Here is a 72089-nt window from a genome sequence, read left to right as displayed (position 1 = left end):
CTAATTGTTCTAGGTAAGATCTCACACACTATACAAAATAGATATGGAGAGAATTTGCAACCTTGTTTTGTTTTTGAATTTAGCAGGATTACTGGAGATTTTCTTCACTTAAGTGGATATTGACTATGGTTTTAGTATAAACTGCCTTAATGTTAAGTCACCTGTATCTCTAATGACTTCTGGACTTGTGTTGTGAAGGGGTGTTGGATTTTGTCAAAGACATTCCTTGACAGTCTGAAACTTGATTTTGGTTTTACAGTACCTGAGAGAAAAATTTGCCTTGAGCTTCTGAGGAGTCTGTTAGTATGGAATAATGTTGTAATTATGAAGATTATCACACCTCTTGGTGATGTGCTGCATACATAAATACATTGAGATTTCTCAAAAGCCTTTTATGCTCTACTGAGATACACATATGTTTTTTGTCTATTAATTGTTTATAAGACAGATTACATTCATTGACTTACTGAGTCATCCCTGCATCAACTCTGGTTTGAACCATACTTGATAACAGTGAATGATCTTTTTAATGTTTTCTTAGCCTCACTTTGAGATAATTTTATTCAGAATGTGAGAATCTATGAGAAGAAAGAAGGGAAATTGATCCATAATTCTCTTTCTTTGTTGGATCTTTATGCAGTTCATCTATAAGATAACTGTGGTCTCATAAAATGAATATGTCAATGTTCTTTCTGTTTCCATTTTGTGAAAAAATTGTGAAATATTTGTGTTAACTCTTCTTTGAGAGTCTAGAATAATTTTATGATCAATCATATATATGGCTTTTGTTTGTTCATTTGGGCGAGTTTTAGTGACTATGTCTACTTAACTAGTAGTTATAGTCTTTCTAAATTGATCATCTGATATTTATTTAATTTGGGGATATGGTAAGTATTGAAAAATTATTCATTTATTTTTTATTTTCCAATTTTATGGAATACACTCTTTATATTATGTTGATTGATTCTTTGAGTTCCTCAGTGTCTGTTGTTATTTCCCACATTTTATTTCAGATTTTGTTAATTTGAATACTCTCTTTCTGCTTTTTCTTTTAATTGATTTTTAAGTGCTTTTCAATCGCATTGATTTTTTTTCAAAAATCAATTTTTGTTACATTAAATTTGTTTCTTAATTTATTGACCTCAGTCTTGAATTTGATTCCTTGTTATCTATACCTTTAAGATGTGATTTCTTCTTGTTATTCTAGATCTTTCCAATGGGCTGTTAAATATAAGTAGAATATATTGCTGTTTGCTTATTTTTCTGTTTCATGTAGGCACTTAGTGCAATGAACCAGGATGTTTGAACTCCCTTCATTGTACCACATTAATTTGAGTATGTTGTTTATTCATTTACACTCAATCTAGAAAGACTTTAATATCTTATTAATTTAATTTTGTACCCAATTTTTAAAATTAGTAATGAGTTGTTCAATTTTTATCAATCTATAAACATGTCAGCTTTTTGTTGATTCTGATGTTTTTGATAACTGCTGTTTTTTCTGATGCTGAAATCATATGTAACATTATTTCAATTTATTTGTATCTGTTGAGACTTAATTTGTGGCTGAACACGTTTTAAATTTTGCATAAAATTCCATGACATACTGAGAAGTTATATTCTTATGTATTTGTTTGAAATGTTCTATAAATATCTCTTAGGTCCATTAGGTTTATAATGTCAGTTAACTCCAGCAATTTTATCTTTACGTTTTGTCTGATTCTTTAGGTATTGAGGTTTCCCATTATCAGTGTGTGAGGAACAATACATGATTTTAGTTGTAATAATTTTTGTTTTACAAATGTAGGTGGAAAAAAGACTCTGACATATCTTAAAGTAAATAAAATAATTTTCTTCCCAATTATATGATTAAAAATGTTTCTTTGATAAATGTTCTCTATTCAGCTGTGTATTATATACATTCTTATGAATGTTGTCTTCATGTTTTGTTAAACAGATATATTTGAGACATCAAAAGATGAGAGAGAACAAAATGTAAATCAACAGAATTTTTGTTTCTAAATGGCATGGCCACAATACAAAACTTGTTTGATAGTATCATTGTATCATTTATTACATCTGGAAAAAAAATTCATTCATCAGCCTTCCCTTAGTCAATTGAATTACTCCAAATCTTCCCAGGGTTGGATTAATTTAAGAAAACTTTAGTTATGTTTTCTGAATAATTTCTGTTCTTGGGTCAGAATTTCTATAGATATTAGGGAAAGCAGAATTGAGAAGTAAAACCTCACTTTTGACATAATGGACAAATAATTTCTATGTGCAGATCATTATAGTAACATTTTGAATTGTCATTTCTTATGATCTTGGCATTGACTGTTCATCCTTAACCCACCAAACCAGCCAGAGGCTAGTGTTGAACATAACTCTACATTGATCTTTTCCATGTATTTGCTTAAATGCATTTGTAATGACCATAGAGTTCCCAAAATGCGTTGAAATAACATTAAAGCAATAAAATAAAAAATACTTCCCATTAAAGTAGTTTTTCCAACACTAAACCTACATTTGGATTCTCTATTTCTTTTTGTCATATGTTTGTTGTATATGTCTGTATCTCTGCTTTATTGAATTCTGTCTTGTGAATCTCTCTCTCTCTCTCTCTCTCTCTCTCTCTCTCTCTCTCTCTCTCTCTCCTCTCTCTCTCCTCTCTCTCTCCTCTCTCTCTCACACACACACATACACACAAAAACACACACAAACTCTCTCTCACAGACACAGTGTGTGTGTGTGTGTGTGTGTGTGTGTGTGTGTGTGTGTGTGTGGGCAACAAAGGACTTTAGCTCTATGTACTCAAAATCACAGGATGCATCACGTAAAGAGGAAATGAGGAGTGCTTTACTGAGATAGTTAACAGAGTTTTATTGTCTTAATGTTTTTAAATTTACTCCAACTGACTCTGATAACAAGTAGTATTCACACATCACCAAATATAGATTTATCAACCTGTATCTATGTCACTTCCAATACTTTTGGTGACTCTTTGATTGTAAGGTTATTTTTAAGGTATTTCTGTGTTTACCATTTGTTACTATAACATAAATGCATTGATATCCACATAGACATGATGAAAAATTGCATAATGAATGATTAAAGCTATGCATTAGCTTAGGCTGTAAACATTGACTAAGTGGGAAATCCATGGGAAATAAGGTTGATGGTTGCATTATTCTTGGAAAGAAAAGAATATGTTGTCCACAATCCTACTATAGCATGCACCATTGAACAATAGGTAAGACCTTTCATGCTTTTCTCCCTCAGAAACATACAACATCTTTCAACATTATGTAAACAACTCAATAGAGAGTTTCCAGGTCAGTAAAAGATACAACCAAAGTGGGTGATGTTTTCATGAACAGGATCTTGTCATTTAATTATGAGCGACAGCTAAGGACAATGGCAATGGTCTGTCTGGTTTCAATTAGCTTAAAAAACAATATCCAGAATATTTAGAAAATTTCTCCTAAACATATATGTTATATACATTTTAATTTTCAGTAATTAAATGTAGTTTGACTTAATAAGTAATAACTATCTCATACGATTGGACAAGATATACTGAAACTACAATAGTTTGACTCTAATGCCAACTGGTCCATCCAACTCTATCCCAAAGTAATTATCACATGTTGACAAGTCATAAATGATCCAGACAATGGTACTTCTGGAGAAAGAAAAGTGACAGTAAAGTAGCTTGAAAAAAATACACATTATATTATCTGTGGTGCCATTAAACAAAGGCAAAAGGGCAAAATTGTGCACTATAATTGAATATCAATTTCTTTTGAGTGTGCAACAGAGTTTAAATTTACATATACTATATGTTTTTCATGTAGCATGACCTCATACTTAATCTGCCACGACGATAACAAATCTTCCATTTTGTTATTTGTTATTGCCATCAATATTGGACCAAACAACATTACTATATCACACAGGCTTGCTAAGAGTGTGACCTAACACCCTTAATAAATATGACTTTGGCTGGTGTTATCTGAATACATCATGCAAATGAATCCTAACTATAGTATATTGTGACTTCTGTTTTAAATCACTTTCAGGAAATATATTAAAATTCCTAAATTAGAATTTATAATTCTACCATTACTTGTAAATTCCAAACAGCAGTTCACTTTCAAATAAAATATCTTTGTCATCCTTTATTTGAAAACACTTTTTATAAACAGTTACTATTCATATGGGAATAAATTAATTTAACATAAAAGAAGAAGTTTGCTTTATTTATACAGTAAATATATTCACTTATACTCCTTACCAGAAAAAATTAAGTGTTCATAAAATTTTTGGTATATTTGTTTAAACAAAACATTCTATAAAGAGGTTGTAACTATTTTCAGAATACGTCAAAATATTTTTTTCATTTCACTTTGCTAAGCAATACAAGCTGAATAGTTAATGCTGCAACTTATGATATTATATGGTACCTTTTAATTACTCATAGAACTAGGTGTATTGATGGTATCTCATTAAGATTATGGATGTGTATATGTACTATTTTGGATTTATATTAAAATTTTGTTATTGTGTCCCAATTTATCTTGCTATACATACCTTGGGATTCACTACTAAACATTCATATTTTATCAAAAAATTACATAATAATATTGACCTTTTAGTGATAGTTTCCTCGTATGAATTTTGAATTATTAGGTTTCAATGTCTTTCTCTACAATACAGATATACACTTAGATGCATATATAAAAATTATGTGATTTATTAGCCATAAAAGTTCTTTTTGGTACCAATATAACTAGTCCTCAGTAAGGGGTATTTAGATTAGTTCCACTTTAAGGTGTTTTGGGACATATTTCTGAAGTGCATGGTTTATTCAGCAATAGGATCATACCTTTGATCTCTGGGCTGGGCTTGGTCACCAAGAGCGAGAAAAATAGTCTGTGTATTTGTGGCTTCTTTTTAAATGTCACCTTCTTATGTCTCAAACTCAAAGCCTCTCAGAGTTGACAGAACATTAATCATCTTTAAAGCTTGTGAGATAAATGAACTTTTGGGAAATGTTATGTACATAAATAATTAATTCATTGTAGATGCATAGATAGTTCACTCATAGATAGAATATACTTGTATATCTTTCTTTAATTGTCTAGTGTTATCTAATATATCACTTTCCATACAGATTACTGAGATTCCCAATGAAAGATTATAGGAGGAAGGAAGGAAGGAAGAAAAGAAGGAAGGTAGGAATGAATGAAGGAAGGAAGGAAGGAAGGAAGGAAGGAAGGAAGAAAATATCTTAGGAGCTGAAACTTTTTCAGGAACTGCTTAGTTATGGAGTATATAACTTTATAATTATTTGTAAAGCTTCTGGTGGATATAGAATTTTTACCCATACTTCAGAAAAAGCAAGGAATCTGTATCCCTGCCTTCACTAAAACTGAAGTATTTCATTTGCCCAAGGAAGACATTCTGCTGACACATTTAGCGAAGTCAGAGATTATATTTAAATTGTAGGCATGATGTATGCTTTCTTAATCTCTGCGTTTTTTTACAGTCTACAAAAATGAAAAGGTTGATTTGCATTTCCCTGATGATTAAGGAGGTTGAGCATTTCTTTAAGTGTTTCTCAGCCATTTGATATTCCTCTGTTGAGAATTCTCTGTTTAGTTCCAAGCCCCATTTCTCAATTGGGTTATTTGGTTTGGTGGTGTTTAATTTCTTGAGTTCTTTATATATTTTGGATATTAGACCTTTGTCAGATGTAGGGTTGGTGAAGATCTTTTCCCAGTCTGTAGGCTGTTGCTTTGTTCTCTTGACAGTGTCACCTGCCTTACAGAAGCTTCTCAGCCTCATGAGGTCCAGTTTATTAATTGTTGACATTAAGGCCTGGGCTGTTGGTGCTCTGTTCAGGAAGTTGTCTCCTGTGCTAATATGTTCCAGGCTCTTCCCCACTTTTTCTTCTAAGTGACTTAGTGTCTCCGGTTTTATGTTGAGGTCTTTAATCCACTTGGATTTGAGTTTTGTAAAAGGTGACAAATATGGGTTCAGTTGCATTTTTTTACACATAGACATCCAGTAAGACCAGAAGCATGGGAGAATGACAAAGTAGAAGGATCCAGAGGGTCCTAGAAGCCTACAAGTAGAACATTATGATAGGCAGATTTGGGCCCAGGGGTCCCGCTCAAACTAAGGCACCAGCCAAGGACAATACAGACGGTAAACCTTAAACCCCTACCCAGATCTAGCCAATGGAAAAAACACTCTCCACAGTAGAGTGGAGAGTGGGATATGACTTTCTCACATACTCTGGTGCCTCACATTTGACCATGTCCCCTGGAGGGGGAGACCTGGTGGCACTCAGAGGAAGGACAGCAGGTTATCAAGAAGAGACTTGATACTCTATGAACGTATACAGGGGGAGGTAATCCCCCTCAGGAACAGTCATAGGGGAGAGGAATAAGGGGAAAATGGGAGGGAGGGAAGAATGGGAGGATACAAGGGATGGGATAACCATTGAGATGTAACAAGAATAAATTAATAAAGAAGAAAAAAAAGAAAAAAAAGAAAAGGTTGAAGTGATATCAGTGCACATCTTTGATAACATGTTAATATAGTATAGTATATAACTTTCCTAGAAAAGAAGCATTTCTTATAATTTTATTAATCTTGTAGAAATTTTGGCTAATATATATATATATTTGTACTCAGTATAGTGCTTTAGATTTACTCACCGTAAATATTTATTCAATAATTACAGGAAAATTGGTAAAATAAATCCTCTGTTGTTTCAAATACAAAGATACTTTTATTCACAGAATTCAAAAGCCTAAATTTTTATCCAAGTTAAACTCTTTTCCCAGGATTTACTTTTATTCTTCCAAAGGTAATAGTGTTTTTATATCTTTGTTTTCTAATATATCAGATTCCTAAAGCCTTATTTATTATTTATAACTTTCTATTTAATATTTCCATTTACTAAATTTACACTGATGCTGTATTAATAGGTTTTGAAACTTCATGTGAGGATTAAAAAACTTTTAAGGCTCGGAAGTTTTGCTTGCATCTTGACCCCTATCTAGAATGTATGATTTCAATTTGGGATATATATCTACACAACACTTGACACCTTGCTCCCTGACTTAAATTGCTTCCACCCTCATTTTCCATGATGTTCTCTGTGGGTTTATCTCTAAATCCAATCAGAAAACTGTATGCTGTATCCATAATATTCCTAAGACTATTGCACCAATTGTGAATAGCATGTTAAAACTGTAGCATGCAATGTCCAGAGTCAAGCAAAATGTTGTGACAAGCTTTCCACAGCAGCTTATATGGATGGCAGCTTCCAGCTTAGGTTAAGGTGGTAGGGCTTCCATTTTAGTGTTAACTTGATTTACTCTTGCCGTCCATTAAAGAAAACATTTTTTATTATCAATGGAGTGTTACCATCTACTTCTCAAAGGCAAATACCAGAATTTACAATGTATTTCATGATTTGTGAGGCATCAGGGGATCTCTGGAAAACAATTCAGAGAGAGGGATCCCATTCCTTATATTGATATTCTAGGGTGCCAAAGTAACTTCCAACAGCAAGTTAAGTGAACATTTTCTCCAAACAATCTTCTTCAGGTTATGTTGGCTATTAAAAAGACGAGAAGAGAAGAAGTAGGAAGAGCTGAGCCGGCGGTGGACAGCTGGTTAAGAGAAACCTACTGTTGGTTGAACAACTAGCTAGAGGAACTAGCTGTTGAGGAGAGGTTGAGGGACAGAGAAAAACATAATTGGAGACTTAGGCTTATGCAGTTCAAGCTGAAGGTCTCAAAGTCTTTCCCCATGACTATAGGTTTGTTTTCATTTTGCTGCCCCCAATGTCTTTCTATGGCACTTAAGCAATCTCCTCCTTTACTTAAATAATTTAAAACATTTATGGAATGTGCCAGAAAATGAGCTGACAAATAATAAAGCAAATCTCCATTTTTAAAAATTTCATTATTTGGGCATTTAAGAGTCTGATGTATTTACTCCACAATCCTTGAGGATTTTAAGAAATTCCTGTGGTTTATTTAATACTAAAGGTAGAACAAAAATGAGCAAAACCTCTGCAGGAGTAAACTGGGGCATTATCTCTTTTTAAATGTTTTGGCATTCCTAGATAAGAAAAATAATAGAACAAATTTTGTGTAACATCCTTTAAGGCTTGTCCTGTCTGGGCCATGGCAATCAGTAAAGGCAACAGTGACACGAAAAATCAGTTGTAGCCGAAAAAATTCTAGGAAAGGTGACAGCCTGTAATTTGAGGCACTGCACCAAAGGGTGATGAGGAAGATGCAACTTTATTTCTCTTGTAGAATTAGGAAAGGCCAATTGCCGATCCTCTGACATATTTAAAGACCAATCAAATGGTTCATTATTATAAAGTGCTGAGATGAAAGTAAATTCTGCATCTAATATTTCTCTGCTTCATTTCCTCACTTTCGTAATGAACATAGTAACCAAGGTACTGTAAGCAGTTTAAATTTTTCTTGGAGCAGCTGACAAATGGATCCATTCTAGAGGACCTTCCTGCCGAATAACCCCAGTAGGTGTAAAGCGAGTAGGCAAGACCGAATGTTCCCTGGGCAAAGCGAGGTAAATTCTCTGTAACCGATGTTTATTTCATTCCTGATGTACAAGATGCAAATCACCTTTTCACTCTTGCATTAATTGAAAAGGGCAGCTTGGATTGGAAGGTCCTTTCAAATTATTAAATAACGGTTTTAAGAATGGTCTGACCCAATTTATTTCTTCCAGCACCTTGTGAAAGTCATTTAAAGTTTTTAAGTGTGAAGAATTCAAATACAGACATTGAGATTACCTATTAAGATAAACAATAAAATTATCGATTCTTCCTTTGTAATTGCAAATTGCAGCCTGACTTTAAGAGAAACTGAATGAGAAAATTACCTTGCTTGATTAAACTTTGTTAATCTATAACAAGTTGCTTAGTTATAAATGTATGTGTGTTCTTGAGAAAAAAATTGTTTTCGATTCATAATATATAAAGCTTTTGATCATGTGATGGTTTTAGAGAACATTTTTTCATGTATACTAATTACAATCTTTCACTTGGAAAAAATAAAACATAATCACATAATAATTTATTCTACTTGAGAGATGTTGTTGGGATATCTAAGATATGGAAGAAAAAATAAAGTTGTTGGAGTTTGCCACCAAAATGTGTATAAATATGTATTTATGTTTATGTGTTCATATGTAAAGTTATTGAAACTTGTTGGAGCCTTGCTTCATCTACCAGCTGTGTGTATATGTGTCTGTGCACGTGTGTGTTTCTTCCCAAAATAAAGTAAAATCTATTTGGCCTAAAAACAAGATTATTGTGTCTATGTGTTCTGCCTACACCATATGTCTTCCTCAGACCCTGATGTGTCATAGCTGGACAGGGAAGCGCGAATTCAGTACACACTGATAAACGCACTTTGTGTACAGTGGATGAGTGCAGTAATCATAACTGAACATCAGATAAGGATCTTCTTATGAATCCACTTAGAATTAAGATTAGTCAGATATATGATCATGTAAACACACACACACATACACTCATGAACACTATCAGAGACATATTCCAATAGCAAGGAATAAGCAAAACATACATTATCTATTTTATTCAAATTCTAAAGTCTGTCTTATGTTTCACTAATTTCACAATATTTACTTAACATAAAGAGAATCTGAAAATATTCAGTACTTAAAGGTCTTTACCTCTCAAGACTGCTTTAAATTATCATATGTTTAATCTCACTGAGATTACTCTCATCATTGTGAAATGTATGTAACAATATAACTAACTTTACAGAGTCTCAGGGAAAATGTATGCAATAGTGGATAGGGATGATGGGAGAAAAAATAATTGGTGAATCTACACCTCAGTTTAGTGCCTTAATTTTAACTTACAAGGTTATATGTATTTTACTAGTATAGAAATTTGTATATAGATGAAAAATAAGTTTAATTTTAGATACATTTGTTTTGAGTTCAATTTTAAAATCATTCTTCACATGCGTTTTATATATATATATGTATATATATATATATATATATATATATATATATATATATATATATATATTTCTACTCTAATATGAGGTATTGTACCTATCCAACTCAATTATAATACAAGGTTTACAGGTTTACTCTAATACTTTGAAAGTGCTATTGAAGGCTGGATAGGATAAGTAAGTTATACCAGTTAACTTTTAGTGGATCAACTCATGGTCATATCAATTACTAGTCAATTTTTAATCACAAGAATATACATGCTAGGTATAACAGATAGATATGATTCTATAGAAAGATAAGGTAAAATAGATAGATAATGTCTTTAAAACATCAGAGACATAGAGAATATGACATTTAAAGATGTTTTTTATTATTTTAAAGATATATATGCAGTGAAACAGGTTAACTCCTGGCAACATCCAGTCTACTTAAAAGAAAATAATGAGCATCGAAGAACCTCCTTATCGAGATGGCTTCAAATGGGCAAACCAGCCACTCTACAAAAAATCATTCATGCCACAGTCAGAATTCTACCTAAAAATGGACAAGTTTGAATTCAGGCAGAGTCAATGGTCAAACACTGCCAAACAAGAGTAAGCAAGCCCTCAATAGATCCTGCCTCACAAATATGTCTCTCAGTTATGTTGGGCCAGAAGGCTAAAGATGATGCTCCAATGATGCAGCAAACGGTCTCTGTCATCTTTTCACTTGGGAAGCTGCTAACCTACACTTCCTGTATACTCAGGTAACTAATTTTATTCCTTCTCAGGTCTCTGATGGGGTTGAAGACCAGATAGTTAATTTTCCAATTAAGCTTAGTTGCTTAGGGGTTAAGATGTTTTTAAGTCTAGATAGATGTTTTAAGTTGATAAAGATGCGATATGAGAGATATTGATTTACATTCAGAATTTTAGACTCACTGAGATAGGAAAATTGTTTTTTCAATGCTGCAAAATATAAATAGCCAATGCACTATAAATATAACATTTATATAATTCCTGATTATTCATGGTTCTTCTTGCTGTAGGTAATTTATTGAATATGTAGGTAATAATATAAATGTATATGTAATAATATTTAATAAAAAAGAATTTTTCATTATACAAAATAACACAAAGTTGTTCCTTAAAAATTTAAATTTTTATTATTACATTCTAAATATTTTAAATTAATTACTCATATTCCTTGATCAATCCATTGCACAGAATCACATGCTATTTGGGATAATTATCAAACTGTAACTACTCATCTTTGATTTACATATAATTAAGGAATCATAATAAATCTTAGAAAAATGATTAACCATTCACTGATATGTAGATAAAAGAGAATGTGGCAAAGTAGAATAGTAGTATCATAATAACACATTTTTTTGTTCTAAAACACTCTGTATAAAAATTAGATTGAAGATGACATGAGAAGATGGAATGATCTTCCTTGCTCATGGATCGGGAGAATTAAAATAGTAAAAATGGCCATCCTACCAAAAGCAATCTACAGATTCAATGCAATTCCTATCAAAATACCTACACAATTTTTAAAAGACATTGAAAGTTCAATTCTGAACTTCTTATGGAAAAAAAATCCAGAATAGCTAAACCAATATTGTACAATAAAAGGTGCTCTGGAGGAATCTCCATACCTGATCTCAAACTGTACTATAAAGCAATAGTAATTAAAACAGCATGGTACTTGCATGACAAGAGGCCGGTTGATCAGTGGAATCGAATTGAAGACCCAGATATGAATCCACACACATATGGTCACTTGATTTTTGACAAAGAAGCCAAATCCATTCAATATAAAATGGATAGCATCTTCAACAAATGGTGCTGGTCTAACTGGATGTCTATGTGTAAAAAAATGCAACTGGATCCATATTTGTCACCTTGCATAAAACTCAAATCCAAGTGGATTAAAGACCTCAACATAAAACCAGAGACACTAAGTCAGTTAGAAGAAAAAGTGGGGAAGAGCCTGGAACACATTGGTACAGGAGACAACTTCCTGAACAGAACACCAACAGCCCAGGCCTTAACGTCAACAATTAATAAATGGGACTTCATGAGGCTGAGAAGCTTCTGTAAGGCAGGAGACACTGTCAAGAAAACAAAGCAACATCAGAATGCTAAGATAAAAAATTCAAGCGACACCACATGCTGGCAAGGATGTGAGGAGAGAGGAACACTCCTTCATTGCTGGTGGGAATGCAAACTAGTACAGCCACTTTGGAAATCTATCTGGTGCTATCTCAGAAAACTGGAAATAGGGCTTCCTCAAGACCCAGCTATTCTACTCCTTGGAATACACCCAGAAGATGCTCCAGCACACAACAAGAAAATTTGCTCAACCATGTTCATAGCAGCCTTATTCATAATACCCAGAACATGGAAACAGCCTAATTGTCCCTCAGTAGAAGAATGGATAAAGAAACTGTGGTACATTTACACTATGGAATACTACTCAGCTATTAAAAACAAGGAATTCCTGAAATTTGTGGACAAATGGATTGAACTAGAAAAGATCATAATGAGTGAGTTAACCCAAAAGCAGAAAGAATCAAATGGTATATATTCACTTATATCTGCATACTAGTCCAAGGGGCATGTCCCACAAAATCCTTCACTTATCAGGAAACTGGGACAGAGGGGAGAACATCCTATTTGGACTCTAGATGAGAGAGACATGGGAGAATAGCAGAGTAGAAGGATCCAGAGGGTCCTAGAAGCCTACAAGTAGAACATTATGATAGGCAGATTTCGGCCCAGGGGTCCCCCTCAAACTAAAGCACCAGCCAAGGACAATACAGGCGGTAAACTTGAAACCCCTACCCAGATCTAGCCAATGGGCAGAACATTCTCCACAGTTGAGTGGAGAGTGGGATATGACTTTGACACATACTCTGGTGCCACATATTTGACCATGTCCCCTGGATGGGGAGACCTGTTGGCACTCAGAAGAAGGATAGCAGGCTACTAAGAAGAGACTTGATACACTATGAGCATATACAGGGAAGGAAATCCCTCTCAGGAACAATCATAGGGGAGGAGAATAAGGGGAAAATGGGAGGGAGGGAAGAATGGGAGGATAGAAGGGATGGGATAACCTTTGAGATGTAACAAGAATAAATTAATAAAAAAAATTTAAAAAATTATCTGCATCAGATATTTTACTATATTTCATTAAATGCTTTTAAAAATTCCTCTTAACAAAATGTTTTGGTTCATAAGTTGAACACTAAGAGAAACAAATATAAATACAACATTTTAAGAAGTAAAGGTTAGTTATTAGAACTTCCTAATGTTAAAATCCATCATATTTGTTTGGTAATGATACACCTGACATGTAAGATATTGTACCTATTAGTAAGTTTAGCTTACTAAATTCTAGTATGTGCAATACCTGAGCAATTATTGTGTTAGATGCTTGATATTGCAAGGCAATTTCTGATCATGACCATAACTGATGAGGAGACAGACACCAAAGTTCTAGCTTAGTATTTTATGTTACTTCCTCCTCATAACAGCTCCAAACTGGTATTAAAGGTTTACTAACATTTGAGGAACAATGTGGAAACAACCAAATCCCAGTCATGGTCACATTATTTTTTGTTTATACCAATCACATGTGGGAGTCTCAGTCACCCCAAATCCACAGCTAGATGAGATTGATTGGTCTTACTATTGCTTCTGTTGTCATTGGCTTGCCTGTATTTTTCGTTAATATATTTTGCCATTAAAATTTTGTTTTATTGTATGCCAAGAGGGTGCATGCTACACAAGCCTGGAAACTGAACCTCCATTGTGAGATACCAGGTAAAGGTGGAATGAAAGCTAAAACTAACTTTATAAATCAAACATTTCCTAGAATCATCTGTGCTACTCGTACAGGAAATACATTGTCACTTTTACTACCTAGAAAATGCTTCTTTTACACTATCTGTTGAAGTGATAGCATCAAATTTCCTGTTTTTTTATTCGTCAGATACCTACAGACGCCTTTGTCACTACATCTGTGAATCATTAACATTAGCATTAATGAGCCGCACCTCATAGGTGGAGAGTAGTCACCTTTTAAGGCTTCATTAAGCAAATAAATTCTGAAGAAGAACCCTAATTCAAGGTCTTTATTTTTCTTTCTAATATTCATTAAAATGCACTAATAAGTCAATGAAGATTACATGGTATACATTACAGGCTTGCTGAACATAATCTTTATATAAACATCACTGTTACCTGGTCACCTGTATTTATTTATCACTTGCCTAGGGTAAAAAAAATTACTCATTGGTTTGCAATTTTAATAAGAAGCATATATGGACCCTTAAGGGTTTCTTTATATCTCCACCTGGAATAACCCCTTATGTGTGCACAACCACCATAGTCAGCAATCACATTCTGAGTCAACTGTTTTCCTCGTTTCATGTCTTTTGGTTCCAACACTCATTCCCTATGGTTCCATTTGCTACAGAGTATACATCCATAGTGCTGTGGAGGCTGCTGCCCATGCTCCATTATCGACTGCAGAATGCTTAACAGTGTCAGCGAAGAGCAGCTCAAAAGCTGTTTCTTTTCACCTTTTTATCGTTGTATGAACTGACATCTAAAATTGCTCATTTCTTTCCCACAGTGTCTGTGTGATTCCCACAACTCACACAAATCCTTTAGTCAAATGCACCTTTCATTATATCATAAGGTGTGTTCTCTACTACGATTCAGATCCGCATCTCCAGATGCTGAAAAGAGAAAAGCTATGTATTCAATTCTGCAGCCATTTGCTTCTGAATTTACATACTTTATTGAGTTCCTATTCAGTATCAGGTGTGGATCTAGGCAAAGAACACCTAGTGTGCACAATTGCTCCTTGTTAATGTTAGTGTAAGTCTAATCCTAAACAAAACATAAATATAGAATATTTAAAATACTGTCAAATATATAAAGAGTACATTATTTGCTAAACCTTCAGAATGTAGCATTAAAGGAGAATGTCTGCTCTGCTCTTCCTCAAAGGGGAAACGTGTCTCTCTACTTGAAGAGTAGGTAGTTATACATAGAATTATGTACCTTATTATTAACAGTGGTTATTAAATACGAAACTGTTACCATAAACATATTCTATAAGAAGAAGAATATATTGTAGTCCTTATTCAATTTTCTTTTTTGTATTAGGGATGACACTTTGGAATTCATGGCTGCTAAAGATAAAAGCTACTGGGCTATGTCCCTAACCCTTAAAGATAATTCATTGCTAGATAGAACCATTTAAAATATATAATATTTAATGAGATACATATAGAGAAAACATTCAATAAAATGAGCAATAAAAAGTATAACAGAGCATTCTAATCCATTATTAGTTTAAAATTACCCAATTCTCTCATAACCACACTTCATAGTGATTATTGTCATACTTTACAATGGCATAACATTCAAGTTGTCAAATTTGTCATAAGTGTTGCAAGCATACTATAATATATTTGCTTCCTATATTTCCCATTAACTCTAAAAACTATAACTGAAATACCTTGAAAAAGAAAGGTAAATAATGTTCATTGAATTGGATATTTAATTTTTTTATCAATTTAAAGCACCAACGTTAGTTATTTGTTACTAAACATAGGTTCAAACACACACAACCTATTCTTTTCAGAAAATCATTAGTTCATTCACTGAAGCTGATAGGCTCAGGCAAGCTAAGCATGCATATTGATTAGTCATCAGCTTACAAGAATGATTCAGTCAATGAAGCAATGGATAACCAGTTAGGCCATTTGTAATAGGAAATTAGATTCTCTTAATGTCAAAAGAGTCCATATTGAATTCTTCATGAGTCATTTACTTCAGGAGACAGAATGGTTTGCATGGAATCATAAAGGTGTTTTGCATATTTTATAACATTTATACACACTTGGTATAAACTCCCTTATATATTGTTTTTATCACAGTTGAATATTTCTCACTAATGTAAACTCAGATAACTGATTTTTGTTTTATTTTGAAGTATAATATATATTAATCAACACTGTAGAAAATTAATGAGTTTTTTTTACAGCATTTCCACTAACAGTTCTGTACTTACATTACATACTATAAAATTCCTATGTTTGTATTACTATGCAGCAAAATACGCTAGAGTAGGGTAGTTTACAAAACAAGTAATGTGTTGTACTTCAGTGCCTTTTGTCAGTACATTAGAAGATCCTAATTTGGCTCTAATTCAAGGCTTCTCACAAAGCTGAAAGTTTAATTCCTAGATGAAGATTTAATTATATTGACATTTGTTTACTTTCCTAAGAAAAGTAGGAGAGGCAACATTTGCCTTGGAGAAGAGCACTCTTATGTGAAGAGGTGTCTTAGAAGAAACCTTACAGACGATAAAGGAGTAGAGTTGAAATAAACAAAATCTGCTATCCAAGACATTTCCATTTTTGGGAAAATGTCTAAACAAATGTCAAACATAAAGGAGCTGTTTTCATGATGCATGCTTTAATCAAAACATTATAAATACTGAATGTGTGGCCAGTTTGGTGAATGAAAGACTTTCAGGACATTCAGGAATTTACACTGAGACTCTGGCCCTGGACAATAGATAAATAGATAGATAGATAGATAGAAAGATAGATAGATAGAAACATACATACATACATACATACATACATACATACATGATAGGTATATATATATATATATATACACACATACATACAAAGAGAGAACTATAGATATATAGATAAATACGTAGATAGATATATAGAAATAGGTAGATAGATGATAGGTAAATAGACAGATAGACAGATACATAGAGAGACACATAGAACATAGATAGTTGATATGAAGACAGGTGATGAATAAATTTATAAAAATGCTTTAGGATAATGATAACCCTTTGATGGAAAGACATAAAGTTCCAATTTATCCCAATGAATATGAATCTGAAGAAAAAAGTCTCAATGTAAATACTAGACAATGAGACTCAATAGAAAATAATTCACAGAGTGGATGACGTTAACGAAGTAGAAACTGTTGTAGGAGAAGGGGTTTTGTTTTTGTTGCTTTTTGTTTGTTTGTTTTCTTTGTTTGCTTGTTTTTCCTGAGCTCAGGAATCATGTGTCTGTCGTTTTCATATCTTTCTGGCCTAATCGCAAATGCTTGACTATCTCAGAATCCCTTCTGCCTGCTGGATTTCCCACTTAGTTCCTGCCTCATAGGCTGTAGTTTTTTTTAAATTGACACTTACTATTAGTAATGTAGTAATTTTATTTGGTCTAAAGGAGATTGATGCCATTGTCTGTGAATCATACATCTAAGAATAAGTTTCTGACACCATTTCTAGAAATGAGAACCGCAAAAGTACAATCCAGAGTGATATAGGATAGTTACATAGAGTGTATGTGCTGGCTAATATTTCAGTTGGCAACGTGATTATATCTGGAGTCTATGAAATACAGAAATGGGCAAAGTTTTAAAGGATTTTCTTTGACTGGAATGTTTGAGGTTGGAAGACTCTAAAATTAAAGCCACAGCTTGTACTGGCAGCTCACAGAAAAGAACGTAAAAGAATGAAGCTGTCCCTTTTGCATGCTTGCCATCACTGTCACTAGCAAGTTCATCTATATAATGCTTCAGCATTATTTCACTGTTATTTGAAAATGTTTCATGGTATGCTGAATAACAATACAAATATAGTATGTTGAACTGCATAACTAGTAAATTCTTTGCCTTTCTGTCAGGAAATATTCACTGCTACACTAGCTTGTCAGCTACTCTAGGGAATCTCATTTTAATAGATATTAAATAGGTAGATGATATATGAGAGATAAATGATAGCTAGCTAGATAGATAGATAAATATAGACAGATATAGATAGGTAGATAGATAGATAGATAGATAGATAGATGATAGTTGATACATAGATTATATTGAGAAATAATGGCTTAGGTGATTGATGGATGATGATGATAGACAGAAAGATTAGATATATGTGCTTGTGTGTATATATGAATAATATAATTTGATTCATTCAGTATATAAATTCTTTTTCTCTAGAACATCCTAATACAGTATATTTCCTGGCTGTATAATTACACTTTCAGTGCAGCCTAGAATATAACACCTTTTTTATTGTGAATATTCACAATAGGGGTCATTTCTCAACTTTGCAGAGTTTTTTTTTTTAATTTAGAACCTCCAGAACCTTCAGCATTTTATTTACAATATATTGCAAAAGTAAAAGTGAAATAATGTTTTGTTTCCACAATTTTATTTTGTAATGTATATCAAAATTATTTTTTAAAAAAACCCAGGCATTTACCATCCCCTCATTGCTCTTAAAGATAAGCCACTCAGTGTTACCTAAATCACAGTCATTGTTCTGATTATTATTTTTGCTTTTTCATTTGTCTGCCTTTCAGTAACATTCTCCTTAGTTTTATTCTTATCTGATCCAACATTTTTCAGGTTTACTATCTGCCATCCTATCTGATCCACCATCTGGGTAGCTTCTGTATTGTAAAGGAACACATTATTAATTTTATTGTTCTGTTTCTCCATGAAGAAATATTTAACAGCATCAGATAAAACTTTTTCTCTTTTTTCAGAAGAAGCTTCACAACAGTCCTTGCTGGTATTGAATTTCTTATTAAATCACTTAGTTGATTTTGATTAGGTTTGTTCAACATTGCAGTGGTGAGTTGAATTTCAGAGGGCATTATCTGTGCTGTGTGTTTGAATCAAATCAGTAGCACTTAAAACAAGTAATAATATATTAACTTAATATTAAAGTTTGATGCCTTTTTTCCATTTTCCAACACTTCATATTTATATAGAGTTTGGTATGTGTTACAGTGTCATTTTGACTAGTTGTTTGCTATAGTTAGTTATCATGTTGTTACAAGGTGTTCTTGATTAGAGGTTTAGCCAGAGATTTAGTTTTTATAATGTCAGGGCAAATACAATATTTAACATATTTGTTTTGAAACTGCAAATGCAAGCACAGTTCAAGGTGAGGCAGCAATTTGACAGCTCTGTATTTGTTTATATATAAACACTTATGTGCTAAAGTAGGAATATGAACTGGTATGAGCACTATAAAAATAAGTATGCAGATTCCTTACTCATTTAAAAATAAAGCTTCCCTACAGTGCCTTTCTTGCTTAGAGTCTTAAAAGACTACATGCCATACTACTATGGATAAACTTGACACATATATTTATTGGTAAAAATGTACATAATATATAATACATATAAAATAAAAAGTACCCAGGGGTCCATGTGTGAAAATGGACAAAGAAATTACAGTGTGTATACAAAATTACATTTTATTTAGTTGGGGATGATACTAAAGAATTGTACCTGCTGCTGCTGCATGGGATTGGAAGCATGAAATGATGTGACCGTTGTTGGTAGTTTGTTTCTGTCCAGATAGATCCTCATTAATATTCTTTTTACATCAAGTGAGCACTCTCTTATTTTTGAGGAAAACACATACATAACACGTGCGCAGGCACACACACACACACACACACACACACACACACACACACACACACAGAGCTGGTGAATGAACCGAAGCTCCGAAAAGTTCCAACATCTTTACATATATACATACCTACATACATATACACATTTGTTGATGGAGCAAACTCCAAACACTCTAATTTTTTTCACTCCCACACCTTGGGTATCCCAGCAAAATCTCTTGAGTAGAATAAAAATTAGAACACGATTACATTTTTTCTCCTCTAGTGAATAATTTCAGTGAGTGTATGCATGTGAAAAAATGTTTCCTAATACCTTTACATCATCAAATGGTTTATGTACTATGAATGGAAAACAAATTATTCTCAAGAACTCACATGCATTCATAACTATGGTTCTAGACACAGAGCCAGAGTTTGCTGCACCCAAGCAAAGCCAGTGCCTAGGCAGTTGGTTTTTGAAAATTTATAATTCCCAGGTAGTCAGAACCAAATAAGTGTGGAGAGAGAGTTTTACATCTGGAGAGAGAGAGAGAGTTCAATACTTAAGAGCATGAATTCCTTTTTCATAATAACTGTTTAGTTTCCCAAGATCTAATCTTGGCAGCTCAAAGCCACATGTAATCCCTGGCTTGTGTTATTTTCAAGACTCCTCAATGTATCTACTCTGGCATGTGTCCATCCCAAAACAGAGGCATGCACTTTCAGAAATAGTTTAAAGTGAAGTAATTCTTTTTAAATGGTCAAATCTAGTCTCCTAATGGTTTATGGTAAAGGAACTCATAAGAATGGAGAGAAATTTGATTAGACAGTGGGCATGGTGGGCAGGGATGTATTTTAGCACAGATTTAAGAATCACTGTGACTATTTAAAGTACATAAATCTTTTCACAGAGAGTTCCTTTCTGTGGGATTTTGAGCTTGTGACAAAACCTGCCAAACTGGCTTCTACTGCATCTACCTATTCTTGAAGTTCTTTCTCTAAAATACTTTTGTGATGCCAAGGACTGAAATCAGATGCTCAAACCACAGAGCCAAGCACCCGCTTGTGTTTTCTGCAATTTCTGTTCAAAGAAATAGTTACACTGCTGCTGTTTGTGGAATGTGTGGTTGTATACTTTTATACCTAAGCTGGTTTCTATATTGGAGAAGGTGAATTTGTCTGGTTTTGTAGACTTCTAATTTATGTATCTCATAAATATTTATAATTATTAAGTTCCACTTAATTTTTAAAGATGCTAATGAAAAATATAAATTAAATAACATTTTAAACCTTTAGAAGTAAAAATAACAGTAGATTGTATTCTAGTAAATTCTTTTAAGTTTTGTAAATTTATATCCCCCAAAGCACATGCTCATATTGTATAGAACAATGTTAAAATAAGTCATATAAAATAAAAAGCAGTGTGGAAGATACACAGTGGTCTCACTCAGATGTTTCTGCTTGTCTGTGAGAAGAAATCTAAAGTGCATCAAGGACACAGGATGTTATGCACTCAAAAGCTCCAAGGTGAGATCGGCCACTAGTCCTCTGGGAAAAGACGGGGCCACATCATTGTCTTACCTTTCTTCCGCTCTTGGACCTTCTATGGACAGCTGGTTGGCTGGCTGAATCAGTAGTTTCTTGTGTCACATCTTCACACCTGACATCCATCCTACCCAGGCAGTTGGGAAACTTCAGAAGAAAGGTCCATAGCTTCTCTTCTTTTCTTTTTTCTCATCATGCAATTTTTGGCCAGGCAGTGCAGCATGACAGGAGGACTGTCTGTTAACTCCACTTAGGTTGTGGAGTACAGGTGAGGGAGACACTAGCACACCACTACACGGATTCTTGAAAGCTTCTGGTTTACAGACTGCAAAGTCTCATGTGTCACCATCTGCATTATTTCTGGTGGAAAGGAGAGACTGGCTTGCTAGTCTAAGGCAGGAGGACATTCTGTGTATAGGAGTTGGGGGTCAGTAGGACTCAACTCTAGCACCCTTAGAACCCCACTCGTCTCCTCTTGGGATTATACAGCTGTTCTGTCATGTGCAGAAAATGTTGTGTGTGATAGTGAATTAAAGACACAAGTTAAGTGAGATGTCTAAGAAAGGAAAGTTTCATGATAATGGCTGGCGCTTTTCCTTCTGAATAAGAGGAAATGGGTGAGAAAACCAGGGTAGGTGATCTCAACCATAGCATTTAAAAAAAAAAAATTCAGTGCACATCACTTTACTATCTGGAATCCAATCCTTAACTGAATGCTGTGATAAAAAGAACTGTTTCTTCTATTGATGAGAAAGAAAGAAGAGTGTTCAGTATAATTTTCTGAAGTACACACACACACACACACACACACACACACACACACACAGAGAGAGAGAGAGAGAGAGAGAGAGAGAGAGAGAGAGAGAGAGAGAGAGAGAGAGAGAGAGAGAGAGAGAGAGAGATTTCCTACAGTGCTGTGGGGGGCCCTGCTGCCCCAATTTACAGTCTATTAGGTCTCATCAGGATAGCCTGATATGTGCCTGATTGGCCATCTTGCCTAGGGGCAGGAAGCAAATAGTGGGCACCAACGTGCACGTCAGAGGTTTCAGCAGCAGCCCCGCCCCGTGGAGAACTGGCAGTCTATCAGCCCATTGGTCACATGTGAACAGGGGTTGTGGTTCTCTGCATGCACTGGCTTGGGTTGGTGCATCAGTCCTTGCAGACTCTGTGCCCAGATCCTTAGGCCTAGATGGTCTCCCTGTGGGGCTCCTGCTCCCTCCAGGACGCTCTGGTCCTCCATCTCCCAAATCTTGCCTACAACTCGCAGCTCTTCTCCCAGAGTCCTGCTGCAAGTCCCAGCATCTGTCCTAGTCCCTCACTGGGTGGAATCTCTCAGAGGACCTCTGTGTTGGGTTAATATCCACTAATAATTGAGTATGTACCATGCATATCTTTCTGGGTCTGGGCCACCTCACTCAGGATGATAGTTTCTAGTTCCATCCATGTGACATCCTCTCAGGGCCTCTCTGGGCACTGCACTAATGGTTCACAGATAAAAGGACAGGCAGAACACCCAAAACTGATATTTGAAGGTAATAATAAAGGTACTGATGGGGATAAGGGTAGTTGGAAAGAGGTAATGGTAGACTATTATGATCACAATACATTTTTTTCAGCCTGCTACAGTGGCGCATGCCTATATCCCCCTGTATTCTGAGAGGCAGAGGGAGACAGAGCTCTGTGAGTTCAAGGCCAGCCTCATCTACAAAGCAAAACCAGGATAGCTAAGGCTAAACAGAGAAACCTTATCACAAAAAAAAAAGCAAACAAAAAGTTATTTAAATGTAAGAATTTTTCAAAGAATAAATTAAATTTACCTTAAAAATCATATGGCCATCACAATGAATTACAAATTACAAATTCTGATTCCTCCTTTTAAAAAAGCACTTCTTTAGACTAGAGATGAAAATTCTTCAGTCTGACAAAACCTATCTATGAGAGAAATCTATAATTAATACCATATATAGTTATGGAAGGTTTCTAAAAATTGTTATGATCTCAGGTTAAAACATCTAATTTCATTTTTTGGTTGCATTTCAGATACCACCTTTGCTAAATTACATTGATAAGGATTCTGAAATGACATTAAAACTTTATAAAAAACAGGATTTTAACATACAAATTAAGTGAAATGCCCCAATAAAAAAGTTATTTTTCGTCTGTAGATTAAAAAAAATCCTAAGTCATTCTAGGAACTTTAACTCTCATTTAACACTAATGTCTAATGTGTTTAATTATAAAGTTTCAAGATTTGTAGTGCTTCTGTGTTTTCAAAGTAAGCCTTGAAGTTCATGAAGAAAGAAATGTTTGTTACCATGCTGTTTTCTGACCTTTTGTATGACTAAAGAAAAACATATGTAGTGCATTTGTGTGTGTGTTTACATATAGGTAAATTATTTTATGAAATGCTACCTTAAATAACCAAAGGGAAATAAATGGTTTCGCTTTGTGTATGTGCATATATATATAATATTTCACAAACATTACTTATTTAAAATATTCAATTTGCAAATATTCAATTAACCTTTACTAGTAATATGATTTCCACATGTTATGTATGTGTGTGTGTGTCTCTACAATTCCTTCCTCTATGTAACCTTCAAATTTCCAAAACTGTTTGCCTAGTAGTTTAAATAAACTACAAAACAGAATTATTCTCACTTTCAAAAGGAAGCTTTCTATATTATGTATTTTACTTTTGTCATCTGCTAGTTATACTGCATATTTAATCTCTAGATTGTAAATCAGGTAAGATAGCATTAACTAATAGGAAAAGTAAATATAGTAAAGTCACTGGAATCATCAAAATTGTGCAATCTTTGTGCAAACCTTAACTATGGGTACTCAAAATTACTGTCACATATTGTACGTATAAAGGAGGCTTGCAATATTGCATTTTCCCCTTCTCCAAAAAAGCACTCATTTAAATTGGATTTCTATTCAATAATGTGAATCAAGCCATTTACAGAACATTGCTTCTATGCTCTTATTGATGGATGCGAATGATCTCTTTATCATGGTTGTTTTTGTGCTGCAGTAGAGAAATTTAAACAGATAGATACAGTTTTCTCTAAAAACAAGATCAATTTCACTTCTTTGCCAGTTTCTAAATTGTGTTTGTCAATTGTAAGTGAAATTATGGAGATAAATGATCACTGGCCTTGACCTTTCATTACTCCAAGGCCATGGTTCTAAGTAACAGGTTGTTGTCTTCAAGTGTTTTGATTTGTTTCAATTTACAGACTCTTGGGTTTACGTCTCCAGGCTCAGGGTGACACAGTTGCCTGGAAAGGCTTCTCCAAGTCTAGTACTGATGCTCTCAGTGCTTTTACTAAATTTTTTAAAAATTGTTAACATATTTAATTTCTACAATTTATATATATGTTGCTTACTTAACAGTTTATTAATATCCACTCTTCCAGTGAAATCACTTGGTAATAGCATTCAAGAATTAAAGCACAAAAGTGTTATAACATAAAGGTTCTTTTCAAAAGGGTGTCTTGGGGGCTGGAGAGATGGCTCAGAGGTTAAGAACACTTACTGCTCTTCTAGAGGTCCTGAGTTCAATTCCCAGCAACACATGGTGGCTCACAACCATCTATAATGAGATCTGATGCCCTCTTCTGTAGTTGTGCATGTAGGCAGAGCACTGTATACATAATAAAAAAACAAGTCTTTAAAAAAAGGGGGGGGTGTTTCCAGGAGCATTGTAGCACAATAGTTAGACAGAATTCCTATTCAATCTTTTTCCATATCATGTTATCTGAAATTGAACAACATTTTCTTTCTTGAAAGCCCTGCAATATAATACATCTTTAAGTCTTTAAAAGACACCAAATGGTTTTGAATGATTGATCCTTACATGGCAATTCACATATCAGAATATTTGTGCATATGATTTCAGATTTATAGTTAAAAATTAGCATAAGCCTCGAGTTTATTGGCCAGAAATATATAGTACCTGTGATTTTTTAATGAACGTGTTGATTAGGCATAGCATATTCACAAAAAAGATCAACAATTGTGTAACATTGTGCATTGCATGGTGACAGGGTTTGCATGGGTAGCTATCTCCACTCCTCTTTTTTATTAAGTATTTTTAATTTTTTTTACATATACATTTATATTATTACACACATATACAATAAACTACGTATGGCAAGAAGAACCATGAAACTATCAAGAATTATAGCCAATAAATAGATTCCTGGTATCTTAAGGGTTTTTTTCCCACAAAAATTAGTACAGCATTCTCTCTTTCTCCAATAGATAATTAAGTTATATTAATGAAAAATTAATATGGATGAAAACTATGTGGATAGTAAAACCTTTAGTTTTTGAATCATTCATCCACAGTCACCAGTTCTTGTGACTCCATTTTTAGAGATAGATAGGCAAAATGTACTTTTTTCAGAAATGAATAAAAATCATTCATTTAATACATAAATATCCATGAAATTTACACAGACCTTAATACTTCATGTGCATATGTCTCTAGGCTTCTTAAATCCTCATGGCAATAACTGCAATTAATATATTGAATTTAGAAATCAGAATGGTTACATAGATAATTTTGCATCCTCTACAAGATCAGTGAATTAATTTATAAAGTAGATATAATATATGTAATTATGTATCTCATCAGAGTTGTAGTGTTCAATTGTATAAATGTTCCACAGTTTTTCGTTTATGTTTTTTATCCATTTTTTGGTTGAGGAACATATAGGTTGTTTCAAGATTCTGGCTATTATGAGTAAAGCTCCTATGAACATAGTTGAGCAAAAGTACTTGTTGTATGGTAGAGCAAGAATCTTTTATATATAGCTGGTTTTGTTTGAACATAATGGTTCTCTTTTTTGCCCTATCGCATTTAAGTGTGCCTTTTGGAATACTGATTGCATGCATAATTAGGATAATCATATGGCTTATTACCAAAGAGAAAAGGTGATGTGATTTTTTTTCTGTTTCTAGTTACAGAAGGTAAAAATAGCCTGGCTAAAAGTATAATGTGCATTAGAGTTTGTCTTTATTTTACTGATCATTATTATAAGGGATATGAATAAATAATAAAAAATTGTATAAATTTGCCTTTTTATTTATTTGGAGTATTCTAAGTAATAAACTATGAATCATCACACCTTCTGTCCATTTTGTATTCAAAATTGTTAGAAATAGCAGATTACTAAGCAATGTTTTTAAAATAAGGGGAGGGAGAGTGGGACTTGGAGAAGAGGAGGGCAAGATGGGGGGCTACTACTACCATGTAAATTGAAATCTAAAAAATGTATAAATATATTGAGCATGTATAGACCATTTTAAATATTTATAAGTATTCAGTAATCTGTCTAGGTGAGAAAAGATACAGATATTTAGCTACATCATCATAAACAAATTATTTTAAACCTTTAAGAATTTATATTAATATCTGAGCAGTTTAAACACATTTTGTTGGAATATATGTATACGTTTTCACCCCTCTATCACCAGGTGGAGGAGTGCAAGGCCAGAAGGCTTCAATATTTCATAGAATTTTTGAACAATCAAGATATCCTGAAAGTGAAAAAAAAATTCCATTAGAGGACACTAATTGATAATTCAATGCCAATCAGTCATCTATTAAATCATACAGACAAGTAATGTTATATGACAGGTTACATTTAGGAATATATAATCATACATAAACATATCACAACATTTGATGAAAATGGAGATGTATTCTAAGGAAAACAAGAGAGGAGTTCTCTGAGGGTCTGAAGGAAAAATGAGATAGAGGGAAATGACATTATTATCTTAAATATATAATGAAATAAGTGAAATTTTTTTATAAATATAATTATTCAGAAAATGAAAATAATTAGTTTCACTTGAAACTTTCTGCTCTATACAATACAATTTTTTCCTTTACTCTTGTTAGTTATCTGACATGCAATCCATTCCTCAAGGACAGAGAGGCATTTTTAAATGTAATCAAGACAGGGAGTATTTATTTTTGCCAGAGTGTGGAATTCTACCTTCAGTATAAACTAAATAATAGTCATAGTAGGCCTTATCACATTTAGAAACCTGAATCCTGATAGCTTCCTGTCCAGTGTTCTTCCTGCTATATTGGCCAAGCTTTTAGCAGCACTCCACCTTTTGGATTCAATGGAATTGATCTGTTCCTCATTCTGACTGAAACCATCTTAGCTGAAGTATTTCATGTCATTAAGTTCAATACCCTGGGACTATAGCTAAAAACTGAATACTTTTGGTGTATGTTTTCTCCTATTGTAGGAGATATACAAAGTATAGGCTCTTCCTCTAATATGTACAAAAGATAGATTTTTTTTCATAGATTAGGTTCATTTTCAAGGTTATACAAAGAATCTTAATTCCAAACTAAAAGACTTAAATACCCTAGATATTTGAAAGTAGAGCTCAGAATCCTCTGGGCAGACATAAAAGAACCTGATAAAATGTATCAATCCCTCCCAGCCAGGTATGGGTAAATAAACTTAAACTCATCCTGTGATTGGTAGAGACAAGAACATATGAATGTAGAGGCCTCTTTATGCTACAAAGGGAGTGCAGGGCTCATTGAACCTATTATTAGATGTCTCAACTATAAAAAACAAAATTTATAAAAATAAAATCTGTCCTGATCCTTTTCAGAGGAGAGAAACAACTATTCTAACCTTTGTATTGTTACATGGACTGTGGAAAATATTGTCTTACTTTCATGCATCAAAGCCACCTACTACAGTATTCAACACTTATGAATATGTCACATGGTTTAATGAGTATATCCATTAATTTAAAAGTTCTAAGATGGGAAAGCTACAGTGGATTTCACAGGTAGACCAGCACGATCGTGGGTCTTGGAGTACGGAGGTGACTAAGAGTCAAAGAAGATAACGACAAAAGGAGGGGTCAGCTTCCAGAAGCCAGGAAGATGAAGCCACTCAGAGTTCTTTGAGTGTGCAAGAGAAATGCAGCTTTGTTATCATGTTTATATAAGAACTGCTAATACCCAGAAATGCATAAAAATCATTAATAGTTTTAAAACACTATGTGGATGGCCCCAATGATGTTATTCATTTTTTAATTAGTCTGCACAGAAATATATAAAGTTCCTTGTGAATTATATTATTTTATATATGTAATGCCATAGGATACACTCTTTATAAGACATTACTAGCGAAATGTTTGAAATTTTAGTGAAAAGTATGAGTTATAAATTCTTATACATAATGTTGATTATAAATTGGCAACTATACTTAAAAATTATTGGTACTGGGTATCTTTTCTGACAGGCAGTGCTGGCTTACTGTTATGAAAAACATAGCACCATGGAAGTCGGACTTTCTGCAGGGATACACTGTCAACTTCAGCAGTGAGAGCACCCTGCAAATGCATGCTGTATGTGGAAATGCAGTATATTTGGACATTAAGTCTTCATTTTCATCAAATGGGTCTTGAAATAAATTCAGATCATTTATCTAACACTCACACATATATCAAATAAAACAAGTTACTTTTCATCTAACTATGTGCTTTCTATGCTAACAGAACACAGTATTTGAAAATAGTTCAAAGGTAAAAGTATTGATAACAGTAAAATTCAATTCATTCAGTTTAAAATAAATCTAGTGTTCATGAAAGTATACTTTAGTTAAGTTAGATTATAGATATTTTAAGTATTTATGAATAACTACAATATAAATCATATTTTTTGTGATAAATGAACTATATTATTGGTGGGAAAAGCTTCATTGTATTATTAAAGTAAGGAAGATATATAACTGAAATGATCTATCAATGGATTTTTTCCACCATGTAACTTATTATTTTAACCAAATACATTGTACTGTCCTCCCTGTTTTAAAAAGGCACATTTTCTTATTTAAAAATTTGTGTTACAAGAGCTTTAAAAATAAAATTAATTATGATGATAAATATCAAAAGCCATAAGATATCACCAATTCCCTATTTTTATCTTAAAATAAATGATAATATAATAGAAAGAATGACAGCATGCTTGATTTTTGTTCTTTTTAAAAAAATGCTTAGTTGAAAATAGAAGAAAGCACATACTATGAAGGAAAAGAGGAAAAAAATAATGAGGGAATCTTTAACTGAGTGGAGCAATACAGAGGGAAAGAAACTAAAAATGGATGAATAACACCAAAGATGATTGAAAAGGCAGTAGGTGCTATACCATGCAAAGATCCAATCAGATGTAGAAAATCATAGCCAACCATTGAGCAAAGCATAGGGAGTCTTGTGGAAAGTGAGGGATGGATACAAGGACAGAATCCCACAAGAAGACCAACAGAGCCAGCTAACCAGAGCTCAGAGGGGTTTGTGGAGACTGAAGCACCAACCTAAAACCATAAATAGTCCAAATCTAGGCCCTCTACACAGATGTAGCACGTGAACTCTTCAGGCTGCATGTAGGTCTCTTGGTAAGGCCCACAGTCTTTGACTTGACATGGACTCAGTTGCCTGCTTTTTTTATATTACCCCCCATTGCCTTCTGGGATGCCTTGCAAGGCCACAGGGAAGAGGACATGCTCAGTGCTGATGTGGCTTGATGAGGGATGGGGGTGGGGGCTCCTCTTTTCTGAGGATAGAAGAACAGGGATGAGGGAAGAGGAATGAAACATGGGACCAGGAGTAGAGGAGGTAGGGGACTAAGATTGGGATGTAAAGTAAAAAAATATATTAATTAATTTTTAAAAAGCAATAGGAAATCATTATTTTATTTTTATCTTAAAGTATATTTTATATATGTCTATCTTTTACACACAATCATAAATTCACACAATAAATATATTATATATATACACATATATATATACAGAAATATATACATATGATATATACTTTAGATAGTTATGCCATATGCAATGATAATTCTCTACACCAAAAAAAGGCATAGACTAGCTCCTAGACTCCTCAGTACCAGACACGTGAATGTTCCATTATTTGCTTAAAATCATGAGTTGTCAGTGAAGTTCAAGAAAATACCAAGAAAGTGGGTCAGAGGAGAGGACATCCTATTGAGACTTTAGGCGAGAGTAGCATGGAAGAATGGGGAAATAACAGGACCCACAGGGTCCTGGAAACCTACAAGAAGAACTTTATGACAGGCAGATCTGGGTCCTGGGGTCCTCCTCAAACTAAGGCACCAGCCAAGGAGAAATAGGCAGTAAACTTCGAACCCCTACCAAGACCTAGCCGACGAACACGATATTCTCCACTGTTGAGTGGAGAGTGAGATCTGATTCTCACATGAACTCTGGTGCCCCTTTTCTGACCATGTCCCCTGGATGGGGAGGCCTGGTGGCACTCAGAAGAAGGATAGCAAGTTACCAAGAAGAGACTCAATAATCTTAGAGCATACATAGGGGGAAGAAGTCTCCCTCAATCACAGACATAGGGGAGGGGAGAAGGGGGGAAGTGGGAGGGAGGGAGGAATGGGAGGAAACAGGGGAAGGGCTAACAATCAAGATGTAATATGAATAAATTAATTTAAAAAAAAATAAAAGTGATATTTAAAAAAAAAAAAAAAAGAAAGAAAATAACAGAAAACCATGTAAACTTTGGTGTTGCCTTATTTTGCACCGAGAATTTCTGTGTAAATATGTATTGGTGAAGAGACAACGTATTTGAGCAGAGCACTTAAACTGACCTGGAAGCCACCTTTCTGAAAACAAGAAGATATTATGCAAGCTGCCAAAAGCAAAAAGATACCAATAGTCTTACCCAGCTGTGATGCCTCCTAAACGCAGCACAGTGTTGCTTTCCTTAGGGTTCAATACTTGAAACTATGTTTGAGTGGTAGGCAACATCTGTCTAATTGGACTTAAGGCCAACTAAGTAGGAGGGAATTTATGCCTCGTACTGCAAATCTAACCAACTACACATGAAAGATAAGGTCATAGGACACAGAAAAATATGTATTACTGCCATGTACTTAAGCCACTATAATTCCTAAATGCATTCTATATGATTCTTTAGGTGCCCAGAGATATGTATGACTCTCACCCTTAATCAAATAAATTTCTTTTTCCCACAGAGACTATTAAAGAAAGCCATAACTGGTCAATATGCAGAGATCTTATCACCAAGAAGTGCTCAGTTGCAACTAATGCATCTGTAACCCAATCCATACAACTAAGGCATCACAGAGGAAGCAAAAGAAAGATTATAGGAGCCAAAGGAGCAGGGTGTCTGTGCTTTATTACGAACAGCAGAGAAGCTCTAACTATGAGCCTGAATAGTATGTATGGCCACCTAGACGAGACCTGAGCAAGGACATTAGCTGACATGTCAGTGTTGATAGAGGAAATTTCAAAGATCCTTTCTCCAGATGAAGACATATAGAACAACTAATTGCTTCTGAGAGAGGATGAAGCAGTGTTCCCTAGGACCCAACATCTTAGTTAGTTATCTAACACCTAACAGTCATTCCTAAAAATGTATACACATGAGCAATGCCGAATAGATATACATACATGTAGTAATCATAAATTAATAATAATCGAAAACACTTAATGAAATGTTTGGTTTTGTTTAGTGCTAGATGCTTGCAAACATGAGTGAAGCACCAATGTGATCTTCAGCACTGTAAAATGAATATGAATATATCTCCAATGAAGTCATTCTAGCTGAAAAGAGGTACAACTTGGATCTGGAATATGACACCCAAAGAATCATGTGTTGATAGTTTGTTCCTTACATGGAGGGTCTATTGAAATGTGGTGGGAGTGTAGTGGGAGAAACTTGGTCCTTGGTGGAATGATTGAGCCTTGCCCTTTCTAGCAAAGAATAATTTAGCAGCTTTCTTTTTTCCATGCACATGAACTTTGAGTCTGCTTCTGCTCGACAGGCTTGAAAGCCTTTGGGTCAGCTAGGACTGAAGCCACAAGCCAAAATAAAGTGACTGTTTCAGACTGTTTACCACAATATTTTGTTACAATTGCAGAAAAATTGCTGATAACCAGGAGCAGAAATAGCACAGGAATATTTGAAAAAAAGCATTTTGATGAAGAAATTTATAGACTTCACTTAAGCCAGAAAATAAAGAGTTGGGAAGATGCTTCTGTAGGTACAGAGATTGATGCCCAAATATCTGAATCTGAGTATGGATACAGAATAATCACTTAAGAAGCCAGGGTCTGCTTTCCTTTGCTCACCGTAGTTTAGTGGGTCGGGATGAAGAAAGCACTCTGAGAGCCCATTGGCTAGCCAGTCCACATGTAGGAATTTGGAAAGCTGCAAGCTCAGTTAGAGACCTAATATCAAAGGTATAATGTAAAAAGCATATATGCTGACACTACCTCAACATGTAAGCAAATAAAAATGAATATAGATACATGCATATATACAAAATATAAATGAATAATCCTTACTCATGACCTTGCTTCAGGTGTTATGATCATACCAGACAGATCAATACAGTCATGAAGGATAAGCTGTAAAAGGATTATGCTATGTAGAAAAGTAAAGTTTATTTGTCAATATTTTAAAGCATTTAACTATAGCAATGAAACTTTGTCAAGAGATATAAAGAAGTTTTTTGGGGGTAAAATAATTGAAAACCGAATTTGTTCTTAAAGAAAATGCTCAGAATATTGAAATTAACTATTTTTAAATGCTTCTAAAATACTTGCTATTAAATAAAACATATTTTATGTTCTGTTGAAATATTAAGATACTATGTTTTTTCATTACTTTGTTTTGATTTGTTTGCATATTTATTATTCTCAGACACTTTGAGGTATTTGTGCCTGTTTTTGTTTGGTGTTGTGTGTGTGTGTGTGTGTTTCTTTTGTAGAAATCCTGAGATATATTATGGGTGTGAATTATAAATATATGATAGGGAAATGTTTATACTGTAAAGAAAACAGAGTAAAGAGTCAATGTCAGAGGAAAAATGAAAAAATTGTTTCTTCTAATTTTTTAAGTGTTTGTGTTCAAATGTGCACACATGTGGATTTGTGGGTAGGCAACACATTAGTGGTATTCTGAGGTCAATATCAGGCTATAGGACCATGCCTCCCACCTTTTTGTGACAAGCTCTCACCAGTTCATTCATCAGTTTATAGGTCTTATGAGCTTCTGTGGATTCTTCTGTCTTGCCTTCTTTCTCCTTGTAGGGTGCACTAGTGTTACAGTCACCTGATTAACTGTATCCAGACCCAGATCATCGTTCTTTTATGTCAAACACTTTACCCACAGTCCTTGTTTGGGTTACTCTTGCTATGACAAAACACAATGACCAAGGTAATCCTTATAAAAGAAAGCATTTAATTGGATACTTAATTACAGTTTCAGAGGTTTACTTCATTAGTCATCATGGCAGTGAGCATGGTTTCAGGCAGGTAGTCAAGAATGGGGTTGAGACTTTACATGCTGATACAGAAATGGACAGGAGACAGAGATAGGCCTGGTATGAACTTTTGAAACCTGAAAGCTCGCTTCCAGTGATACACATAATGAATGAGGCCACAGCCTTCCAACAAGGCCAAATCTTCTCCACCAAGGCCACTCCTGCTAATTCTTCTCAAAAAGTTCCACTCCCCTGTGACATTCAATATTAGGGCCTATACAGGACATTGCCATTAAAAACCACCACACCCACGGATTCATTTTCTTCGTGTCTAGTTAAATGAGCCTTTTCTTATTATCATGTCTGAAAATACTAGGTCCTTCTGACCTTTTTTGAAAACCTCTTCTAGTTTCAGAGTCACTATGCAGAGTGTAGTAGACCTACTCCCACCAGTAGCTAACCCATAATCCTCTCATATAGAAGAAAAGCTCATTCAGTTAAAATATTTTAACTTTTAGTTTAAAAAGACAGTAGAGAGTGACTGAAGATTAAACAACACGTGCTTTAGCTTTTTTTTTCTCAAAATTAAAATATTGAAATCTAGAGAAAATTGAATTTAATTGAATGTTTGCTTGAAAGCTGAACTATTGCAACAAATGGTCACATTACACATTAAAATGTATTGCTAGTATAGAATGAGTACACTTACTATTCATGTAAAGATCTTATAGCACCTTTTCATCAGAGCAGTGCTCAACTCATGATAACACTGAATCAAGGGAATAAAATTTTACACTCTTCAAAAATTAAACAAAATGTCATTCTTCTCTTATTCTTTTAATAACAATGAACTAATCCCTAAATGATTTTAGATTAACTCAGTCAAATGCCATTTGCATTTACAGTGAGTATGGTCATATATATTTACATTGATATGCAATTGATTTTCAGATTTCATTGATATGCATAAAGGTGTAGGAAGCAAAACATAAACTATATAAGATCACAAATATGATCCCAGTCATGCGAAAGAAACAAAAGAGTACAGAGTCCTGTAGGTTTCAACTTTCATGACTCCTTGGTTTCTGTCTGGGTTTCAGGCTGTGAAGCCATTTTTTGCCTTCAGCTGAGAAATTATTTTCTCCAGGTGGTGTCTCTACCTGGGGTCAAACGCCCACTGTGTGCACAAAGAGAATCCCTGTAGAGATTTTCTTTTATGAAGTTTTCATCTACTTTTTAAATAGGGAAAAGCAACAGCAGCAACTGAAATGAAACAAAACAAAACTCCTGCAGTTATTCTAAGAGGATTTTCAATAAAAATATGTTTCTTACATGATAATAAAAAATAAGTCTCTTGGGAGAAAGAAAATTAAAAAAAGTAATACTTGTCCAAAATGGGAATCACATGTCCTAGTCAATTTATTATTTATTAGGAATGAAATATCTAAAAGTGTTCTTAAGTACATTAATAAATAAATGAAATAAACAAGCTATAGCACACACATGCATACTGAATATTATATAATTTAAAAAGTAATTCCCAATGAAATAGGACATCAAAATCTAAAGTGTTTGTATGGAACTGTCAGTAAAATTAATATGATTAATACAAGTTTCTCAATACAAAGCATATTTAAAAGATTAATAAAATTTGACATTTTGGTGTATTAATTCTTAGGCTATGCCCCCATCTAATATTAAATATATTCATCAAGTTAGGGCAATAATAAAATCATTATCATGAACACACAAAAGATATTGAACAGAATGCTTCTCTTTCCCTCATACGTGCAAACTTGCTGTGGACTGTAGTTGTCTTATGAGAAAATAAAATGGATATTGTAGTAATGTTCTTGTTTTTGTTCTAATGCACAGCATATCTTCCTATTAACACTGGCTCACTTTCAGCTGGACTGCAAGATTGCCTAAGGGTTGATAAGTGGGCATTAGCTAAACTATAGGTATTTTGGGACAGACAAGTGCTAACTTTTGATTCTTGGGCTTGCTATGGTCACTAAATTTCCATGTGCTAAAGGATTGATTTCCAATGGGTTGATGGTGGGAAGTGCTCTAGACAGAAAAGAAATGCCCTAAGGTAATCTAAGGATGTACTGTCAGAGGAGACATTTGGATCCATGACATTTTTACTATTTGAATCTCATCCATGCTCACTAGGTGAATTTCTTTCTCTACTAGTGAAATACTAATGAGATATGAAATATGAAATAGGCACCACACAACAGATATTATATTTAAAGGTTTATTATATGAGCATGGGGTGAGAAGGAAGTAAGAGAGTTACCCTAGAGAGAAACAGAAAGATAGAGAGATAGGGACATAAAGATAGCAATAGAGGAAGAGAAACAAAGACAGGGAGAGGTAAGAGAGAGAGAGAGAGAGAGAGAGAGAGAGAGAGAGAGAGAGAGAGAGAGGAAGAGAGAGAGGTAGTAGGTTTGCCCTTTTATACAGTTCTAGGCAGGTCTATGACCAGTGGCAGGTAGGCAATGACATCACAGAATGCCAGGTAAATGGAGGCAGAATCCTATCAGCTGCACTATGAGCTATCCAAACCAATGGAATTCTTTGATATTGATCAGGGTATTAGACATCTAAAAATTAAACTTAATCTTAATAAATGTATTATATCTTGTATTTTACTATGTTGAATCAAAGTTGGGTAATACACATTATGTACATTGATATATTTTTGTTGAGTCACATACTCTAAACTTGTGATACAGATGTTATTGGCATCAGCTTGTGCATACAGACTCTCAAGCAGGAATATGCTCCCTATGCATAAGATTTGTTAATCAGAGAAGACTACTGTCTTTATAGACAATTTCACAGAACTTATACAAGGACACTTCATTTTTATATAAAAGTATACACAATATTCATGTGAAATATATATTTTATATGAAACTTTTCACATATTCCATGATTTATCTCCATCTCTCATTCAAGTGCTTATGAGGTTTAGAGACTAACATGAGGATTACAAGATGGTGGCAGATATTACGCATAGTATCTGAGCTATCACAAGGACACCAGGGACCTGACTGGGAGCCACAGACTGCAAGAACTGGAGAACACTAGGTGAGTTGTGTCCTGCACAGTGCAGACCACAGGCAGGCCTGGCACTGGATCAACCAATGGTCCATGGAGGACTGGAGCCCAGTATCCAGACTCTGGACTGGAACCTGCCTGCAAACTGGAGCTGGGATCTATAAAAGGAACTTGGTATATGGGACTGTACTCTGGGCAGTGAAGCACCAAGGCATCCTGGACTGGGGAAATTTCAGGGAAATGGGTGGATCTCTCCTCAGACCCCCACAACAGCTCCACATCAGTCCACAGAAAGCCCCAGGTGCCACACAGGTGGCCAGGCTACTATGAATACGCTACCCAGCAACAGCAGCGTGGTATGAATGGGACCAGGTAGGAACCTAGTTACTGGCCACAGTGGACTATGCACAAGTGGACAGATATAACCAGGCCTAGCCAGGCTCCAAAGCTTGGCAGGTCTCCATGCTCTTGGGAAAGACTGTGCAGCCCTCAGAGGTCAGGAAAGAAAACTAACCAGTGGCCTCAATGCAGTGGGACTGGACCTCCACAGCTGCACTATTTGAAGGGGTCTAGAGAGGAACTTAGCTACCAGCCACAACAGACCATGCCTGCACAGTTGGGCAGATCTAACCCAGCCTAGGCAGGCTCCACATCCCTACAGGGTCTCCCACATTCTTAGAAAATGTTGGGCAGGCCTGAATGGACAGGAGAGAAAAATTAATCAGCTACCCCAACACAACAGGACTGAATAGACACAGCTGCACAATCCAAACAGGACTAGGCAGGAGCCTACCTCTGCTGATGCAGTGGGGAGCCTAAGGTGTGGAGGAAAGTCTCCTGGAGCTGAAACCAGGTCATCTGCCTGTTCCAGGAAATGATTTCCTGATGCACACAGGCAAGGGTTCTCGATATAATCACTCACCAACAATGACACCAACAATCCGCTGTCAATGACTAGTGAAGGACAGAAGAAGCTCCCCCACAACATCAGAGACAGCAAGATGAATAAGGCCAGCATAAGAACACAAACAACAAAACCCAACACAATATGTCATCTCCAGATCCAAGGTATCCTAAATAAAGCAACCCTAAGAACTCAAACACAGTTGAAATACACACACACACACACAAAAAAAACCTCAGATCCATAGTAATGAAGATGATAGTGGAAGAAATGATCAAAACCCACAAACAAATGTAAGAAGATGCAAACAAACAGGTTGAAGACATAAAAGAGGCCTATAGAGAGCACTGGAAGAAATTCAGTAATAAACAATCAGATGAAGGAAATCGATAAAACAGTTCAAGATCTGAAAATCAAAATGGAAACAATGATAAAAACACAGACAGAAGAAAAATGGGGACTAGAAAACAAAGAAGAGAGCAAGTAACATAGAAGTGTGCTTCTCTAAAAGAATCCAAGAGATGGAGGAAGAAATCTTGGGATTAGGAGACACAATCATTGAAGTTGAAGCAACCATCAAAGAAAATGATAAATCTGTAAATTTCCTGACACAAAACGTCTGAGAAATTAAGGACACAATGAAGAAATGAAACCTAAGGATAATAGGCATTGATGAAAGAAGACATCTGACTCCAAGGCCCAGAAAATATCTTCAACAAAATCATAGAAGAAAATATCCCCAATATAAAGAAGGAGATGCATATAAACATACAAGAGGCATACAGAACATCAAATAGAATAGACCAGAAAAGAAAATCTTCCCACCACATGATAATCAAAAAATGAAATAACAGAACAGAAAAAATATTAAAAGTGGCAAGGGAAAAGGGCCAAGTAACATATAATGGCAAGCCTATCAGAATTACTCCAGACTTCTCAGCAGAGACCATAAAAACAAGAAGAGCCTGGGCACACCCAAATGCAAAGAATTATAAGTGCTTCTCAGCACTTCATGGAACTCATTGGAACAGGAGACAACTTCCTGAACAGAACTCCAACATCACAGGCTTAAAGGTCAATGATTAATAAATTGGACCTCATGACGCTGAGAAGCTTCTGGAAGGCAGAAGACACTGTCAACAGAACAGAGTACAGCCTACAGACTGGGATAAGATCTTTACCAACCCTACATCTGACAAAAGTCTAATATCCAAAAAGAGCTCAATAAATTAACCACTAAATGTCACTCAGTCGAAGAATGGATATAAATATTGTGGTGCATTTACACTATGGAATACTATTCAGCTACTAAAAAGAAGGAAATTCCTAAATTTGCAGACAAATGCATGGAAATGGAAGTTATCATACTGACTGAGTTAAACGAGGTGCAGAAATACATTGTATATACTCACTTATAATTCGTCAATATCCCAAAAGGGATGGTCCATGAAAATCTTCACTTACCAGGAGATTGGGATAGAAGCGAGGACTTCTTATTGGGACTCTAGGTTAAAGAAGTATGGGAGAATGGGGAAATAGAAGGATCAAGAGGGTCCTAGAAATCTACAAGGAGAACATCATGATGGGCAGATCTGGATCCAGAATGGTCTGGTCAAACTACCGACCAACCAAGGACAATACATGCAGTATATATTGAACCCCTACTCAGATCTAGCCAATGGACAGGACATTCCCCACAGTTGTGTGGAGAGTAGGACTGATTCTTACATGAACTCTGGTGCCCCATATTTGACCATGTCCCTTAGATGTGGAGGCCTGGTGGCACTCAGAGGAAGGATAGCTGGCTACCAAGAAGAGACTTGATATCCTATGAGCATATACAGGGGGAGGAGGTCCCCCTCAGTCAAAGTCATAGGGGAGGGGAGTAAGAGGAAAATGGGAGGGAGGGAGGAATGGGAGGATACAAGGGATGGAATAACAATTGAGATGTAATATAAATAAATTAATAAAATATATTTTAAAATTAAAAAAAAGAAAAGAAAATGTATGTAGGAGACCGAGGATATAAAGGACACCAAAGAACCAAGCTTTAATAAACATTACAGAATGAATGCACATATGAAATCATATGCAATAAAATATGCACAAACTGAATCCAAAAACACATCAAATACAACATCCACCATGATCAAGTATTCTTCATCTCAGGAATGCATGGGTGGTTCAACATCCAAAAATCCATCAATGAAATCAACTATATAAACAGGCTGAAAGAAAAAAAAAACCGACGTGATTATCTTACTGGTTGCAGAAGAAGCCTAGACATTATCTAACACCTCTTCATGATAAAAGTCTTGAAGAGATCAGAGATACAGGTAAACATTAATAAAGGCCTATAGCTAATATCAAATTAAATGGAGAAAAACTTAAAGCAATTCTACCAAAATTGGAGACAGGACAAGGCTGCTCACTCTCTCCATAGCTCTTCAATATAGTACTTGAAGTTCTAGCTAGAGAAATAAGACAACTAAAGGAGATCAAAGGGATACAAATTGAAAAGAAAAAAGTCAAAGCATCTCTCTTCACAGGTGATATGATAGCATACATAAATGACCCCCAAAATTTCACCAAAGAACATCTACAGCTGATAAACACCTTCATCAATGTGGCTGTATACAAGATAAATTAAAAGAAAATCAGTATCCCTCCTGTATACAAATGACAACTGGGCTGAGAAAGAAATTAGGGAAACAGATACCCTTCACAAATGGCACAAATAACATAAAGTATCTTGGTGTAACTCTAACCTAGCCAGTGAAAGACTGGTATGGAACAAACTTCAAGTACCTGAGGAAAGAAATTCAAGAGGTTATCAGAAGAAAGACTTCTCATGCTACTGGACTCAGAAGGATCAACATAGTAGAAATGGCCATCTCACCAAATGCAATCCACAGATTCAATGCAATACCCATCAAAATATCAACACAATTCTTTATAGTCCTTGAAAGAACTTCATATGGAAAACCAAAAAATACAGAATACCTAAAACAATCCTACAAAACAAACAAACAAAATGTCTAAAGGTATCACCATCCCAAACATCAACCTGTACTACAGAGCAATATTAATTAAAAATAAAAACTGCATGGCAGTGGCATATAAATAGACTAGTGGGTCAACAGAATCAATTTCAAGATCCAGTAATAAACCCACATAACTATGGACATTTGCTTTTTTGACAAAGAAGCTGAAACCATACAACAGAAACAAGACAACATCTTCAACAAATGTGGCCATCTACCTGGGTGACTACATACAGAAAAATGCAAATAGATCCATATTAATCACTGTGCACAGAGCTAGCCTATCTTAATAGACTAGATTTAAAGCTTGAGAATTGGCCCCTGAAAAGAAGATTCTAGCTTTGTAATAAGTGCAAGATTGAGGTTGGAAATCATTAGGCTTCAGTATTTGAGAGCAAAACCAGGCTAAGAAAAAAAAAAAAAAAAAAAGGAGGAAGCATTGTCTTAAAACTGCCTGGAATTAAATGTTGACAATTTCAGCAGAATGAAAGTATTCCTTGCAAGCACCTCCATGCAGCTCGCACTATTCTTAATGTATGCTGCTGCACAGGAAACTCAGGTCATGCTCCAAACTATGCAATCTCAGTGAGAAATGAGCACTGTTCAGCCTTTGGTAGAAGGCCACATTTTTGCTGGCAAATTTCAGGTAGCAAGAGAAAGAAAACTTTGTCTACATTTTTTTTGGTATATGTATCTATATTGAAAATAGTCAAAGCAGGGGAACTTAAATTCTTAAAATTTGAACACTAAGAAGTGTATTAGTGAGTTAGTAAATAATTTCAGTGTAAAACTATTGCAGAGTTTAAAGAACTCAAATTCCCTTTAAATTTAAGGCTTATATTCTGCTCTTAAGTTCTCTTTATCCTAGAGATTAACATAATCACTTTCATTCCAGTTAGGAGCCTCACTATTTACCATTTGAGTTGGTATTAATGTGTAAAAGAATTGTATATCCATTAAGTGTCAATGGTGGATAATGAAAGTAATTTCTTGATAAATAAGAGACAAACAAAAATGTTATCATAAAACCAATTAGAATTTAACACCTCAAAACACTTAGTATAGGTAGGTATAAATTGTACAATGTCAAAAAGTTTACTTAACTCAATTTTGGAATTTGTTTTTAGGAAATGTAGTGAAACACCAAAATGTTATATAAGAGACATAAGTGTTTACATCATGTCTGGGTACAATCTCCTGGTTCACTCATTCATAAGTCCACTGTTCAGATAATCACAAAAGGAATATAGAATATATATAATTATTTACTATGACCATGTATCCCAAATGAGGGAATATTTAAGGTGAATTTTATTTAAGTTTAAAGTCACCATCTCTATTAGTTTTGCTCAGACAATGTACTTAATACCTTTTATAGATATGCTGTAATCCTGTCTCAATAAGATTCCTATCTCTTTGCAATGCAAACTCATAATTTTATACAGGTCTAGTCTCCTTATCCGATAGAATGTTGAATCACTTTTGCTCTACTCCTATTTTAGTTGGGAAAGCCATCTCCTCGAGGGTGCTGACGGAAACTTAGAAACTGCCATTGCTGTGAAATACAGACTGCTCATTTGGGGCTGGCCATGGAATTACTAAAAGCAAGATGTATACCTGGACTTCTGTGTCTCTCTCCTTACTTCAGGGTCACCTGCACACCTTTTCATAGAAGCCTGTTAATCACTGAAAGAATGCTTCTCTGTGCAGATTAAAGGGAGAAAGTTAGGAGCAACAGAGACATTTCTCTGAGAGTTATTAGTCTTGCTGTTGTTATTGTTGCTGTTTTTTGTTTGTCTCATACAATGCTGCTTTCCACATACTTAATACATACCTACATATCTCATCAACATTCTTGACCTTCAGTCAGCTTGGATATCTGGTAGAGAAAAGCTTTACGCTACGGATCATCCCCTTCTACAAAATGAAGGCAATTATCTATTATGAAGAGCTTGCACTCTGGAGTCTGAGTGATCATCTCCTGAGAACCAGCTTGTAATCTAAAACAATAAAAAGGTTTTCTGAGCCTCCTTGAAGAGAACAACAAAGAACATCTTCTTCAGGACTGTTTATGTGTACTTCTTGATCACAACACCCTTATTGTTCCTCTATTCAAAGAAGTTCATGTCAGTACATTGAAGATGGACTTTAGTTACTCTAAATGTTTGTTTGTCCTTATTCCGGATGCATGCTAATTAAATCTCCTTTCCGTGCTTTTCAATATTTCTTTTTTTTCTCTTCAGCATGCTTGTACTGTGGTGAATAACTAAATTAGGCCTATTGACACTGGTTGAGCTGGGATCTTTGCAGTATATCTGTGGTAATGATTTAGTTTACTGTTTAGGTGTCATTAAATGCTATTAATTGTTTGACTGCTACAGAAATGAAATATTCATAACACTGGTTTTGGTTTAAAATCTCATGTTTTTACATTTTTGTTTACTGAATGACATATTGGGTAATGAAGAAACTTTTGCATCTACTATCATCTTTGTCTGCAGTGTAGTTGCTTTCATTTCAGCTAAAAGCATTTGATGTTTACTTTTCATGAGATTTTAGTCTTCATTACAAGCTAAGGTACGTGGACACAAAATAACCATATTTGCTGAATTAAGACAGAAACTCTATTTTATTCTCATTAAATAAAAACAAATATCTCGTATTTCTAAAGCTTATTTCCTATGCTAAGAATCACATGGTTCAAACATGATAAAAATACTGGAAAAAAATGATGGAGAATATTACTTTACAATGATTCCAGTTAACACCATTTTAATGATTAATAAGACATAAATAAAAAACTTTACGTGTTTAACTCATTCCTGAACATATACCACATTAAAATGTTTTAAATACAAAAGAATATTTATAAGTTAATATGCATATGTTGTGTGTATGTGTGTGTGTGTGAGTATGTGCACCTGTGTATATGTGTGTTCATGAAATGATTTTCCCTTGTGGTGTGTTGGTGAGTAGGTGGTGAGCATAACATCCTTCCAATTATTTTTTTTCCTTACAAGAGCGTTCACCAAAAAATCCCAGCAATGTGTTTATTTTACTTTATTTTTTTTCAAATGTACTCGGCTATCTCTTCTGACAGTCCTACCATCTTAAATAAATATCAGATAATGGTAAAGAAAAGCACATGATTTCTAAATATGTGTATATTGTGAGACTATTGTCTAACTAACTCCTCAATTTGTGCTATGCCCTTTTGTTTCACTTCAAAAGTACTAATAATTTCCCTTTTGCTATTTTGTGATTTTTATTTCCACTTGAAAATCTATCCCACTGTCACAGCCTTAAGACTTGAGTTTTTACTTGAGTCACTGCTATGAGGGAGTAATCATGTCCTAGAGACCTGAGAAGGGTTCCTTCAGCTTTGATTACATCACATTGTGTTTTATAAAGTTAATGTTTTTTACACTGCAATCAGTGTACACTTTTAAAGAAAAATATTTCTTGTAAAACAAATGCATTTAATTATCTTCTGGTTTCTTTGTCACACTAAGTTATAAATTAGGAATATCCCTGCCATGCTTGGCTATGATGATACTGAAAGTCTGATGAACACTCTTTGCTAGAATCAGATAAGAATAACAGGAAATGAAAGTTTTCTTTATGGTTTTCAAATCTTTGAGGGTCATATTCCCTGTCAGACATTGATCTAATCACACAAACTAAAGCCAAATGTTTAAGTAGTAATAAAGAGAAAAGCGTCATGACGGCAGGGCCTTGAGGACCTAGAATAGCAGGCCTTTATCTCCAGCAGTGATACCTGAACATAACGTTCAGAATTTCCTTTTATATTGAAAAATACATGAAATGTTTGCACCCACTGGAACAGAAAAAGAAAGCATCCCAATAACATAAACTGCCTTCTCATTAAAAAAAAAAAACTCCATTAAACTATTTCTTTTACACATACCAAATCCACAAATGTGATCCATGGATCTCATCTTGCAGTTCTGATTTTAATTTTGAAAACTGCATTATCTTAATCAACAGGAGGAGAGTCTGAAGTAAAATAGAGACCAAATGACCATACCTATAAAATGAAGTGAACTCTAGACCAGCTCACTCTAAGAATGGCTTTGATTTATTCAGTGGCTTAAGAAAATTATATAACTTCTTTCTCATATAGCGAATCAGAAACAATTTAGCAAAATCACACACACACAAATCTATCTACTCTCTTCATCTGAACTATGTATCTGAATTATCAAAGCACTGGGTATCAAAATGGTGACAGGTTTTATCTGAGACATTGAAGTTGTTAATCTATCTCTTGATGTGGGTTTTCCTTAATTATACGCTCCTAATATGTTGACAATGCTTTTACTTGTGACTTGAAGTTCTTTTAGTGTATTTATTTTTAGCTTATTAAAACACACACATAAATATTGTGAAATCATTTTTCTTTTATTCTTATTTAATTTTCTCTCACATAGTACACCCAGACCACAGCCACCCCTCCCATCAGGCTTCCCAGGGCCCAACCCTCCCTTACTTTCCCTCTTCCTCAGATAAATTGCTTTTCCTTTTCCCTTCAGAAAAAAAGCAGACCTTCCCTTGCAACTGCACATGGTATAACAAGATGTAATAAGACTAAGTACAACATGTCAAATTAAGCCTGAAGGAGGCCACCCAGTAGGAGAAGCAAACTCCAATGGGTGCAAAAAAGAATCAGGCAGACCCACTCCCATCTTAGGAGTTCCATAAAAAACCCAGGATATACAACCACAGCATGTTTTTAGAACACTTAGCTCAGACCCATGTGGGCTCTTGATTGTGGCTTCCGTTTCTGTGAGCCCCTGAGCCTTGATGAGTTGATTCTGTGGGCATTGTTTTCCTCATGTCCACCACCCTGATGGTGGACATGAACCTCACCCCTTATTCCATGAGGGTCTCCAAGCTTTGTCCAATATTTGGCTGTGAAATCTGCATCTTCTCCCATCAGCTGCTAGAGGAAGTCTCTCTAATGACCTCTCACTCTAGGTCTCTGGACCAATCAGCTTCACATTACTGGCTATCCAAGTAGTGTCTTACATGGACTTCCTTTGATGGCATGGGCATCAAGTTACCAGAATTGGTTGGTCGCTCATAGCTCATCAGTTAAAGGCTGGGATCACAACTGAAAACACTGTAAAATATTAATAACCTAATCAAAATGTAATCTAAATACAGATGGAGAAGTTTGGTATAACAAGGAGCCTTCTGAATACATAGAAAAGTCTAAGTACTGGGTTCACTTAAATGTTGTTGTATCATGTATCACATTTGGCTGGATATATTTCAATAATATTAACTGCTTGATTACTTTCAAGATATTCTTGAATATAAGTGTGCAGTACATACACATTGTAAATAACTTATCCCTAAATATCCTAAATTGTAAGCTTTGTATTTTACCAAATGATTTAGACATTTAGAAAAAAACTAAAAGGAAATAAAAAAGCGTAAGTATGAGAATGTTTTGTTACAAATGTTAATATTATTCTTTCAAGGACTGTAAAGAATTGTGTTGGGATTTTGAAGAGAATTGCATTGAATCTGTGGATTGCTTAGGGTAAGATGGCCATTTTTACTAGGCTAGTCCTACAGATCAAATGAGCAAGGAACATCTTCCCATCTCCTGATATATTCTGCAACTTTTTCCTTAAAGGAGTTGAAGTTTTATTGCACAGGTCTCACTTGTTTGATTAGAGTTACTTCAAGATTTTTTTTTTTTATCGTTTGTGGGTATTGTGAAGGGTGTTGTTTCCCTAATTTCTTTCTTAGTCCATCTATTGTTTTTATATATAGGAGGGATACTGACTCTTTATTTTATTTCATTTTAGTTAGTCTTGTACTCCAACCACTTAATTGAAGGTGCTTATCAGCGGTGGGAATTTCATGGTAAAATTTTGAGGTTACGTATATATATTCATATCATGCGTAAATAGTGATACTTTGACTTCTTACTTTTCAATTTCTATCCCTTTAATCTCCTTTAATCATCTTATTACTATTACAAGAACTTCAAGTAATATATTTAAGCAAGGGTGGACAGCCTTGTCTTCTCCCTGATTTTACTTTAATTACTTTAAGTTTTTCATCAATTGGGTGCTTGCTGTATATTGTTCCCATTATATTTAGGTATGTCCCTTTATTATATTAGGTATGGCTTTGCTCTCTCCAAAACTTTTATCATGAAGGAGAACATGCTCAAATATGTTCTTAGCCAGAAACTGGAAAGAACATAATGTCCCTCAATTGAAGAATGGATAAAGAAAGTTAGGTATATTTAAACAGTGGATTAACTCAGCTGTTACAAAAACAACATCATGAAAATTTCAGGCAAATGGACGAAGCTAGGAAAAAAAATCATCCTAAGTGAGGTACCCTAATCAGGAAGAAAATCATGGTATGTGCACACTTATAAGTGGATATTAGCTGTAAAGTAAATGATAACCATGCTACAGTAGACAGGCCCAGAGAATATGAGTACAGGAAGGTCTCAAGGGATTTGCATGAATCTCCCTGCAAAGGGATCATAGTTTTTTAGATAGTCTGGGGTTGGGTCAGGATGGCAATAAGAGGGATAAGGTTAGGGTAAGATGGAAGGAGAGTATATTGAGAAAGACAACTGGAATTAGGCTGCATCTTAAGAATGAGCGGGAATTTTAGTGCAATGGAGACTCCCAAAAATCTATGAAGGTGATTGCAGTTAAGACTCCTAACAAACGGGGATGTGGAGACTGAACCACTATCTCCTGTAACAAGGCAAGACTTCTAGTTGAGGGATTGGAACTCCAATTCAGCTACAAACACTTCATCATACATTCTGTTAAACCTGTGTGACGTGCTGGGATAAAGGTGATTCAGAATTTAGGTAGTGGCCAACCAATGACTAGCCCAGCTTGAAACACATGCCAAACCACTAGAGGCAATCCACTGCAGACATTGCCTAGAAGGCCAGTTCCAGTTAGACATAGAAGTTGGATAGCCCAGATTCAAGCATAACTGGCAAAAAACCTAAACAAAACAAAACCATGACAACAACAACAACAAAGTCAATGATATCTGCTAAAATCACAGATTGGTGCTCAACCCAGTGATCATCAGAGAGGCTCCAACCTGTTATTAATAGTAATAGATGAAGAGACTCACAGACTAACATTAGACTGACCTATGAAAATATTGAGGAAGAAGAAGAATTATATGAGTCAGAGAAACAAGGGTACCACCAAAAAACCCCACAGAATCATCGGATCTAGGTTAGACACACACAGAGCCTGAACAGACAACCAGGAGCCTGCATGGGACTGATCTAGGCCCTCTGTATATATGCTACGGTCATGTAGCCTGGTCTTCTTTTGGAACTCCTAACACTGGGAGCAGGGGCTGTCTCTGGTTATTTTGTCTGCTTTTGGGACCCTTTTCCTTCTACTGTAATTACCTTGTCCAGCCTTAATGCGTGGGCAGGTGCCTAATCTTATTGAGACTTGATATGCTGTATTTGGTTAATATCAATGGGAGACCTGTCCTTTTCTGAAGAGAAATGGAGAAGGTGTTGACAGGGTGGGGAAAAGAGAGCTTGAGAGGAAAGACTGTGAGGAGAGGAGGGAAGAAAAAATGCTATAAGGGTGTAATATGTGAGAAAAATAAATTTAGAAAATGTTAAACTTTTATTTAACATAATTTATTCATCTTCTATCCAGTTGGGGGTCTATCTGGATATCCTGCTTCCTATTCCTCTGTGTGCCCACATGGACTCCCTACCAAGGCTAAGTGATCCAATGGAGAATGTTGGGCAACAGAGCTCTTGTCAGAGGCAGTGCTGTTCACCCTCCACCTTCAACCTTGGAGAATGAGCTGTCCATTCATTATATCTGAACAAGGGGTCTAGGTTCTCTGTGTGCATTGTGCTTGGTTGGTGCATCAGTTTGTGCAGGCCCCTTGGGTCTAGATCGATCTGGCCTTGATGGTTTCCTTGTGGAGCTCCTGCCAATCCCCCCACCACTCCAACCCCATCCTTCCATCCCCCCACTAACTCTACCATACAACATGTAGCACTTCATATAGCATCTTGCTGTGAGTCTCACTATCTGTCCTGATCCCCTAGATGGGTGGAGTCTCTCAGAGGACATCTATGTTGGGCTAATTCCATTTATAAGTGAGTATATACCATGCCTATCTTTCTGGGTCAGGGTTCCCTCACTCAGATGATCATTTCTAGTTCCATCAATTTGCCTCCAAATTTTAAGAATAAACAGGGCTCAATGGCAAAAAACAAACAAACAAAACAAAAACAATTTAAAAAAAAAACCAACTAGTATTTCTTATGCTTCAATGGAAAACTATTATTTCATTACCTTTCAAGCCACTTTTTTGTTTTCTGTGTGTATGTGTGTATTTCTGTTTGTGCTAAAGTATGTTTATAAGATAATTTATGTTTATAAGCTCATGAATTCATATATATACATGAGTAGAGTATAAGCAGGGAAAAGTTAAGAGTGTAAACACACCATAATTCATGATGTTTTCTCAATATTGTTACAAAACTTTAATAATATAGGATTAATCCTAAATATGGAACATTAACTCATATATTTACTATCCATGATAGGATTCCTTTTAATCAACTATATTAGTCAATGGTGTCCTTTACCCAAGCAATATTTTAAGGAACAATTTTCTCACTGCAGATATTGAGCCTATAAGTGTTGGTGTAAAAAGAAACTGTAAAATTTCAAAATATTTACTTTTAATGCACATCTTACATAAAAGATAGGAGAATAAAATAATTAATTCCCATGACATGTCATCCAAGTTTTCAACTGTTTCTTATTATAAATTGATAGAGATGAACACAATTCCCGTTCCAGAAACACATGGGGAAAACATGGTTATAATATTTCCTTTTACTGGTAAATACATGTTTAGTTTTCCAATATATTCATAGTACTATAAAAAGAGGAGAATTTATCATTAAATACACCATAAGCTGCTATCACATTTAAGTGTCAATTGTCCAAATAATATCTTTGAGAGCTTACAATACTTGCTTCTTTCCAAAGATTTCATACAGAATCGTAATTATCATTTAGATTGCTTGTTGGCCTCAATTAATTAACAACTGTGTCATCGCCATTATTTCTATTTTTCAACCTTAAATCTGGTTAAAAAACAAACAAACAAACAAGCAAAAACCGTCAGGGTAAATATTTTGTCTAGCATATCTAAATATGTTCTAATATTCCTTAGCATGTAGGCTCAGATTGTATTCTTTGCCAGATACACCACACAGTTAAGAATTTCTCCAGAGCATCAAATCTACATACAGACATCCTTTTCTTCTGGTATTACTAACAGTTACTTCAATTATTTGTGTAGGGAATTGCCGTCAAATCTTCTTACTAAAAAGTTAGTTGTACACTCACTTATAAACTCCATATGAAATAATTAAATATTGAAAATACCTAAGTTCACATTATAAAAGTCTTTTGCTTTAATCCAAGGCTAGCTCCTAACATTTAGCCTTCATTTGAAGATGTTTTCATTTAACTACATATATATTTAAATAAAGTATTAATTTCACCATAGAAAAGCCTCTGATTCCTTTGCTTCCTTCCTCCCTACCTTCATTTCCTCACTTCTCTGTTTTCTGCTTCCTTTCTTTCTTTTCTTTTATTCTCCTAATGGTCTTTTCTCTAATGGGTATTTTTTTATCCAGTGAGCTATATGATAACTTGTGGCATTGCTTACATTAGTACTAATGTTATGAAAAGCATCCTAGAAGTTACTTACTGAAATTTTACCCTTGCTGAATTCCAAGGGCTCTCTATGAATACAGATATAAGGATTTTCAAATGAAAGTTAAAAGAATTGAATGACAATAGAAAGAAAATATTAATATTCATTTACCATTTATTTAGTAGTATATTCTCAAAACTCAATAAATCGTATTTGATCTAACTTCAAGCAAAAAATGTATATAACAGCATCAATGAGGAAGAGTAAGAAAAGAATGAGACCTTCGTCAAGATAACAGTTCAACTTATGTCACATCAGACTTTGATTGCCCTTACAAAGAACTATTTTCATCATTCATAATGCTTATAAAATCCCCTAGATTTCTATGAACAGTGAAACTTGTAGTGATCATTATGAGTAGTAGTTATTTTGCAGATTTTTTTGTGTCAGTTTTTCTTACACTGCAAATACAGAGAAGATAAGTATTAGAGAGCAAATTTGGTTGCAAGTATATAGTTGTATCAGTTTTCCTTTGAAAGTCTGAAATTCTACTTTTATGTCATTAGATGCAAAGAAATGAACAATTAAAACAGGACAGAAACACATTAAAAACAGGAAAGAGGTTGATAATTCACAAACAATAATAGTAGCTTTTAAAAATTATTATTCAATATATATACATATATATAACAGAAAATATTTTTTGTTTCCCAATCACAATTTACATGTCAATTATTGTGGTAGTATTTTTCTATTCTTCAAAAATTTCATACACACATCTAATGTATTGTGAAGTCACCAGTTCCCCAATTGCCTTTCTGCCCTTTTGCCTTTCTTTGTTTCCCCCAAAACATCACCATACCAACTTCATGTCCTCTTTATTGTTTTTTTTTTATAGCTTGCTGAATTCAAGGTGTAAAACATCCTGAAAGTGTGTATGTATATGATGTCATCCACCGGGACATGCAACCAATTAAAAGCCATGCCCAAGAGAGAAAAAACTTCTTGTTTCATAGAGGCCATCAACTGCCAATAGTTCCTAAGCTATGCTTAAATTGTTGTTCTTCAATTGTTCATCAGAGAAGGTGCTTATTGTACAGGGCAGTAGTTAATGCAGAGAATCATAATTATTCAAATTTGAGAATAAGTGGTTATGAGATTGCAGTAATATAATGAACATCTGTATCAATCTGCTCCTTTCAAACCTTAGGGAACATCATGGAAGAAGGGGCAGGGAGTATATGAAAACAGATCACAGGGAGAAATGCATGAAATATTGTCCTCTAGATAAGTATGGTTGTAGCATATATAAACCTACATGGTCATTTTTTTTTTACCTTAAACACACTGATAATAAACTAACAAAAATGTTAAAAAAGTATGTTCTGGTGATTGTCCATTTTTGTCTATAAGCTTTTCTTTCTCTGACTCTACTTGCAAGTGTTATATGCCTGCTATAAATATGCATGATTAACTGAAAGTGCAACTTTAATGGGAAGGCTTTATGGGTAAGTTTTTATTATTTGTTTAATGAGTATTGGCTAATATACTTTAAGATAAACTAATACATAAAATATGACTTATATGCTCATTATCATATTGTACACTGTAGTGACCAAACTTTTATGCATTCAAGAAGGTCCAGCTGTACATTCTAAATCCTGAAATCATACCCCTCACATCTCATCTCGTTGGTTAATGTATATAAACAGAATGCAGATGTATTGAGATGCTATGCTCCTGCTAGTATGCATTTGAAGACAGGAACAATGAAGCCGTTCTTTCTCGTCAGAGTTTGTTGAGAATTTCAATGATTCTGAGAGAGCCTTCCTAAAAACTCCGTTTCACCAATCGTATTGGGGGCAGTACTGCTGTCTCATTAATCTACTTTGAATATGGCTTTCCTTTCCCCACTTCACTCTTACATCCTCTACCATCTCAAGTTGCAGTGATTCCCACAGGCCTCACAAACAACTGTACATCCATTTTCTCTGTTTCCTTGTTCTGCTAAAGTACCTGAAGATGATGAATTTTATTTTAATTGTGTAACTAAAATTAGGGCCTGGATATGAGCTCATTCAATAGCTTTATTACTATCACTACTTCAAGTAACATTTTTATGTACTTTTATTATTTTGATTTACTCAGAATAAGAACTTAAGATTTGTATAAAAGACTGAATAATGAATAGACTATATATGAAACAATGTTAATTTCTTGATGTTTTAGTATTTTCATGTCTTGAAATACTGTGTTTTATTTCAAGACATTATCTTGATGTAAGGGGGCGGGAGGCCTTGTGACTAATAAGTGGTCTTTTTAAAGTGTTGTTTGCCTTTAATCAGTATTGTACCACTTATGTTTCTGAGTATATAATTGCCTATGCACTCCTCAAAAGAAAAAGAGAATCAGTTTTCATGAGACAAAGATTTTCTTCCCAAATGTGGAAAATTTTCTTTAAATTCTCCAAATTATAATCATATATGTTTCCTTGCAAACCATAATTAAGTCTCCCTATAATTTGAGTTGGTACAGATTTAGCTCTGACTTCTGTAGGATCATTGTACAGCCAGTATACAATAGCATTTCCTCATGCGACTCTGCAGTGGCTGGCTCTTTGGTCCAAATTAGCAAAGAAAGTATGAAATGCCAGAAGTTGGATAAAGAAGGGAGGGGTAATCCTTTCAAAGAGCTTTGGTAGTCACACTTGGATTCCTTATGAGAAATTTCCATAAAAGACTATTATGTGTACAATTGAGATTATTTTCCCTTTTTTAAAAATACTTTTCCCTGACCCTTTCTACATTCCAACTTAACCAACATCATGTTCTTTCTCAGACTCCAATCAAAAATATAAGAAGAAAATTCAAACAGAAACATCCCAACAACCAACAAAACAAATATGACAACAAATGAACAAACTAAACATATCATAACTTCATCATATTACAAATGTTCATATTAACATTAATGTATCATCATTTTCTGTTCAATATTACCAGCAGGTGGCAGAATTGAGGCACAAAAGTAACAGAATTACTGAGAAGCCTAACTAGAACACAACATTATATTTTCATAGTCTGGGGAAGAGAGTCATTTCCCTTCCTGTGATTGCAGATGAAGATTCATAATCTTCCTGAAAGCAGCCAAGGTTTTGTTCTGTTACAACTCTAAACTGTCATTGTGAGGCAATAATTTCTAGGTTTTACCATAAAGCCTGTCAAAAGCATCTGGTCTACATAAATTTGGATCATCTTCATACAGACAAATACTGTTTACTAAACTTTAGTCAGGTTTCAGAAACTTTTTCTAGTCCCAACTGTGAACTTTTAAAATAAATTACAGTCCTCACAAAGACCCCATGCTAAATCAGGCTGTGAAGAACTCTACTCTCGCCATGTGAGTTCAAACCCTTTCTATCTGTGAACGTTCTCCTTCCTTCATATCCCTCAGGTAATGTCTAGTCAGTTTGATAAGGCTGTTGCATGACTCCTGCTAGTGCGAATTTGCTAGAATCTTCCTGAATTCAGGTGTTTACTTCTTGGAATTTGCCAAAAATTTCTCACTTACTAACACCCAGCCTTCATTTTGTCATAAATCCCACTTGTGTATGTAATATTGGTGTCAAGTCGATCTCTCTCTTCAACAGCAAACTCCCATTCCTATGGCCCTTATCTTTTACAACCCTATGTATGAACTATGATGCACTGTGCTTCAACAAGTACTGTTTGATTTTCTTTTTACTTTTCTAAAATTGATTTTCATCTGGGACACGTTAGAAGAATAATTGTATTCATTCAATGAAGAAAAGATTAAAATTTAATTAAGAAACCAGTTTCCTAATGTTCACATATTTTAAGGTGAATTGAGAATGTTTTCTAACTTTTTGCAAGAAAAAAAACTATTGCTTTGACAAATATTAAAAAAAAACACAGCCTAGATATGGGATGAGCCCACCTACATCAAACATCTATCAAGCAAATGCAGCATGAGATTGTCCAAGTGGTCTATATGATGGGGTAATTTCTCATGTCAGAACAATAGCTACTCAAAATAAGTTACCATAGTCAGCGGTGCACACCTGTAATCCCATTACTCTAGCAGACAGATGCTAATGGATCCCTGTGAGTTCGAGGCCAGCCTGGTCGATAAAGCAAGTCAAGGACAGCCAAGGCTCCACAGAAGCATTGTCTCAAACAAACAACAAGAAATTAAGCAACTTTCCTGAATTATTTTTAGTGTTAGGTAGTGTTGCAAGGGAACTAGAGAAATAAAAGCAAAATTGTATTCTCTAAACGCTACAGGCCTAGATTAAAGACAGAAGAATCTACATAAACACATAAAGAATAAGGTTACAATATTGGTTCAAAAACTACATTTACTGCTTGAATTTGAAACCTAGAGTCTTATGATCTAAAACTTCTTTTTCATGTTTCCGTTTCTCCTGTCAACAGACACTCAACTTGGTTAATAGAAATGATGCATCAAAGTTTACCCTGTTTGAATGAATTAAACACACTTATAATTACCTACTCTAGAGTATGCTGGCATAATTTCTGTTAGTACATAAAATAAATGTATTTAAATGGACCAAATGTAATATATACATATAATGATTTTTTTCAGATTGTAGACAGTGTTTTCATTTTTTGATCTCTGTAATATGTGTTTATTGTAGCCTTTGACTTTTTTTCTCCTTTATTAATTTATTCTTGTTACATCTCAATGGTTATCCCATCCCTTGTATCCTCCCATTCTTCCCTCCCTCCCATTTTCCCCTTATTCCCCTCCCCTATGACTGTTCCTGAGGGGAATTTCCTCCCCCTGTATATGTTCATAGGGTATCAAGTCTCTTCTTGGTAACCTGCTTAAAAACTTCCTGACACCTGTGTGCCCAGGAGAATCTTGCACTTGAGGCCTCCATCCTCAGCCTTCTGAATACTGAGATCACATATGTATGGTTTAATTTTGTTTCTGAGAATAGGTCATTATGGAAAGCTTCTACAATATAATGTAACAATTTAAGTCAAGTTTAATTTTAAAAAATACAGAAACTCATACCTCACCAATCACATTTTCTTTTAAAAAATATGAATATCTGTTTGTTTATACCCACCAGCTCAGTAGTTACATAAATATTTATAAATGTATGTTTTAACTTTCAAAAAATTTTATTAAATACTTTACTGCCTGTATGATCCTTTATTAGTGACTAGAAGTATCTAGACTGTAAGAAGATCTTAGTCACAAATGAAGTCTGATATGTCTGTGCACATTTCCTTTTCTAAGTTTTTATTTAAGAAATTTTTTCATATTTCTTCTCCATTATTGTCCCCTCATTTGTATCTTCCCACTCCCCCTACCTCCTTTTTTCATCCTATTGCTCTCCCCTAGGTCTGTGACAGAAGGATACCTTGTCCCCACTATAAGATCACAGCCTATCAGTTCCCTTTCTAGTAGCCTACTTTTGCTTCCTCTGAGTGTCACCAGGTTCCCCACCAAGGGGAAGTGATCAGATAGAGGGCACCAGAGTTCATGTCCCAATGAGAGTCAACAGAAAAAAGCTACAGCATACAGACTGAGAGATCTTCACCAACCCTACTTCTGATAAGAAACTAATACCCAAAATATATAAAGAACTCAAGAAATAAGCACTACCAAACCAAATAACCCTATTAAAAAATGGGGCTTAGAACTAAACAGAGAATTCTCAACAGAGGACTATCAAATGGCTGAGTAAGAATTAGAAACAACAACAAAAAATGATAACATTTGTAAATAAAATTATGTACTATTTCTTTTTTATTGAAAAGGAATAAGTGATTATTTATCATGGAGCCAACTAAAAGAGAACAGAGCCTAGGAATGAAGATGCCAGAAAGATTTTTTAAAGCAAGCATCTCTTTATGTGCTTTTAGAATAATCTTTTTTGATGATAAAGTGATACATAATAAGAACGTGAATGTTTTAAGCTTTTATTCTGAGACTGCCCAGGAGCCTTAATCAAGCATATTGATGATATTTGCCTCACTAATCTAACAGATAATCTGAAGTTTATGTTTTAGATGGCCAGAGAAATGTGGCATAGATCCATATAAACATACTCCTATAATGTTTATAAACTCAATGTCTAAAGAAAAATATTGATGAGTACCCTTTTTGCAAATATCATTTAATAAATGTCAACAAATGTGGATCATAAAATATAAGAAGTATTATTTCATTGCTAATATTACAAAATAAGAGAGAAAGAAACACACAGCAAATGTGATGAAATGAGAGATGCTAAAAAACTCGGAGTATCTCCATCGTACAGTAAATATATCAGGGCCCTCATGTTGAGCAATCTAGAGCAAACCATGTAACTCAGTCCTGATGCCAGAATTTTCATCAGTTGTTTCTGTTTCCTTTACTTCATTACAGTTATACTTTGCTTTGGGTAGTTATATTGTTGATACTATATGGGCATAGCTTCTGACATTAAGAGAAGATACAATCTCAATTACATTAAGTTTTAATAAGATATAGGATAACTATTGTGACTCAAATTTTGTATGTCCTAGAATAAAATTATAGCCCATATTCATTTATACAAAAGTACAATGATATTGAATTTCAATGGAAGACATTTTAATGGAATAACTGTTAGTTGAATTTGTAATCTGATAAGTCCATACTTGTATAAGATGCATTTTGATGACGACAGCACCCACTATATAATCTGCTTGCTATCGCAATATTATATACCTTCAGCCTATTAATCACTTCACAGTCATAACTTTGTCTTGTTTTGTTTGTTTTTTGACACCAATGGAGTTTAATTATGATCATCAAGTAATCTTGGTTTTGATTTGTCCATTGGATCCTGGTGGACATTTTTAACATGCATATAACTGAAGACAATGCTTAAGCCTCTTCCAAAAATTATAAGTAGTGAATATTCACAAGGGAGGCTGAAATGCTGACTTTTTTTTGAAGAAGGATGAATACAGGTCAAAAAGCATCAGATTTCAAGATTTCCTTCTTTTTAATAGCTGAGTAGTATTCCATTGTGTAAATGTACCACAGTTGCTTTATCCTTTTTCTGTTGAGGGACATCTAGGTTGTTTCCAGATTCTATTACAGAAAATCTTCTATGAGCATAATTGAGCAAATGTCTTTGTTTTATGATGAAGTATCTTTTGGCATATGCCAAGGAGTGGTATAGCTGGGTCTTGAGGTAGAACTATTCCCAATTTTCTGAGAAAGTACAAGATAGATTTCCACATATTTGTAAAAATTTACAGTTCCATCAGCATTGGGGGAGTGTTCCCCTTTCTCCACCTCCTCTCTAGCATGTGCTATCCTTTGACATTTTTTTATCTTACCCATATTGATAGGTGTAAGGTGGAATCTCAGAGTCCTTTTGAGCTGTTTCCCCTGATGACTAAGGACATTAAGCATTTCTTTGTCTTAGCCATTTGATATTCCTATGTTGAAAATTCTTTGTTTAGCTCAGTATCCCATATTACACAATTCTTTACAGACCTTGAAAGATCAATGCTCAACTTCAGATGGAAAAACAAAAGACCCACGATAGCTAAAACAATCCTGTACAATGAAAAATCTTCCAGAGGTATCTCCTTTCTTGATCTCAATCTGTACTATAGAGCAACAGTAATAAAAACATCATTTTACTGGCATAAAATTGGCTGGTTGATCAATGGGATCAAATTGAAAACAGAGAAATAAACCCACATATCTATGTACACTTGATTTTTGACGAAGAAGCCAAAGCCATACAATGGAAAAAAGATAACATCTTCAACAAGTGGTGTTGGTCTAACTGGATGTGTACATGTAGAAAAATGCAAATAGTTCCATATTTATCACCCTGCATAAAACTCATGTACAAGTGACTTAAAGACCTCAAAATAAAACTATACATACTAAATCTCTTAGAACAAAAAGTAGGGAAGAGCGTTTAACTCACTGGGACAGGAGACAACTTCCTGAACAGAACACCAACAGCTCAGGCTCCAAGGTCAACAATTATAAATAGGACCTTATGAGACTGAAAAGCTTCTGTAAGTCAGAAGACAATAGAACAAAATGGCATCCTACAGATTGGGAAAAGATCTTCACCAACCCTACATCTAAGAAAGGGCTATTATACAAAATATATAAAGAACTCAAGAGGCAAGTTTTCTTTATGAAGAATAGATTTTTTTTTAATTTTTAGCTTTTTATTAAGCTTTATTTATTTTAGTATACAGTGCTCTGCCTGCATATACACCTACAGGCCAGAAGAGGGCATTATATCACACTATAGATGGTTATGATCCACCATGTGGGTGCTGGAAATTGAACTCAGGACCTCTGGAAGATCAGACAATGCTCTTAACCACTGAGCCATCTCTCCAGCCCCCAGAAGAATAGATTTCTCTATGAGATTGTGTCTCCTTGTAATGTCTGAAGCCACCAAAAGAACTAAAAGCAATTGAGAAAAGCTGGGAATGGATATGGTGGCCTTCTCAGGGAAGAACTCACTATTTTGTTTGCCAGTGTCAAAGAGTCATGCCTGAAAACATGCTTGCCCAGGTAGAAATGTATATTCTAAAAAGGATTTAAGAATGTATGAATGAATAAACGTATGAAATAACAATTACTGAAAACATGACCATGAATTTAAACGACAGCAGGGATGGGTATTGTCATCCATCTTGCCGTCTCCTCTCAGTCTGAACCTTATGTTCTGTGATCATTGTGCCTCACCACCTGCATTTCATTAAGAAAATCCCAAAACAGTGTGACATGGTGTAAAATTTGTTGCTACCTTCTAGAGAGCATTTGATCTCTTTGATGGAATCACAGCATGCATCTGAGGTGTTAGCCAACACTCTTTATAGTTATTCTTCTGTATTTTATAGAGTATTGCCAGAAAGTTTGTTTCTAGTTTTTGTTAAAACTACCCTAATATGTGTTTTAAAGGAGACAAGAATAAACACAAAATTCAATCCCTTGTATGAAAGAGGAAAATGTTTACTACAAGGACTACATGTGCTCATTCAGACAAAAATCTAATTTAATACTAAGAAGACCTTAGTAAAACAGTAGCTGATGGCTCAGAACAATGGGAAAGACGTGACTATATAAGGATAGTGGTTCTTGTGATTAAACAGGGAGCTTTAAGAATAGGTGTGGTATGCCAAAATTATTTAAACTGTCAGTTCAAGAAAAATGTTTAAATGAGTACCCCAATAAATCATTTTTGTCCCATTTTATGGAGTTATTATAGAAGAAAAACAGAATTTTTAACTATCAGTAGAAGCAATTAAACTATGATGTTAATTGAATATTCAGTTACTTTATATGAAAGTAAGAATACCAATAACAAAGGAAAAACACATAAGCACTAAAATAGAATCTATAGGGAGGATAGAGGCAATGACATCTTAACATCTATTATGTTTTCACTCTCCAAAGAAGCACTCCACATCTTCCTGGAGTGATGTCTCTATCTCATTTCAGGAATTGTAATAATGTTGCAAAGACGGTGATTACGTTCAATGAGAAGATTAATGTCTTCACTTCTCATATTTTCTCAATTTTTCTTTGAACATAATCATCCACAGAGGCCAAATTTTGCAGTATGAATTACAATTAAGATGAAATATGATGTGTTGTTTTGATATGTGCTGAAATTAAGAGAGCCTCAAATAGCTTAACCACAAGGTCGGCTCCCTCTGGTACATGTGGGTTTGACTTCATCCTTAAACTACTCTCTCCAAGAGGGACCAGAAAAATTTCCTGCTTACCCTGAGAAGTGAGCTTCAGTTTCCTGCAAATCTGTTCATAAAGGCCACCTTATGTTGTTTCCAACTGTCTGCAAGTACAATGGCTGCTTTTCTGCAGATCTTTATTGTCTTTTTTCCCCAAAAGCTTATAAAATAATGGATTTTTGAGTGACAACTATATGTAGGCAAGCATGTTGTGCATGGCATTTTCCTTTCCTGGGAAAAGCTGCTAACCAATACAATACAAAATAAACACACAAAGCTGTCAATATAGTCTTTGTAATTTCAGGAGTCTATTTTCATTAAACAAAAAAAGAAATTAATTCTTCACAAACATGATGAAGAGGAAATAATTAAAACCTTATTAAATGAGACAAATCCAAGATGAGCATTAAACAAACAAATAGAAATATAAGCTTTTAATTTTGTTTTGGTAAACATAGAATGTCATGTTTTCACATATTTACAGTCATTCCAATCTTAAATTCATGTTTAGACCATTGAGTGTAAATTGGATTGTTATCGTATGCCAGTGTCTAGATGCTGTAGGATTAAAAATTGTGTTCAGTGATTACTAATGGGAAATATAGGGCAGAAGATGGGTATGCTTGTTGGTTAGAAGAGAAAATAACTATTACCTTGCTAATTTTAGGGCAACCTGACACAGCTAGATTCACTAGGGAAGGGCACTCAAGAATGTGCCTCCATAATCTCAGGCTATAGACAAGCATGTAGGCAAGCATTTTCTTAATTAGTAACTGATATGGGAAGGTGGTGCCACCACCATTAGTTGATAGTTTTGGGTGAAATATAAGAACGGCTATGGCGAAAAGAGCTAGTTAGGAGGCAGCAACTGAAGCTCCATGGTTTCTGCTCACCTGCTCCATGTTCCTGCCACAAGCTTTTCCCAATGAGGGTGTTTTAACTGTAAAGTGAGTAACCCATTTGCTCCCCAAGTTAATTTTGATTTTGGTAATTTTGCTTTATCACAGAAAGAGAAACCTTAAGATATTGTCAAACTGAAAATAATTTATTTCCTACAGAAGCCTTGTTTCTTCAAAGTATTAATTATAAGTGATAGATAAAACATCTTTGAAAGCATACTTCTTTTTCTTTTTCTTGACTTTCTTTTTATAGAAGTCAAAAATAAATTCACCATGAGAGCAGTTTCCTGGGTTTCAGTAAGAAAGAGTACCTGGGGAGTCCAAACCACTTTTCTGGCAGTAAGCCTCAAAGAAGAAATAGTGTCAATGATTTTAATTAATTGACAATAAAACTGTGACTTGAAAGTGTATGAGCTACAAAGATTTTGATGGCTGCTAATTGTTCATGCATCTCCAAAACTAAAATATAGATCCTTAATCCCCATGAGATCATTGCATTCAAACTGATGTAATTCTTTTTCTGGAGAGATTTGGCTTAGGCCAAGTAATCTAATATCCATGGAACCTTTTTCAACTTCTATAGATAAACCTGTAAAAGAATTTTGATATTAAGATATAAGGCCACATAATGAGTAGTCAATTATAAAACATATACTAGATGTCAAATAAACATGCCAAGTAATATAGTAATATGAAATTTCCAATGGTCAAATGCCATATACATTTCCATAGATGTCATGAATTTGTATAAGGAAAGATATTAAGGGCAGCTCAGCATGTGCTGTACTGTTTATCACCTTTGGGTTTGAGAAAAGAATAAAAGTTAGAGCTCTTTTTCTTGGAACCATTCTTGTGTGTATGGATAAGAAAACTTGGGAAGATTTCTCTGGCCTTCCCTGAATGCAGGATATAGTACCCACATTAGACGTGACCCCTCTGTACACTCAAATGGAAGGAACACTTTTAGTCATAAAGGTCAAGATTCATAGTAAGGAGTTGAGCAAGCAGAGCTTGTTGAATTCATCCACACTGTCGCCATGTGATTATACTCTTATCAGCCAGTTATAGTCTTCAAATTTAGAATAAAGATACAAAAATATCCTGTTTCTCTGGGTAGAGCCTTATTCACAGAAGCCCCTAAGTCACAGATCTTACATAAAGTAAATTCTGCATGCTTCTTTTATAAACTGTCCTTTTAAATTACTGAGGTTTCAACAAGCTAAGAAAGCATTTAAAAACAAAATAATAATAATCAAATTTAAAAGTGGGATAGCACAACTTAAAAAACAACTGAAATATTATTATTATTATTATTATTATTATTATTATTATTATTATTATTATTATTTAGAGGAAACTCCAAATTTAATATATTTAAATGAATAAACTGTTAGAGAGTTTTGTGAAGTATTTAAAATATTTTCTACCTTAAATTTATGAAAAAATGTCTTATGTTCTAGTGTAAATTATTCTGTCTCTTTAAAGTGCCAACATTTTTATCTACAATCCAACATAGCTGAGTATTTTATTTCACGCATAGGGGTATGTGCTTACTTAGTTTTTTTCTATATGGATATTCAGTAATGTCTGAGAATTTCCCTGCTTTGCTTAGTTTGTATTTCTCTCCAGGTACAATCTTATGTTTGGCTTCCCTGCTCATTCATACATACTTCTAAATTTATCTTAAATCTAACTCTAAAAATATAATTATATTATTTTTAATTGATTTATTAGTTTAAAAATATGTACTTTTCCTATTACTTTACTTGTTTTTAAATTTCTAAACTGTCCTCAATTCTTCACTAGTATCTTTATTATACAAATTATCTTATTTGAACTATACACACACAATTTGTTTAATTTCATACATATAAATTTTTAGGGAAGCCATAAATAAGTATCACATATGTGTAGCTTAACGACATATAGTCACAGATATAGTTGCAATAGTTATATTGTAAAATCCCCTTGACTTTCGGGATGATTCCTTCTAAAAATACTGAAAAAAAAAGTTTCCATTTCTGTCTCCTAGTTTCTGAGGCTTGCTAGTAATCATTGTTGATAATTTGGTTGTGGATACATTAACTGTTCCATGCCTCTATTGACACATCACATTACTTCTGTTATATCTGTGTGTTCTATCAGAGGAACATCCAATTTACTATGGCTTTATTTTAAATTAATTACACCTGCAAAGAACATACAAATAAGATGATATTTACAAGGCCAATATATTTGAAATCTTTTATGTTTTAGAGAGCATGAATCAGTTCTAAATTCTGTGCTATAATTAGCCTCAACAATAAATCAAACTATCAAATAATACAAGAATTTTGATTCTAAGTCACATTTTTCTAAATATTGCATATATAATGTATATTAAGTCCCTTAGAGTGTAAACAGAAAAGAGGTATCATTTCTTTAATCTATATAACATTGGTAAATAAAGTGCTATATGAAATAATTTATTAAAGTCACAGAAATTAATAGAACCTTGTCCTTACTACTATAATATATATGTAGAGATACATATATTTGTATAGTTCAACAAATCTACAGATACAAGTTGACCCAATTGAAAAATATGTGTAAATAGTTTTTCATCATAGACCATACATAAATATCATATCTTACTTCTAAGTGTTTTTAAAGCTAATTGCTTCTAAATATTCTCTATAACACCATTTCATTAAAACAACTTTTAATCATTTCTATGTTAAGAATACAATAATATTGACTTCACAAAAACATTTTCCTCATGGACAGTGCTTTAAAACTGTTAGGACAAATAAGTGAAACAATGTAGCTGTATAGGAGGAAATGTGTGTGTATGTGTGTGTGTGTCTGTGTGTGTGCACATAGGTGCATGTGAAAGTGCAAAGGTAAGGTGATAGTTTTATAACTTAGTCAAAAATAAATATAAAATTGCAATCAACTATATGTATATATACACAGATATAATTTATTTTATTATATAATTTTTATATATAATATTTACATATTACATTTGTCAGAATATATATACATATGTATGTTTATAGATTAGAAAGATCCATAGGTAGTTATGTAATTTACATATTAGAATATAGAAAACTTTAGAATGAACTAAAGAGTAAATGAATGTAAATGTCCTATATGAAATTTTGCTTATTATTTTTGGGTAATAATATATTTTCAAAATTTCCCACTTCTCTTTCCTCCCTCCAAACTTCCCCAAATATCCTTCAATGCTTTGAAATTTATGGCATGTTTTTAATACCTGTTTTCGTATGTATATTTATATATATATGTATAGATGTGTGTATATATAGTAGCCCACGTACAATTCTACATCATAATAATATTAACTTATGAGCATACATATGCTAATAAACCTAAATTCAATTTGGTCAATATGAATAATGATCAGTAAGTAAAATATTAAAACTCATGTACGTTTTCATACTTACCACTTGCATTTGGTTTATAACTGGTGTGCCCTTCCTCAGGGAAGATTACCTCTGCTCTTGGCATTACTTAGTGGCCAATAGCTATCTGTGGAGGATTAACTTTTTCTGTTTTTCCATGTCGTCTTTGACATGTCTGTTGGTGTCAGTCTTGGTCAGGTGATGTGTGGGCAGTCACACTGGTAAAACTCTATGCTTATAGCTTCTGACATTGCTAGGAAACACAATCTCACAGAAGGCTTCCCGATCTTTTAACTCTTACAGTCTTTCCTCATCCACTTTCATAATTCTGAGCCTTAAGAATGGGATTGTTCTGTAGGTTTCTACATATTATCAAGGAAATCCGGCAGCCAACAAAATAAGTATTTTGAAGTTATGGGTATTGGACAACCTTCTCACCAGCTAGAACATATTTAGTGTTATTATGCGGGAAAACGTCATGGGCATTTGCTGAGAATATAAAGAATTATTCGGTACTTTTACAAGTCTCAACATAACTCCAAGTCATTTAACTCTATTTACTGATCATGAGTGTATTTAGGTTTCCAATACTTTCCACCATCTACTGTAATGCTGACCATGGCTGCCATCAGCTACAAGAGGTAAGTGGAGATAGAATATTGTTAGATTACATTTTGGTCATATGAATGGACTTCGTATGTATAGTGTGTGAGTCTAAATTAAATATATTACTGACATTTTTTCAGATACACATATAGTCAAACCAAATTTATAGTGTACCAATTGAAATCTGATTCACAAACTTTTAAATTTTACTAATAGAACAGGAAATTATTAAGATATACATATATTGTCTCGTAGTTGAGTTCACAGGTAACTATATATGCTCAAGGGAACTTGTAACAGCTCTAACTGTCCTGGACTCACTCTATAGAACAGGCTGACCTCGAATGCACAGAGAGATGCCTGCCTCTTCTTCCCAAGTGATGGGATTAATGGCATGCACCAAGATGCCTGGCAGGAACTTGATTTTTAATTTAAATTATCTATGCTCTATACTTGAGAGAAATTTATTGTATGCTCATTAGTGTAATGCAAACATTGCATTTTTGTGTCTTAGCATCAGTTTTAACAATTTGATATTAAGATCAAGATGTCTGGGCAGTCATTCAAAATATAGGAGCATCTAGACATAGTGATGATAAGAATCTGGTAGATAAGGTGAGTAGAGGAAATAACCAAGTTCTATGATCTTCAAATCTTATAATAATGAGTCAGCTCCTGTAACTGAATGAAATCTAGACAGAAATGAATTGACAAAGGTGTATATGAAAGAGGTTGGCAGTAAGATGAGCAAGATAGAGAAAAGTCTGCAACCAGTACATGAAGCAACTAGATAAGGCATTAAAACTAAAGGTTACAGAGTCGATCAATAGGAACCATTATTAATACTATTATGAAGAACAGGAAGGAGACAGGATGATAAATCGAATATCAACATTCAGTAGCCGAGCAATGAATAAATTTGTGAAACCAATAGCTGGAGGCAGCTGTGAGAGTAGAAATAAACATCTGAATACTTGGCTTTCATCCTGATTCATGTGGCAGTCTGAGATAAGTATTTCTTTCTCCAGGCAAAATGACACACAATTTATGGCTAACAAATATTTAGTTCTACATAATGATAATACACAACTTACTGCGTAAAACAGAAAGTTCATGGTGGCATAGATCAAGACAGAGCATGACAGAGCATTGGTGCATAGTGATAGAACACTGAGCCTGCAGTGCCCTTACTACGATTTTTGGGGAAAAATCTATTATTTTGAAAAATGCACTCTTAAATAACTGCCCCTTTCAGAAATCTATTATTTGAATCCTTTTTGGAAATTCATTGGCTTTATAGATTCAATTAAGGAGAGTTGACATTTGTACAATGTTGTATATCCTCAGAGAATGTAGCTAGAAGTTTAGGGAATTGAAAGCAGTCTATTTCAAGAAAAAAGTATAGAAAAGAAAACTGCTGACAAACAGAGGTTCCAAAAGTCTTAGAGATGCTTGTTTTTCCTTGAACATAGTATGTACTAAGTTAATATATTCGGTACTAAAGTATGAAATGGAAAATGCCACTTGCTAGATTTCTAAAAAAAATGAATATTTCCTTATAAGATTAAAGTCTGAAAGATCATGTTATTGGCATGCATTTTTATTTCTTTCTGAAGTTATACTTACTTGTTTGCATAAATCCATCTTTTAGGCTTAGGTGAGATGGCTCAGTGGTTAAAGGATTTACAGTGTTATCATGATGATAACTAATTTTAATAATTTTCAGGACACACATAAAAGAAAGACAGATGTGAGCTTTGCTTCTAATTTTAACACTTTGGACATATAGGTGGGGCAGATCCCTGGGAAAAGCTGGCTGTATAAGCTTACTGGAGTGGAGCAGATCCAGGTCCAATGAGAGATACAACTTCAGTAAAATAGGCAGAGACTGTCTGAGGAAGACATCAGATATCAACTTCAGACACCCATATATTCATACATGAATATACACATGGATGCTTACTTCACACATGAAAATAAATACATAATGTGCAGCATACACATATTCACATGAAAAAACAGAAAAGGAAGATATAAAGAAAACTTAGAGACTTGATACCCTATGAGCATATACAGGGGGAGGTAATCCCCCTCAGGAACAGTCATAGGGGAGGGGAATAAGGGAAAAATAGGAGAGAGGGAAGAATGGGAGGATACAAGGGATGGGATAACCACTGAGATGTAACAAGAATAAATAAATTTAAAAAAAAGAAAATTTAGGTCTTTTCTTGACTTCCCTATTCCTGCAAAGGCCCCATATTTCTTTTTATTCTACTGAGAGTATCAACCACAGTATCTTAGTTCATTAGGCTTTTGACCAGTGAAATTTTACATACTTATTTATAGCTGCACTGTACACAAGAGACAAGATACATAACCAACCTAGGTGTATGCCTGCAAGCCATCAACAAACAATATGTAGTTAATATATACAGGAGACTTTATTAATTCATGAAGAGTATAATTATTTCTTTTGTATAAAATAGTTGTAAATGTATATATCATATTACATAAATAAACTGAAATCAGAAGACATATACTTTTCTAATTCTAAAATTAATAATTTCATTGCTATCTCAAGTATATTTTAAGTGGAGTAAGTAGGTAGAATTTATATGTAAAAAGCAATAATATTAAAAAAGAGGCCATCAATTTGTTAGTGATTGAAATGACATGGTAAAGTTTGAAAGAAAGCCAAGAATAAGGAAAAGTGATTTAACTACATTTAAATAAAAATTTTTTACATAATTTTAGACATTTTATACTTCATATTGATGACAAAACATAATTTCATTACTAATATTAATTGTTGTTTTTGTATTTGATGAATCCACTTAATTTCAATGATCACTGGCTAAATACATAAAAATGTCATCAGAGATAAATAATATCTCAGTATTATTTAATCTTAGCTACTCTACAGATTATTACTTACTCAATAAGACATACTTAACTACAGCATAATATTCGATTATTCTTAATCTCATGTTGCTTGTCATTACTCGAATGAATGTTTATATTTTAAAACAGCCTTACTATAACCCTTTAAAGAAGTGATTTTAACAATTACTATACTTTTGAGACAACTATGGAAGTTTGCATGGATATATAAAGTAGATTTTATAATATATTTAATTACCTATGAACTAAAAATCATATATTTTTCTGATTGGATATACTAAATAGAAATATTTAAAATGCATACATATCTGTTTTATACATTATCTAATCAGTACTTATTTTGGGGTAGTTTCATATTCATAGGCTATTTTATATTGACAAATATGCATTAAAATATACATATAATTCTAAATTTGATTAATAAAATCTGAATTAATAACTCTTGTTCCTGGAAAATAGACAATAATTTATTTTGATAATAGCAAGGTACGGCACAGTGGAAAAGAATCTGGTAGGAGACAGTAGCAGGAGGTCATGACAAGTAATAGCTAGTTTGAGTGTGAGTTATTTAGAGAACTCTGCAGCCTCACCCAATGGCTTCAGTTCCCTAGTGCACAGTAAACCATCACAGCTCAATTCAAAGCCAGCTGTGCCTCGCTTTTCAGAATTGCCTCTCATTTAACTACTAAAGTTACCTAAATTGGTGTATTCCCACTGGCTACAACAGATAGAATGTGTTTGTTAAGTTTCCTTCCCTCTTTGAAATATAGATTGTAAAACATTTATTTGTTAGCGACTATTTTAGCCATTCAAATGTAAAACATAAAAGAAAATCAGACACTGCTCCTGAGTATAAGAAGCTCATAAATTAATCTGAATGTGACTTCTAAGTCATTTATTCCCATGGGTCATTTCAGAAGAAAAGGTGCTGATATTTTTCTATTACCTAATATAAATTGATTGCCATAACAAAATTTCTTTTCAAAATCCCAAGGTAACATTGAAGTTTTGTAATGAACAGTAATTTATTAAGTATTATCCAGTTTCTATGTGTCACTCACTGCGCTGAGTATTTTGCAAATATTTCAGTTATGCTTACAAATAACTTCTGGAGGGTATTTGTCTTCGCTGTTTTACATTGATGAAAACCAAGGCTTAAAGAGGAAAAGCAATCTTGCTCTGCCCGCGGTACGTGCATGCAAGCTCATCCCAAGGTAGTTATGCTTCACTCTATCTTCTTCCCCGGACTGTTATCCTGCCTTGCTGCTTAAGCCAGCTACTCAGTAGAAAATCCACTTATGCTGATGAGAGTTAAGCCATCTCCAAAATAGTAGCAGAAATATTACAGATTTGATTTAATCCTCAACTCAATATATTTCAGGGATTGGGAAGGGGAATCATCCCTACAAGCAGGTTTATTATTTTGTTTGACACAGGTAGATATCACGGATAATAGAGTCTTATCTCAAGTGCAGAGTGTGGCTCACATTGTAATACATGTTGTGTGACAATTGTATTCATCATCATATTTCCAATAATTTCTATGGTGTTTATATTTTTGAGAAACTTGTAAATAGCATTATTTTCAAATATTAGTACTTGAAATTACCCCAAACTAAAGGCAGGATTAAAATCTGTGGAACCGTAGGTTGGGTTCTTAAGAATAGTGTTTTGGGAAGGTGTATCAATAATAGATATTTAACTAACTTAGAGTTGTGTGTGTGTGTGTGTGTGTGTGTGTGTGTGTGTGTGTGTGTGTGTGTTTGCATGCTGTGGGAAGCTTGGTGTTAACTCTATTTCTGTTTATCCCTTTATGTTTCTTCTGTAGCTTTCCCTGTTCTGTTCATAATACAGACTTTACAATTTTTTTCTGCCTTATTTATAAGGGTCTTACATCTTTGTAAATTATGTGTTCTACAAACTGTTTAATGGGCAGCTGAAGATAAACCTGCCCTCTGATGACTTGTCTTAGTTAGCATGATTGAGATGGAGTTTTTATCTATGTTAAGCCTGTTACTGCATTTTCAAAACCTTTACATTGGCTTTGAAGAATAAAGTTGTTTTATGTATTTATTTGATCTCACCTAATGCATAAATTCTTTTTGATGAAACTACCATCCCCTGTTTTATCCAGTGGAAAAGAAAACGATCTCAGTAGATACTTAGGTAGTATTCTTTAGAGAATTATTTAAAAATTAAAGCAAAAGCATACCAATTTCATAAAGATCCAAATTTATGTAAATTTCTATTCATTTTATAATTATAGAATCTTATTTAGTAGTATCATAGTTCCTTTACTCATTTATAGTTAACAATTTATTGAATGCACTTATTACATTAATTTTACCTGTGTGTGAATCATTAATATCTAAACTCAATTTTAACCTCTGAAAATATATTATAAAGATATTGTACATTTAAACTTCCTATGACAGATTCTACTCATTTGAATAAGGGAAAATGACAGCCATGAAAAAGGACTTAAACTTTCATCATGTATTTCAGACTACATCATTATAGACCAGCCACTCCCAATCCCTAGAAAGCAATTCCATTAAAATGTCAAACTTCTTGTCAGTCCTTTTAGCACTCAATTAAAAACACTCACAGTTGATATAACCTGGAACCTTAGACTTCATAATAAAGAGCAAAACCTCCCACTGCTGAGAACTCAGTGTGAGAACACTTACTATCTGACAAATGTGTTCCTGCATGAGGATGTTCCGAAGATCTGGTGATATGTGATCTCAGAATAGTAGAGATCATTGAGGTGACAAACTGTTTTGCAGTGAAACATACATTCACAGATTTTTTACTTTCAGTTTTGCCAGGAGTATTTATAAGAATAATAAATGAGCTATCTGAAACAAGAAATAATGATGTAAAGAGAAGATTATCTGAATGCTTTTTTTTTTTGAGAAATATCCAAATGCCAACTAAGTGAAAATTTAATTTTTATGGAAGTCAGTTACACGATAGATCTGAAAGCCCTTGTCTTATTAACGGCAAAGCATTACAAAACAAAGGTGGCTGGGGATAAGACTTGAAAAGCCAATGAGACATCAACTCTGCACAAAACTAAAGAAAACTCAAGAAAGCTAGATGGATATTTCAAGTCGATAATGACAATATGTTACAGAGATTGATTTATTTATTTTTATTAATTTATTCTTGTTACATCTCAATGGTTATCCCATCCCTTGTATCCTCCCCTTCTTCCCTCCCTCCCATTTTCCCCTTATTCTCCTCCCCTATGACTGTTCCTGAGGGAGACTACCTCCTCCTGTTTTGACCATGTCCCCTGGAGATTTATTTATATTCAGAATTTTAGATGCACCAAGATATAAAAAATATTTTCTTCAAGGCTGTCAAATACAAATAGCCAAAACACTAAGAATGTAACATTTATATAATTCCTGATTGTGCCATGGTTTTTCTTCCTATACATAGTCTATTGTATATATGTACAATAATATAAATGTATATGTAAAAATTATAAATATTTAATTAATACTAAACAAACAAACAAATAAATAAATAAGAAATCTGGGAATAGAAGAGGTTGTCCTAAAGAAGAGGACACCATTGCTGCACAGTCAGCCCTGAAAATGTACATACAAGTGGCATTCTATAAAATTAGGGTTTATAATTAGGAATATATATGTATATGCGTATATATGAGGGAGACTGGGGATGCATGGTAGGAAGGAGCAAAGTAAAGGGGAAATGCTTCAAATATATTATAATCTCAAAAATAAGAAAAATAAAAGAATAGAGGGAAGGAAGGAAGGAAGGAGGGAAGAAAGGAAGGAAGAAAAAACAGGAGAGATTAATGGAAGAAAAAAGGAAGGAAAGAAGGAAGAAAGAAAAAATGGAATGCCTTTGGGTAAGTTAGGTGCAATAGTGGGTCTGGTCTCCCAAACCTAAATGGACCAAACAGAACCAGTTCTACTCTCATGAGTGTTTGCTTAATGAAATAATATGACATGTAGGTTTTAAAAGAATATTACATATGTTGGACAGATAAGTTATCCATCTCATAAGTGTGCAACTGAATGAAATGTTCATCTCAATATTAACCTAAAAATATGTGTGAGTAAAATGGGCATTTGAAATAATAGCTATAATTGAATTTTGAATTTTTCAAGAAAAAATGGAATTTTAAAGAAATTTACCCAAAAACTAATGACATAGAAATAAAAAAATGATGGGGAAGAAAGTTTGGGGAAATGTATACATCTGTATTATCAGAAAAACAGCAGGAAGGAACATGATGAAGGGAAGGAATGTAGGGAATTCCCAGCATGTAAGAAGGAAGATGAGAACCTGCCTTAGACACTGAATAACTGTCAAATATGAGATTTGTTCATCAAAAAAGATGATGCTTTG

Source organism: Acomys minous (genome assembly GCF_964271855.1).
Source record: "Acomys minous genome assembly, chromosome: 18".
In the NCBI taxonomy this organism is placed as follows: domain Eukaryota; kingdom Metazoa; phylum Chordata; class Mammalia; order Rodentia; family Muridae; genus Acomys; species Acomys minous.
This window is presented reverse-complemented; position numbering follows the sequence as displayed.